General features: G+C 33.7%; 46 non-coding genes across 46 annotated transcripts; all 46 read right to left on the reverse strand.

The window, feature by feature from the left end:
- Positions 1-6,640: 6,640 nt before the first annotated feature.
- Trnai-aau (transfer RNA isoleucine (anticodon AAU)) lies at positions 6,641-6,714 on the reverse strand. Its single transcript has one exon. It is a non-coding gene; the product is annotated as a tRNA-Ile (tRNA).
- Positions 6,715-8,916: 2,202 nt separating this feature from the next.
- On the reverse strand, positions 8,917-8,990 carry Trnai-aau (transfer RNA isoleucine (anticodon AAU)). The gene has a single exon. It is a non-coding gene; the product is annotated as a tRNA-Ile (tRNA).
- A 285-nt stretch (positions 8,991-9,275) lies between these two features.
- On the reverse strand, positions 9,276-9,349 carry Trnai-aau (transfer RNA isoleucine (anticodon AAU)). The gene has a single exon. It is a non-coding gene; the product is annotated as a tRNA-Ile (tRNA).
- Positions 9,350-15,864: 6,515 nt separating this feature from the next.
- Positions 15,865-15,938, reverse strand: Trnai-aau (transfer RNA isoleucine (anticodon AAU)). Its single transcript has one exon. It is a non-coding gene; the product is annotated as a tRNA-Ile (tRNA).
- Positions 15,939-16,223: 285 nt separating this feature from the next.
- On the reverse strand, positions 16,224-16,297 carry Trnai-aau (transfer RNA isoleucine (anticodon AAU)). The gene has a single exon. It is a non-coding gene; the product is annotated as a tRNA-Ile (tRNA).
- A 272-nt stretch (positions 16,298-16,569) lies between these two features.
- On the reverse strand, positions 16,570-16,643 carry Trnai-aau (transfer RNA isoleucine (anticodon AAU)). The gene has a single exon. It is a non-coding gene; the product is annotated as a tRNA-Ile (tRNA).
- A 285-nt stretch (positions 16,644-16,928) lies between these two features.
- Trnai-aau (transfer RNA isoleucine (anticodon AAU)) lies at positions 16,929-17,002 on the reverse strand. Its single transcript has one exon. It is a non-coding gene; the product is annotated as a tRNA-Ile (tRNA).
- A 272-nt stretch (positions 17,003-17,274) lies between these two features.
- On the reverse strand, positions 17,275-17,348 carry Trnai-aau (transfer RNA isoleucine (anticodon AAU)). The gene has a single exon. It is a non-coding gene; the product is annotated as a tRNA-Ile (tRNA).
- A 285-nt stretch (positions 17,349-17,633) lies between these two features.
- Trnai-aau (transfer RNA isoleucine (anticodon AAU)) lies at positions 17,634-17,707 on the reverse strand. Its single transcript has one exon. It is a non-coding gene; the product is annotated as a tRNA-Ile (tRNA).
- Positions 17,708-17,979: 272 nt separating this feature from the next.
- Positions 17,980-18,053, reverse strand: Trnai-aau (transfer RNA isoleucine (anticodon AAU)). Its single transcript has one exon. It is a non-coding gene; the product is annotated as a tRNA-Ile (tRNA).
- A 2,401-nt stretch (positions 18,054-20,454) lies between these two features.
- Positions 20,455-20,528, reverse strand: Trnai-aau (transfer RNA isoleucine (anticodon AAU)). The gene has a single exon. It is a non-coding gene; the product is annotated as a tRNA-Ile (tRNA).
- Positions 20,529-20,813: 285 nt separating this feature from the next.
- Positions 20,814-20,887, reverse strand: Trnai-aau (transfer RNA isoleucine (anticodon AAU)). The gene has a single exon. It is a non-coding gene; the product is annotated as a tRNA-Ile (tRNA).
- Positions 20,888-21,159: 272 nt separating this feature from the next.
- Positions 21,160-21,233, reverse strand: Trnai-aau (transfer RNA isoleucine (anticodon AAU)). Its single transcript has one exon. It is a non-coding gene; the product is annotated as a tRNA-Ile (tRNA).
- A 2,420-nt stretch (positions 21,234-23,653) lies between these two features.
- On the reverse strand, positions 23,654-23,727 carry Trnai-aau (transfer RNA isoleucine (anticodon AAU)). The gene has a single exon. It is a non-coding gene; the product is annotated as a tRNA-Ile (tRNA).
- A 2,420-nt stretch (positions 23,728-26,147) lies between these two features.
- On the reverse strand, positions 26,148-26,221 carry Trnai-aau (transfer RNA isoleucine (anticodon AAU)). The gene has a single exon. It is a non-coding gene; the product is annotated as a tRNA-Ile (tRNA).
- A 285-nt stretch (positions 26,222-26,506) lies between these two features.
- Trnai-aau (transfer RNA isoleucine (anticodon AAU)) lies at positions 26,507-26,580 on the reverse strand. Its single transcript has one exon. It is a non-coding gene; the product is annotated as a tRNA-Ile (tRNA).
- A 272-nt stretch (positions 26,581-26,852) lies between these two features.
- Positions 26,853-26,926, reverse strand: Trnai-aau (transfer RNA isoleucine (anticodon AAU)). Its single transcript has one exon. It is a non-coding gene; the product is annotated as a tRNA-Ile (tRNA).
- A 631-nt stretch (positions 26,927-27,557) lies between these two features.
- Trnai-aau (transfer RNA isoleucine (anticodon AAU)) lies at positions 27,558-27,631 on the reverse strand. Its single transcript has one exon. It is a non-coding gene; the product is annotated as a tRNA-Ile (tRNA).
- Positions 27,632-27,916: 285 nt separating this feature from the next.
- Trnai-aau (transfer RNA isoleucine (anticodon AAU)) lies at positions 27,917-27,990 on the reverse strand. The gene has a single exon. It is a non-coding gene; the product is annotated as a tRNA-Ile (tRNA).
- A 272-nt stretch (positions 27,991-28,262) lies between these two features.
- On the reverse strand, positions 28,263-28,336 carry Trnai-aau (transfer RNA isoleucine (anticodon AAU)). The gene has a single exon. It is a non-coding gene; the product is annotated as a tRNA-Ile (tRNA).
- A 285-nt stretch (positions 28,337-28,621) lies between these two features.
- Positions 28,622-28,695, reverse strand: Trnai-aau (transfer RNA isoleucine (anticodon AAU)). Its single transcript has one exon. It is a non-coding gene; the product is annotated as a tRNA-Ile (tRNA).
- A 272-nt stretch (positions 28,696-28,967) lies between these two features.
- On the reverse strand, positions 28,968-29,041 carry Trnai-aau (transfer RNA isoleucine (anticodon AAU)). The gene has a single exon. It is a non-coding gene; the product is annotated as a tRNA-Ile (tRNA).
- Positions 29,042-29,326: 285 nt separating this feature from the next.
- Trnai-aau (transfer RNA isoleucine (anticodon AAU)) lies at positions 29,327-29,400 on the reverse strand. Its single transcript has one exon. It is a non-coding gene; the product is annotated as a tRNA-Ile (tRNA).
- Positions 29,401-29,672: 272 nt separating this feature from the next.
- Positions 29,673-29,746, reverse strand: Trnai-aau (transfer RNA isoleucine (anticodon AAU)). The gene has a single exon. It is a non-coding gene; the product is annotated as a tRNA-Ile (tRNA).
- Positions 29,747-30,031: 285 nt separating this feature from the next.
- Trnai-aau (transfer RNA isoleucine (anticodon AAU)) lies at positions 30,032-30,105 on the reverse strand. The gene has a single exon. It is a non-coding gene; the product is annotated as a tRNA-Ile (tRNA).
- A 272-nt stretch (positions 30,106-30,377) lies between these two features.
- On the reverse strand, positions 30,378-30,451 carry Trnai-aau (transfer RNA isoleucine (anticodon AAU)). Its single transcript has one exon. It is a non-coding gene; the product is annotated as a tRNA-Ile (tRNA).
- Positions 30,452-30,736: 285 nt separating this feature from the next.
- Trnai-aau (transfer RNA isoleucine (anticodon AAU)) lies at positions 30,737-30,810 on the reverse strand. Its single transcript has one exon. It is a non-coding gene; the product is annotated as a tRNA-Ile (tRNA).
- A 272-nt stretch (positions 30,811-31,082) lies between these two features.
- Trnai-aau (transfer RNA isoleucine (anticodon AAU)) lies at positions 31,083-31,156 on the reverse strand. Its single transcript has one exon. It is a non-coding gene; the product is annotated as a tRNA-Ile (tRNA).
- Positions 31,157-31,441: 285 nt separating this feature from the next.
- Trnai-aau (transfer RNA isoleucine (anticodon AAU)) lies at positions 31,442-31,515 on the reverse strand. The gene has a single exon. It is a non-coding gene; the product is annotated as a tRNA-Ile (tRNA).
- A 986-nt stretch (positions 31,516-32,501) lies between these two features.
- On the reverse strand, positions 32,502-32,575 carry Trnai-aau (transfer RNA isoleucine (anticodon AAU)). The gene has a single exon. It is a non-coding gene; the product is annotated as a tRNA-Ile (tRNA).
- Positions 32,576-32,847: 272 nt separating this feature from the next.
- Trnai-aau (transfer RNA isoleucine (anticodon AAU)) lies at positions 32,848-32,921 on the reverse strand. The gene has a single exon. It is a non-coding gene; the product is annotated as a tRNA-Ile (tRNA).
- A 285-nt stretch (positions 32,922-33,206) lies between these two features.
- On the reverse strand, positions 33,207-33,280 carry Trnai-aau (transfer RNA isoleucine (anticodon AAU)). The gene has a single exon. It is a non-coding gene; the product is annotated as a tRNA-Ile (tRNA).
- Positions 33,281-35,692: 2,412 nt separating this feature from the next.
- On the reverse strand, positions 35,693-35,766 carry Trnai-aau (transfer RNA isoleucine (anticodon AAU)). Its single transcript has one exon. It is a non-coding gene; the product is annotated as a tRNA-Ile (tRNA).
- Positions 35,767-36,038: 272 nt separating this feature from the next.
- Positions 36,039-36,112, reverse strand: Trnai-aau (transfer RNA isoleucine (anticodon AAU)). Its single transcript has one exon. It is a non-coding gene; the product is annotated as a tRNA-Ile (tRNA).
- A 285-nt stretch (positions 36,113-36,397) lies between these two features.
- Trnai-aau (transfer RNA isoleucine (anticodon AAU)) lies at positions 36,398-36,471 on the reverse strand. Its single transcript has one exon. It is a non-coding gene; the product is annotated as a tRNA-Ile (tRNA).
- A 272-nt stretch (positions 36,472-36,743) lies between these two features.
- Positions 36,744-36,817, reverse strand: Trnai-aau (transfer RNA isoleucine (anticodon AAU)). Its single transcript has one exon. It is a non-coding gene; the product is annotated as a tRNA-Ile (tRNA).
- A 285-nt stretch (positions 36,818-37,102) lies between these two features.
- Positions 37,103-37,176, reverse strand: Trnai-aau (transfer RNA isoleucine (anticodon AAU)). Its single transcript has one exon. It is a non-coding gene; the product is annotated as a tRNA-Ile (tRNA).
- A 272-nt stretch (positions 37,177-37,448) lies between these two features.
- Trnai-aau (transfer RNA isoleucine (anticodon AAU)) lies at positions 37,449-37,522 on the reverse strand. The gene has a single exon. It is a non-coding gene; the product is annotated as a tRNA-Ile (tRNA).
- Positions 37,523-37,807: 285 nt separating this feature from the next.
- Trnai-aau (transfer RNA isoleucine (anticodon AAU)) lies at positions 37,808-37,881 on the reverse strand. Its single transcript has one exon. It is a non-coding gene; the product is annotated as a tRNA-Ile (tRNA).
- Positions 37,882-44,507: 6,626 nt separating this feature from the next.
- Trnai-aau (transfer RNA isoleucine (anticodon AAU)) lies at positions 44,508-44,581 on the reverse strand. The gene has a single exon. It is a non-coding gene; the product is annotated as a tRNA-Ile (tRNA).
- Positions 44,582-44,853: 272 nt separating this feature from the next.
- On the reverse strand, positions 44,854-44,927 carry Trnai-aau (transfer RNA isoleucine (anticodon AAU)). The gene has a single exon. It is a non-coding gene; the product is annotated as a tRNA-Ile (tRNA).
- Positions 44,928-45,212: 285 nt separating this feature from the next.
- Trnai-aau (transfer RNA isoleucine (anticodon AAU)) lies at positions 45,213-45,286 on the reverse strand. The gene has a single exon. It is a non-coding gene; the product is annotated as a tRNA-Ile (tRNA).
- Positions 45,287-45,558: 272 nt separating this feature from the next.
- Trnai-aau (transfer RNA isoleucine (anticodon AAU)) lies at positions 45,559-45,632 on the reverse strand. Its single transcript has one exon. It is a non-coding gene; the product is annotated as a tRNA-Ile (tRNA).
- A 285-nt stretch (positions 45,633-45,917) lies between these two features.
- On the reverse strand, positions 45,918-45,991 carry Trnai-aau (transfer RNA isoleucine (anticodon AAU)). Its single transcript has one exon. It is a non-coding gene; the product is annotated as a tRNA-Ile (tRNA).
- A 272-nt stretch (positions 45,992-46,263) lies between these two features.
- On the reverse strand, positions 46,264-46,337 carry Trnai-aau (transfer RNA isoleucine (anticodon AAU)). The gene has a single exon. It is a non-coding gene; the product is annotated as a tRNA-Ile (tRNA).
- Positions 46,338-46,622: 285 nt separating this feature from the next.
- Trnai-aau (transfer RNA isoleucine (anticodon AAU)) lies at positions 46,623-46,696 on the reverse strand. The gene has a single exon. It is a non-coding gene; the product is annotated as a tRNA-Ile (tRNA).
- Between the last annotated feature and the right edge of the window lie 24,791 nt (positions 46,697-71,487).

Genomic DNA, 71,487 nt, shown 5'->3' on the forward strand with positions numbered 1-71,487 from the left:
ACAACTCTACCCTGCAATGTTAATTGCCTTTGTAACCATATATTCAAAAGAGATTTTAATTTTGATATCTTTTCTTTCCAATTTAGATCATCACATATATTTCTGTTTTTTCCAACATAAACACCAAGTAACTGTACATTATTATCACATACTTGTAAACCATACTCCTGTTTTTCTACAGGTTACAAATCTTTCTTTCCATCACGTAAAATTTCAGATTTTTGTCTATTAATTTTAGCACCAGTTGCTCTACTATATAGATCAAAAACTTTAAAAACTTCTGATATAGATTGTTTACTACAGACAGATAAAGTTGTATCGTCTGCATGCTGAAAAATTAATCCTACTTTTCCACTATTTGGAACAACAATACCTTTTATCAAATCATTTTTAACAATCTCACTATGTAAAGGCTCAGCAGCTAAAACATACAATAAAGCACTTATAGGACAGCCTTGTCTAATACCATTCTTAATATAAAAATAGTTTGTTAAGAAACCATTGCATTTTACTGCACTATTAATACCATTATAAAATATTTCAATCCATTTAATAAATTTATCTCCAAAACCATATCTTTTTAGAACCTTCAATAAATATGAGTGACTCACTCTATCAAATGCCTTTTCTTGATCAATTTTGATAATATAACCTTCAAGTTCATCTCTTTCAATAATTTCTATGATATCTCTAACATTTGCTACATTATTAGATATATCTCGACCCATTATACAACAAGTTTGGTCTACAGAAATAATTTTTGGTAAAACAGTTTTAAACCTATTTGCCATTATCCTGGCCAAAATTTTATAATCAACCTGTAACAGAGATATCGGTCTATAATTTTTAAGGGATCTTCTGTCACCTTTTTTCTTAAATACAAGACTTATAACACCACATTTCATTGATCTACTTAAAAATCCCTTTTGTTGAATAGTATTATAAAGTTTCATAAGTACATACTTAAGCTCAGAATAAAAATGACAATAAAACTCAACAGTAAGTCCGTCAGATCCTGGACTTTTACTTTTAGACATTTGAGATAATGCTTTTATTATTTCATCAAACGAAATATCTGACTCACATAATTGATGATCATTTTCATCTATTTTTACATCTACACAATCCAATAATTCATTCATTTTTATATCATCAGTATCAACACAAGTATACAATTCTTTATGCCCGCGTCACACTGTCCCGATTTTTATATACGATGGACACCCGAATGCGAAAATTGTAAGTTCGTACGAAGTTGGTCCCGATCTCGTTAAAATACCACAAAGTGACCGAAGCAAGTACGATGAACAACGAAGTCTATACGAATGTGCCAAAATTATATACGATAGCAAAAGATGGACATACGAAGGTTAACCGAAGACGGGTATTTAAGCTTCATATCTCAGCCGAAGCCTACACGATGGATCACGAAGGCTACACGATGGATTACGAAGGCTGTACGATGGATTACGATGATGGCGCGATGGCCATACGATGTCTAAAAGATACGAACAGAATTTCGACAACATATCGTTTCTGTACAAGTCTGCCATGCATAGCGGGAAATCGATCGTTTTGTCTAATTCTTATAAAACTTAGTTTATTATCCCCTCGCTTACTACATGTAAGTTGCGTGTAGATAAAATTGTTATGGACACTCTAGAACCAAAATGCTCAAAACTTGGTATGGTGTTACTCGTTAAGAATATCTTAAGCGCTAATGACTTAAAGTTCAAAGGTCAAGGTCACAGTTGCAGTTGTAATACAAAGCAATATCATCCTTGTGGACACTCTAAAACCAATATGCTTCAAAAGATTTTAACCACATTTGGTATATTGTTCTTCCTTGTAATGATCTGACATTTTTTACGTTCAAGGCCAAAGGTCAAGGTCATGCAGATGGACTAGTTTTTTTTCCTTGAAATAGCATAATACACAGGAAATTGGTTGCTCATTTTTTTACCTGCTGGTTCTAAAGACAATATTAAAGGTATTTCCAGTTACTGAATGTTTTGGTTGATTTCTAAAAAAATAGTTTATGTATCAAACATGCATATTCAATTTACCTTTTTCTGCATGTGTCATATACAAATATAGTGTCCATATTTGTCCCCAATATGTTACATACGAGGGGATGCCACGCTCGGCATTGCTTTGTTTGAACTGTAAAATGTGTGCACTAATCTGAATAATCACCCATAATTATGCCCATGTTTACTGATCTATTCTTAAAGGTAAGGTAATGGGTTCGTTGATCCCTTTTATTAAAAAAGAGCTCTTTCCAGGAGAATATCGTAATAATATACACAAAAAGAAGGATGTGGGGAAAGCAACAAATGCGGCAAAATATGACATATGGAAAACAAAATGGTTATTGAGTAAACATTCGTGTGACAACAACTCAGACGATACATAAAAAATCAGAATAATGAAGAAAAATTTGGTTTCCCTATATACGTGTACCTGCAGTGTTGGTGTACGAGGCGCGTTTATGATTTTCATTATGTTACTTGATATGAAAAATTGACCAAAAATAATATTTTACTTGTAAAAGTAAATCCTGAGCCTGTAATAGCTGCTCTTCTTGTTCCATTTGAATTAATAGAAACAACGCAGTCGCCTTTCTTGTTCTCATAGAATCATATGATATGAGCTCCATGTTTTGTGAACGTCTTTCTTAACTGTCGTATTAGACTGACCAGTGCATATCGGGCATGGCACTTTAAATGTATTTTAGCGCGAAAATTAACTTACATTTAGCTGGATTTATTGCCGTCGTAGTTCCATCTTGTCGACTTCGTACTTTTATTCGATGGCAACACGACGGGATTACGAGGTCTTCACGAAGTCGTGTTGCCATCGTAAGACCTTCGGGTATCTTCGTGATTCATTCGTGTAGACATCGTAATGTCAAAATTGCCCGATGGAAACGATGGAAACACGAATGCAATACGATGTGAAAAGATGCATTCCCGGTGACATTATGATGGTGAGGATGGTGATACGAACTCAATACGAACCTTAAACATCGGACGCACCTTCGGGGATTTTTTAACATGTTATAAAATTTATAGCCCTTCCCGAAGTTGTCCCCGAAGGCTAGAAAAAGTGGCCGATGGTTCTACGATGGTTAAAGATGGCACTACGAATAGCCCGATCTGGATACGATTAGTCCCGATTTTGAAAATTTCCATTACCGTGTTGCCATCGGCGTAAAAATCGGGACAGTGTGACGCGGGCATTATAAAAATCATATTGCAAATCTAAAATACCATTAATCTCATTAACACATTCATTATTCACATTCAACAATTCCTTTACAGAATTATTCTCCTGTTTATATTTTTCTAAATTTAAAAAATATTTTGTATTTTTGTCTGATTCAACAGCCCAAACAGCTTTAGATCTGAGAACAGCGCCTCTACATTTTTCTAATTCATATTGAGACAATTCTAATCTCAAACTTTCTAATTTAGCTATATCAATATCATTGCCATTGACAGCTTTTTCACATAAAGTATTAATTTGCTTTTCTAATCTAAAATAATCTCTTCTATTTTCCTTAGCTAAAGAAGAAGAAAAAATTTGGGAATATCTTTTAATTTTATACTTAAGATTATCCCACCATATCAAAATATCTCTTTCATGTAACTCATTTTCTTTTTCTACAGTTATAATTTCTTTAACTCTTCTAACATACTGTTCATTTTGTAAAAGAGTATTATTAAGGATCCACAAACCAGGACCTCTTTCTATATTGTTACAGTTTACATTCAATATAACAAAAGCATGATCACTTAAACTAGTTAAGTTATAATATACATTTTGAATACATGGTGACAACTGTCTACTAACTAAAAAATAATCTATCCTACTCTGTTGTAATTCATTATTACTAATACGTTTCCATGAAAATATTCTATTGTGGGTGTTTCTAGCACGCCACACATCATACACATTATTATTATTAACTATTTCATATAATTTTCTACATGGTTCATCTACAATATGTTTTGTTTTGCCACCTCTGTCTAAATTAGACAAACTAGTATTGAAGTCGCCTCCAATAATTAAATTGTCCATTTTATCCGTATACAGTTTCACAAATTCAAAGAAATATGTTCTTCCAGTTAACGTATTTGGCGCATATAACGATATAATATTGTACAATTTTTCATTCTCAAGAAATGTTACATGTAAAAATCTACCTTTTTCATCAGAATAAACAAACTGTATCTTATCTTTACAATCATCATTTAAAAGTACAGCAACACCTTGTCTACAATTCAAACCATTATTACAAGTGATTTTACCTGGATATAAATGCTTTATACTATCTATATAATTATTATCCCAAAAAGTCTCCTGTAAAAGTACAATACTAATTTTTTTATCATCAATAACGCTAACAAAGTTCTGAAAATTATTTACACATCTAAGACCATTACAATTAAATGAACATATAAGCACCATTGCAAAAATGAAATAAAATAAAATTACATATTTATCCATTGTTTACATCTTAGTACTTTCACAATTTTGACCTACAGATCTAACACCTTTACCATCTAGATTAGGAGGAGGGTTTAACCTTGATCTCCTTTCAAGCTTTCTCTGTTTTTTTTTTTAATTTTCGAGCTTCCTTAGCACTAATAAATTGACCCACAATTTTAACATCAACATCACTATTTATATCCAGTATTTCTACTGAACTTTCATACCCATCACCAGAACAGACAGACAATTCTTCATTTTCTTTTGCACCTTCAGTGGTGATTACTTCATCACCAACCAAGGTGCCAATTATCTCATTCAATGAGAGACTATTCTCCATATCAACATCATTGATTTCACCACCCCCTCCTACAACAGTATCGCAGGAGATCGCGGCGTCATCATTTCTCTTGATTCTTTTACCTTCACTTAATTCTCTGTCTGTTCCAGCAATAATACTTGCACTCTCAACTATATCAGTTTCAATTGAACTATCTGTTCTATGATCATCATTGTCACCAAAACCATCCTCTGAAATTGGTCGCTTCCTCTTTAAACCATCTTGAACCCCATTTTGCTCATTGTGCACTTCTACGTCCACTACTGTTAACTTTGAGACTGCTGTTTTTCGCACTTTGTCTGACCCATCTAATTGTATTTTAGCTTCACTGTCCTGTTTTCCTTCATCTTCAATACATTTTTCACTTGGTGTACTTTCAATGTCATGTACATTTTCACTTAAAGTAGACTTTACCAAGGTTTCTGTTTCATCTGCACTATTTACATCTGGTCTTATTTGTATTATATCTTCAGAATTACTGTCATTAGCTACCATACAAATACAATCTTTTAATGATTGATCACAATCTGTACATTGACATACACACGGATATTTAGAACAATCAGTACAAGGACAAACGCACGGGTCACTTCGGCAATGGTGACATTTACATACACATGGAATTGTGTCACATGTGTAGCAAGTACATGTACATTTCAAGTTTGCATTTCCGCAAATTCTACATTTACACATACAGAAATATTCTCCACAGTCCGGACAATTTTTGTTATTTTCTTCTCGGTTACGGCTTTCATGTTCCCATCTCGTTGAAGGCTTACAAACACATTTCAACGGCAAATTACGGCAAAATTTACATTTTTTTGCTCGACAACTTTTCAATGCATGTCCAGTTTCTCCACAACCATAACACAAAAAATGTGGACAATCTTTCCTCATGTGCTCAGGAGATGAACACTCTGAGCAAACTTTTGTTTGGTTGTTATGAACCACACGATAGTATTTGGTGTCGGTGCCAAATTTAAAAGGCATTGACCACGGCAGGGCTACTACCCCTGGAGGAAACTTACACCTCATGAATCGTGTGCCATCAGCAACCTGAGTCCCAGGTACGGTTCTTCTATAAACAGGTGAAACTACTTTCACTCCTTTACTTTCAATCTTACTTGTAATCTCATCATCACAAATATAAGATGGCAATTTTATAACTGAAACTACAGTTATGTCAGAAAACATCATACTACACTCAAAATCTCTATTGGCAATTTCTACGCCTCGTAACATTTTAAACGCATTCTCTTTAGAGTCAAAGGTTATATCATATGACGATAAATCACATCGTACTACTGCTAATACACTATTCAGTCCGGTTAAAGTCTCAATATCATCTATCACAACTCTTTCTCCAATTACTTGTGTAGGAATTTTTTCCACCCTAACAGTACATTCTCGCTGATAGTATTTATTATCAGTAACATAATTCTGTTTAGAAAACCGATTTCTATTTTCCTTTGGGTTTCTACGAGAATTTCCTAAATTCGGACGATTCGGCTCCAACTGAGACATTTTTAAATTCCAAAGCAAGCACTGCCTAACAAAAAAAGTCAAGCGCACCCAAGTCAACCCCCCTCCTCCAAACGATTAAATCGTTAATGAGTAGGGGTAAACAACATATATATAAACAGTTTATCAGTTCCGAAATGTCAATTACAATGCAATGTTCATCTGAATTACCTTTGTTTATGAATATATCATATATAATCCGTCGAATTCAACGAAATTTTTCCGGAGACTTGTTTACACTTCCATCATGGGCTGTGCTCAATTCATCACCGTCAAAAAAATTCATGGCCAATGTGGGGATCGAACCCACGACATTCGCGTTATTAGCACGACGCTCTAACCAACTGAGCTAACCGGCCGTTGGAAACAATTTGGGAAATTTTATGTACTTATATATGGGTATCATATTCTTACAGAATTACATATAAAGAAAGGATATCTAAACTTTAGATATGTTCAAATCATTTGTACTTTGAATCTAAATGCGTTTTCTTGTCTAAAATAGTGTTGGATTTTGTGCTATTCTCATTGTGAGTCCATTTCATGGAAATTGTAAACATCACTGAACTTTTAATTTATTATTATATTCTCATGTTGAGAATTACTATACTAGTTTAGTGGGCGACAAAAACTAGAAAAATATATGGCCAATGTGGGGATCGAACCCACGACATTCGCGTTATTAGCACGACGCTCTTTTTTTTTATCTTTATTATATTCACAATCTATATATACATATCACAGTTCACAATTACAATTACACATAAATGAAAACATTGTAAATATTTATTGTCCTTTCTCTGAAATGGAAAATATTCTAAGTATTATACAATATATATATTTTCTTATTTTATTTCACCCTGAAATGACTCTCTGGTAACTTGCTTATACTTTAATCTTCTACTCTCTTATTTTTTTTTTTGTACTTTTTCTCAATTTTAAATAAAATAATAAAACAACAGTTCAACTATTACAAGGAGAAAAACAATCGGAAATGTTAATAAATACGCAAATGATCTATTTTAATTAATGTTGGTTGTTTTAAAAAACGGTTGGTTTCCAGACCAGAATTTTGATACACCACAAAAATTATTTTAGAATTATTTAACATATTCAACATCAAATATCCCCCTCCCTAATAACAGTTTATTCATCAAAACACCACAAACAAAGTCTGTGCATCTCTGCATATCTTTCAATTCTTGGAATAGCACGAACATAACACTTAATTTCATCATTGTCCGATTTTCTAATGTCTCTAAATTTGTAGACGGAAGACATTGCGTTTTCATATTCGATTTTGTCAGTTTCTAAATTTACATGACGAAATTCACCGCGCTTCCCTAATGTCCATATAACTACCATTTCTTTCTTTTTTAATTTTCCTATCAAACAACTTCCGTCTGATCGTTGGCTGTATACAATTTTCTGAAAATGACTATCTGTACACGGACTCTTCCCTGTAATTATTAACTTCGGAGCGATAGTTTTTATTTTTGTCTATTTCTTTATTTTCTTTTTCTTTAACATCCGTGTGTAAATTCCGTTCAGTTCGCGAACCTTGACACACTATACTTTCCGTTAATACATTGTCCTTTAAATTGATTGTTTTGTCTATCGATGCACAAACCGGCTGAACAATTTTCACTACAGGTGTAGTGTTTACCTTTTCTGCTGGGGCTACTGATGGGAGATCTATCGTTTCATCGTGTAGCATATCATCACCCGATTCCATTTCCACTTCTGAATTATCGATATTAATGTTAAGTGTCTTATTAACGTCGTCTTCTGTATTGTTTATTCTTTCTTTCAATGTTTTCATTCTTTTATTGTCTCTGTCTCTATTAGATCTGGAATTATGCTTGATTCCTCTATTTACATGTAGTGCATCACCCCTTGTCCAAACCAATGACATTCTCATTTTGTCACCAAGGTAATTGGAATTCCATGTTAATTGTTCATAATCATCTATAACACTGTTAATTAACGCAACTAAGGGCTTTGGTAATTTTTCCATAATGATTTCCCTTTAAAGTACCTCAACGTTTCACAGCAAAAAGTAAAGTTCACAAAATAACAAATACGCACAGTATAATTCTCAAAAATGTCAGTATTTCAACTTACATTACTGTTAGATAGTCACATTTACTTATTCCGGCTGGTTAAATCCAAATCCACTAGAAATAGTAACCCAATAACAGGAGCAGAAAATTACATGTCTATATCCGTTTAAGGTGCGCTCGACTTTTTTCATTAGCACGACGCTCTAACCAACTGAGCTAACCGGCCCTTGAAACTTACTTTGGAAATTTTATATATTTATTCAAACATATCAACATGAACAATTGTCATTTTCACAAGTCTAAACGCTGGATGTTCACTTCATTTGACGGCATTCCAGTTGACAAGGTCAAAAGCGTGGAAATCGTGCAAAAAATGGTTCAAAGTTTAAACCTACCACTTCTTTTTACATTTCCTGACGTTAAGAGTATCTTTTGACGAACTTCTGTTATCTCGGACATAGCCGAAAAGCTTTAATACTATAGACTATCAAAAATTCATGGCCAATGTGGGGATCGAACCCACGACATTCGCGTTATTAGCACGACGCTCTAACCAACTGAGCTAACCGGCCGATGGAAACAATTTGGGAAATTTTATGTACTTATATATAGGTATCATATTCTTACAGAATTACATATAAAGAAAGGATATCTAAACTTTAGATATGTTCAAATCATTTGTACTTTGAATCTAAATGCGTTTTCTTGTCTAAAATAGTGTTGGATTTTGTGCTATTCTCATTGTGAGTCCATTTCATGGAAATTGTAAACATCACTGAACTTTTAATTTATTATTATATTCTCATGTTGAGAATTACTATACTAGTTTAGTGGGCGACAAAAACTAGAAAAATATATGGCCAATGTGGGGATCGAACCCACGACATTCGCGTTATTAGCACGACGCTCTAACCAACTGAGCTAACCGGCCCTTGAAACTTACTTTGGAAATTTTATATATTTATTCAAACATATCAACATGAACAATTGTCATTTTCACAAGTCTAAACGCTGGATGTTCACTTCATTTGACGGCATTCCAGTTGACAAGGTCAAAAGCGTGGAAATCGTGCAAAAAATGGTTAAAAGTTTAAACCTACCACTTCTTTTTACATTTCCTGACGTTAAGAGTATCTTTTGACGAACTTCTGTTATCTCGGACATAGCCGAAAAGCTTTAATACTATAGACTATCAAAAATTCATGGCCAATGTGGGGATCGAACCCACGACATTTGCGTTATTAGCACGACGCTCTTTTTTTTTTATCTTTATTAAAATAAGACATCATATTATACACATTAAAATACATAAAACATTATCACAAGTGTCAATATCAATTCGAAATGTCTATAACATTCAATTTCAAGCTTCTGTATAAATGTCTACATGACACAATCAGTTTATATATTCAAATAACTACAATTTAAATATTATATCATCGTCTACTTCTTTAAGCAGAGGGTTATCAAGCAAAAATTTCTTTTCAAATAAAGAATTCATTTTACATTTCTGACACATATACACATAAAAATACATGACATAATGTTTCAGTGTGTACTTGAAAAGTTGAACCAAATTAACATTTGTTTTGCCATTCATTATAATATTCCTTCTTCTAAATATACAATATCTTGCAGTTGAAAGCAGAAAGTTAACAAAACTGTCATTAACACCTTTCATTTTCCAATTTAACCCAAATAGTAGCAAATGTTCACTCTGTACACCACTTATCTTGTCAGAATCACAATTTTCAAATAATTTTACAAACAGTTCAGACAAATAGTTATGGAATTCTAAAAGTTCATCACAGTTTATAAACATATGTAATAGATCTTCAATTTCACTACCACAAACATCACATAAATCATCATCAGACCATCCAATTCTTTTGAATTTACTTTTGGTAAATATACAATTATGAAGTATTTTGTAATCTAGTTCAATAAACTTTCCAGGCTTCCAGAATAAATTAACATTACACCACATTTGACTAAGGTCATTATCATCAATATTGAACAGTGTTTTCCACATTTCAACACCACATGGATCTTTACAAATATCATCTAATAAACAATTATACAGCTTTTTAACAGTACACAATGGTAACTCAAATGGTACATGATTAATGATAACAGAAATGTCTATTGTTCTTTTTGCATTCCTATGATGCAATTCACTTTGCACGGTCTGCTTCCAGTCATCAGGAATTGCACAAATTAAACAATGATAACGGTCAATTACATTCTTTACATTTGCATTTTCAAATACATTTTGTATCATTTCAACAATAGCACAATCAGGTAAAAACCCTGTTTTAACCTCATAACATATGTCCTTAAGAGTAATAATACCAGCATTTATAAAATCACACCAAAGTATTGATTTATCCTTCAATACAATCTCCGGATTCCTAAACAATGGTTGGTCATATATGTTTTCTACACTTAATTTCAATTCAGACTTCTGTCTCAAGATATACCAAGCTTCTAACATTTCAATATACACAATCGGTAAACATTTTAACTCACAATGTTGTACTTGAATAAACAAGACTTCTAAACCAAGATTCATATTATAAATCTTTGATACAAAATATTTAAAAGTATGTTTCCATAGTACATCATATTCATCATTTATCAATCTTCCTAAAAACTTTAGTCTAAATGCATGTATTTTACATTTCATGTCAACTAATTGCAAACCTCCATTACATTTAGTATTTATTATAACATTATAATTCACCAAATGAGATCTCTTATTCCATACAAAATTAACACATAAGATCTTTATCTCATGATAAGCCCATTCCGGGATAGAGGATACAAAAAGAGTGTACCAAAATCTGGACATCATTAACGTATTTACAACAACAACTCTACCCTGCAATGTTAATTGCCTTTGTAGCCATATATTCAAAAGAGATTTTAATTTTGATATCTTTTCTTTCCAATTTAGATCATCACATATATTTCTGTTTTTTCCAACATAAACACCAAGTAACTGTACATTATTATCACATACTTGTAAACCATACTCCTGTTTTTCAACAGGTGACAAATCTCCCTTTCCAACATATAAAATTTCAGATTTTTGTCTATTAATTTTAGCACCAGTTGCTCTACTATATAGATCAAAAACTTTAAAAACTTCTGATATAGATTGTTTACTACAGACAGATAAAGTTGTATCGTCTGCATGCTGAAAAATTAATCCTACTTTTCCACTATTTGGAACAACAATACCTTTTATCAAATCATTTTTAACAATCTCACTATGTAAAGGCTCAGCAGCTAAAACATACAATAAAGCACTTATAGGACAGCCTTGTCTAATACCATTCTTAATATAAAAATAGTTTGTTAAGAAACCATTGCATTTTACTGCACTATTAATACCATTATAAAATATTTCAATCCATTTAATAAATTTATCTCCAAAACCATATCTTTTTAGAACCTTCAATAAATATGAGTGACTCACTCTATCAAATGCCTTTTCTTGATCAATTTTGATAATATAACCTTCAAGTTCATCTCTTTCAATAATTTCTATGATATCTCTAACATTTGCTACATTATTAGATATATCTCGACCCATTATACAACAAGTTTGGTCTACAGAAATAATTTTTGGTAAAACAGTTTTAAACCTATTTGCCATTATCCTGGCCAAAATTTTATAATCAACCTGTAACAGAGATATCGGTCTATAATTTTTAAGGGATCTTCTGTCACCTTTTTTCTTAAATACAAGACTTATAACACCACATTTCATTGATCTACTTAAAAATCCCTTTTGTTGAATAGTATTATAAAGTTTCATAAGTACATACTTAAGCTCAGAATAAAAATGACAATAAAACTCAACAGTAAGTCCGTCAGATCCTGGACTTTTATTTTTAGACATTTGAGATAATGCTTTTATTATTTCATCAAACGAAATATCTGACTCACATAATTGATGATCATTTTCATCTATTTTTACATCTACACAATCCAATAATTCATTCATTTTTATATCATCAGTATCAACACAAGTATACAATTCTTTATAAAAATCATATTGCAAATCTAAAATACCATTAATATCATTAACACATTCATTATTCACATTCAACAATTCCTTTACAGAATTATTCTCCTGTTTATATTTTTCTAAATTTAAAAAATATTTTGTATTTTTGTCTGATTCAACAGCCCAAACAGCTTTAGATCTGAGAACAGCGCCTCTACATTTTTCTAATTCATATTGAGACAATTCTAATCTCAAACTTTCCAATTTAGCTATATCAATATCATTGCCATTGGCAGCTTTTTCACATAAAGTATTAATTTGCTTTTCTAATCTAAAATAATCTCTTCTATTTTCCTTAGCTAAAGAAGAAGAAAAAATTTGGGAATATCTTTTAATTTTATACTTAAGATTATCCCACCATATCAAAATATCTCTTTCATGTAACTCATTTTCTTTTTCTACAGTTATAATTTCTTTAACTCTTCTAACATACTGTTCATTTTGTAGAAGAGTATTATTAAGGATCCACAAACCAGGACTTCTTTCTATATTGTTACAGTTTACATTCAATATAACAAAAGCATGATCACTTAAACTAGTTAAGTTATAATATACATTTTGAATACATGGTGACAACTGTCTACTAACTAAAAAATAATCTATCCTACTCTGTTGTAATTCATTATTACTAATACGTTTCCATGAAAATATTCTATTGTGGGTGTTTCTAGCACGCCACACATCATACACATTATTATTATTAACTATTTCATATAATTTTCTACATGGTTCATCTACAATATGTTTTGTTTTGCCACCTCTGTCTAAATTAGACAAACTAGTATTGAAGTCGCCTCCAATAATTAAATTGTCCATTTTATCCGTATACAGTTTCACAAATTCAAAGAAATATGTTCTTCCAGTTAACGTATTTGGCGCATATAACGATATAATATTGTACAATTTTTCATTCTCAAGAAATGTTACATGTAAAAATCTACCTTTTTCATCAGAATAAACAAACTGTATCTTATCTTTACAATCATCATTTAAAAGTACAGCAACACCTTGTCTACAATTCAAACCATTATTACAAGTGATTTTACCTGGATATAAATGCTTTATACTATCTATATAATTATTATCCCAAAAAGTCTCCTGTAAAAGTACAATACTAATTTTTTTATCATCAATAACGTTAAAAAAAGTTCTGAAAATTATTTACACATCTAAGACCTGTACAATTAAATGAACATATAAGCACCATTGCAAAAATGAAATAAAATAAAATTACATATTTATCCATTGTTTACATCTTAGTACTTTCACAATTTTGACCTACAGATCTAACACCTTTACCATCTAGATTAGGAGGAGGGTTTAACCTTGATCTCCTTTCAAGCTTTCTCTGGTTTTTTTTTAATTTTCGAGCTTCCTTAGCACTAATAAATTGACCCACAATTTTAACATCAACATCACTATTTATATCCAGTATTTCTACTGAACTTTCATACCCATCACCAGAACAGACAGACAATTCTTCATTTTCTTTTGCACCTTCAGTGGTGATTACTTCATCACCAACCAAGGTGCCAATTATCTCATTCAATGAGAGACTATTCTCCATATCAACATCATTGATTTCACCACCCCCTCCTACAACAGTATCGCAGGAGATCGCGGCGTCATCATTTCTCTTGATTTTTTTACCTTCACTTAATTCTCTGTCTGTTCCAGCAATAATACTTGCACTCTCAACTATATCAGTTTCAATTGAACTATCTGTTCTATGATCATCATTGTCACCAAAACCATCCTCTGAAATTGGTCGCTTCCTCTTTAAACCATCTTGAACCCCATTTTGCTCATTGTGCACTTCTACGTCCACTACTGTTAACTTTGAGACTGCTGTTTTTCGCACTTTGTCTGACCCATCTAATTGTATTTTAGCTTCACTGTCCTGTTTTCCTTCATCTTCAATACATTTTTCACTTGGTGTACTTTCAATGTCATGTACATTTTCACTTAAAGTAGACTTTACCAAGGTTTCTGTTTCATCTGCACTATTTACATCTGGTCTTATTTGTATTATATCTTCAGAATTACTGTCATTAGCTACCATACAAATACAATCTTTTAATGATTGATCACAATCTGTACATTGACATACACACGGATATTTAGAACAATCAGTACAAGGACAAACGCACGGGTCACTTCGGCAATGGTGACATTTACATACACATGGAATTGTGTCACATGTGTAGCAAGTACATGTACATTTCAAGTTTGCATTTCCGCAAATTCTACATTTACACATACAGAAATATTCTCCACAGTCCGGACAATTTTTGTTATTTTCTTCTCGGTTACGGCTTTCATGTTCCCATCTCGTTGAAGGCTTACAAACACATTTCAACGGCAAATTACGGCAAAATTTACATTTTTTTGCTCGACAACTTTTCAAAGCATATCCAGTTTCTCCACAACCATAACACAAAAAATGTGGACAATCTTTCCTCATGTGCTCAGGAGATGAACACTCTGAGCAAACCTTTGTTTGGTTGTTATGAACCACACGATAGTATTTGGTGTCGGTGCCAAATTTAAAAGGCATTGACCACGGCAGGGCTACTACCCCTGGAGGAAACTTACACCTCATGAATCGTGTGCCATCAGCAACCTGAGTCCCAGGTATGGTTCTTCTATAAACAGGTGAAACTACTTTCACTCCTTTACTTTCAATTTTACTTGTAATCTCATCATCACAAATATAAGATGGCAATTTTATAACTGAAACTACAGTTATGTCAGAAAACATCATACTACACTCAAAATCTCTATTGGCAATTTCTACGCCTCGTAACATTTTAAACGCATTCTCTTTAGAGTCAAAGGTTATATCATATGACGATAAATCACATCGTACTACTGCTAATACACTATTCAGTCCGGTTAAAGTCTCAATATCATCTATCACAACTCTTTCTCCAATTACTTGTGTAGGAATTTTTTCCACCCTAACAGTACATTCTCGCTGATAGTATTTATTATCAGTAACATAATTCTGTTTAGAAAACCGATTTCTATTTTCCTTTGGGTTTCTACGAGAATTTCCTAAATTCGGACGATTCGGCTCCAACTGAGACATTTTTAAATTCCAAAGCAAGCACTGCCTAACAAAAAAAGTCAAGCGCACCCAAGTCAACCCCCCTCCTCCAAACGATTAAATCGTCAGAGTAGGGGTAAACAACATATATATAAACAGTTTATCAGTTCCGAAATGTCAATTACAATGCAATGTTCATCTGAATTACCTTTGTTTATGAATATATCATATATAATCCGTCGAATTCAACGAAATTTTTCCGGAGACTTGTTTACACTTCCATCATGGGCTGTGCTCAATTCATCACCGTCAAAAAAATTCATGGCCAATGTGGGGATCGAACCCACGACATTCGCGTTATTAGCACGACGCTCTAACCAACTGAGCTAACCGGCCGTTGGAAACAATTTGGGAAATTTTATGTACTTATATATGGGTATCATATTCGTACAGAATTACATATAAAGAAAGGATATCTAAACTTTAGATATGTTCAAATCATTTGTACTTTGAATCTAAATGCGTTTTCTTGTCTAAAATAGTGTTGGATTTTGTGCTATTCTCATTGTGAGTCCATTTCATGGAAATTGTAAACATCACTGAACTTTTAATTTATTATTATATTCTCATGTTGAGAATTACTATACTAGTTTAGTGGGCGACAAAAACTAGAAAAATATATGGCCAATGTGGGGATCGAACCCACGACATTCGCGTTATTAGCACGACGCTCTAACCAACTGAGCTAACCGGCCCTTGAAACTTACTTTGGAAATTTTATATATTTATTCAAACATATCAACATGAACAATTGTCATTTTCACAAGTCTAAACGCTGGATGTTCACTTCATTTGACGGCATTCCAGTTGACAAGGTCAAAAGCGTGGAAATCGTGCAAAAAATGGTTAAAAGTTTAAACCTACCACTTCTTTTTACATTTCCTGACGTTAAGAGTATCTTTTGACGAACTTCTGTTATCTCGGACATAGCCGAAAAGCTTTAATACTGTAGACTATCAAAAATTCATGGCCAATGTGGGGATCGAACCCACGACATTCGCGTTATTAGCACGACGCTCTAACCAACTGAGCTAACCGGCCGATGGAAACAATTTGGGAAATTTTATGTACTTATATATGGGTATCATATTCTTACAGAATTACATATAAAGAAAGGATATCTAAACTTTAGATATGTTCAAATCATTTGTACTTTGAATCTAAATGCGTTTTCTTGTCTAAAATAGTGTTGGATTTTGTGCTATTCTCATTGTGAGTCCATTTCATGGAAATTGTAAACATCACTGAACTTTTAATTTATTATTATATTCTCATGTTGAGAATTACTATACTAGTTTAGTGGGCGACAAAAACTAGGAAAATATATGGCCAATGTGGGGATCGAACCCACGACATTCGCGTTATTAGCACGACGCTCTAACCAACTGAGCTAACCGGCCCTTGAAACTTACTTTGGAAATTTTATATATTTATTCAAACATATCAACATGAACAATTGTCATTTTCACAAGTCTAAACGCTGGATGTTCACTTCATTTGACGGCATTCCAGTTGACAAGGTCAAAAGCGTGGAAATCGTGCAAAAAATGGTTAAAAGTTTAAACCTACCACTTCTTTTTACATTTCCTGACGTTAAGAGTATCTTTTGACGAACTTCTGTTATCTCGGACATAGCCGAAAAGCTTTAATACTGTAGACTATCAAAAATTCATGGCCAATGTGGGGATCGAACCCACGACATTCGCGTTATTAGCACGACGCTCTAACCAACTGAGCTAACCGGCCGATGGAAACAATTTGGGAAATTTTATGTACTTATATATGGGTATCATATTCTTACAGAATTACATATAAAGAAAGGATATCTAAACTTTAGATATGTTCAAATCATTTGTACTTTGAATCTAAATGCGTTTTCTTGTCTAAAATAGTGTTGGATTTTGTGCTATTCTCATTGTGAGTCCATTTCATGGAAATTGTAAACATCACTGAACTTTTAATTTATTATTATATTCTCATGTTGAGAATTACTATACTAGTTTAGTGGGCGACAAAAACTAGGAAAATATATGGCCAATGTGGGGATCGAACCCACGACATTCGCGTTATTAGCACGACGCTCTAACCAACTGAGCTAACCGGCCCTTGAAACTTACTTTGGAAATTTTATATATTTATTCAAACATATCAACATGAACAATTGTCATTTTCACAAGTCTAAACGCTGGATGTTCACTTCATTTGACGGCATTCCAGTTGACAAGGTCAAAAGCGTGGAAATCGTGCAAAAAATGGTTAAAAGTTTAAACCTACCACTTCTTTTTACATTTCCTGACGTTAAGAGTATCTTTTGACGAACTTCTGTTATCTCGGACATAGCCGAAAAGCTTTAATACTGTAGACTATCAAAAATTCATGGCCAATGTGGGGATCGAACCCACGACATTCGCGTTATTAGCACGACGCTCTAACCAACTGAGCTAACCGGCCGATGGAAACAATTTGGGAAATTTTATGTACTTATATATGGGTATCATATTCTTACAGAATTACATATAAAGAAAGGATATCTAAACTTTAGATATGTTCAAATCATTTGTACTTTGAATCTAAATGCGTTTTCTTGTCTAAAATAGTGTTGGATTTTGTGCTATTCTCATTGTGAGTCCATTTCATGGAAATTGTAAACATCACTGAACTTTTAATTTATTATTATATTCTCATGTTGAGAATTACTATACTAGTTTAGTGGGCGACAAAAACTAGAAAAATATATGGCCAATGTGGGGATCGAACCCACGACATTCGCGTTATTAGCACGACGCTCTTTTTTTTTTATCTTTATTATAATCAAACTTCGTATTTACATATCACAGTTCAGAATTACACATCAATGAAAACAATATAATCAATTATTGTCCTTTCTCTGAAAAGAAATATTCAATATTCTGCATTTACAATTCAAATGCGTGAAATATTTTCACGAACACAATTATCTGGTTATATACTCATATATAGATATCATATCATATCCTATAGAAAAATATTCATATACTTATATTCTAACTCACTCTTATCTACCATTCAGCACATACATTCAAATTGATATAAAGCTTACACAGAATACAAAGAAAAATTAGAGTGAACAATGATTATGACGTCTTATTTTCCGACAGAGGGCAAAAAATAATACAATAGAAAATATTGTTCGCACTGGGCTGGATTCCATTCCACAACGCAATCAAAATTCGAAGTATTAAATATCGAGTCAATCATCAGCTATTTAAAGACATGCAAACAGAGCACAAAAATTATCAAAATATTTTGAAAAACTTTTTCACAACATTCTCACAAACAACATACAAACTATCTCTCTTACAAATCAACATATAATAAAATAATGAAACAATTATAGTTTTTTATTTGTCGCAAATTCTATCATCTCATCTATTCCTTTTCTCACATCATCAGTCATCAATTTCGGTATTGTTCTTACATCACGAAAATCTTCAGTCAACACTTTATTAAATTTATAGAAACCTCGGTCACTGCAATCGAGTATTTCAAATTCTTTATCATCTATATAATACAATATCAGACGTTTCCTCAATGTTTTTCCGATCAATATTTCGTTGCGACCTCCTGATTGTTTCAAAACAAATTTTGGAATTAACTTAATATCAGTTGCAATATTTGACGGAAATGTTTGTTTACTTTTGTCATTTTGTTCTACCATTCTATCGCGTTGAGATGTAGCAGATAAAATATCACTGTAATTTACTTTACTAAGCGGCATAAATTCTGAAAGTACATTTCCTTTTGTTTTACATTTATCCTTTTCAATTATGTCAATGGATAATCCACGTTTGTTTTTATTTACATTGTTAATTTCACTATTCAATGACACAGAACATTCTTTGCCTGTATCGATTGAACACAGTTCTATATTTGGACGTTCTATACTGGTTTCAATGTTACCTGTACATGCAGTAGTGGAGGCCTCAGACGGGTTCTCTTCAATGTCCATTATATCTGATGTATTTGTTGCTACCGTTTCGTCCCGTATTTGATTTGTTTCAAATGCACTATTCAAATGAATCACTTCGGTATGTTTTTCAATATTAGAAACACTATCAACAATATTGTTATATTCCTTCATACGTTTTTTGTCACGATTGACAGTTGAATTAGACTTTCGTTTACTTTTATTGTTATCTTCATTTGAAAACATGATAGAAATACGTGCTCTGTCATTTTCACCATGCACGGTAAATGTTATATTTCTAAATTGTCCACAAGCATTTTCTATGGTGCTCATCAATAAAGATGGAAGTCTCTCCATTATAAAACAATTCACCTTCGGTGGCCTCTTTCTATACGACAATGTTTACAAATACGTAATACTTTACAAACGACAGTTTTGTCATAATTAAAGAAAACAACTTACTTCTGATACAAGTTAGAATGTTTATATTCCTAATATATGCTTGGAAATCCGAGCAATCACTTATAACATAGTAATTTTTCCTTAGACATAAACAACACGTCCAGTCACTTAAAGGTCCACTCGACCACCCACGTTATTAGCACGACGCTCTAACCAACTGAGCTAACCGGCCCTTGAAACTTACTTTGGAAATTTTATATATTTATTCAAACATATCAACATGAACAATTGTCATTTTCACAAGTCTAAACGCTGGATGTTCACTTCATTTGACGGCATTCCAGTTGACAAGGTCAAAAGCGTGGAAATCGTGCAAAAAATGGTTAAAAGTTTAAACCTACCACTTCTTTTTACATTTCCTGACGTTAAGAGTATCTTTTGACGAACTTCTGTTATCTCGGACATAGCCGAAAAGCTTTAATACTGTAGACTATCAAAAATTCATGGCCAATGTGGGGATCGAACCCACGACATTCGCGTTATTAGCACGACGCTCTAACCAACTGAGCTAACCGGCCGATGGAAACAATTTGGGAAATTTTATGTACTTATATATGGGTATCATATTCTTACAGAATTACATATAAAGAAAGGATATCTAAACTTTAGATATGTTCAAATCATTTGTACTTTGAATCTAAATGCGTTTTCTTGTCTAAAATAGTGTTGGATTTTGTGCTATTCTCATTGTGAGTCCATTTCATGGAAATTGTAAACATCACTGAACTTTTAATTTATTATTATATTCTCATGTTGAGAATTACTATACTAGTTTAGTGGGCGACAAAAACTAGGAAAATATATGGCCAATGTGGGGATCGAACCCACGACATTCGCGTTATTAGCACGACGCTCTAACCAACTGAGCTAACCGGCCCTTGAAACTTACTTTGGAAATTTTATATATTTATTCAAACATATCAACATGAACAATTGTCATTTTCACAAGTCTAAACGCTGGATGTTCACTTCATTTGACGGCATTCCAGTTGACAAGGTCAAAAGCGTGGAAATCGTGCAAAAAATGGTTAAAAGTTTAAACCTACCACTTCTTTTTACATTTCCTGACGTTAAGAGTATCTTTTGACGAACTTCTGTTATCTCGGACATAGCCGAAAAGCTTTAATACTGTAGACTATCAAAAATTCATGGCCAATGTGGGGATCGAACCCACGACATTCGCGTTATTAGCACGACGCTCTAACCAACTGAGCTAACCGGCCGATGGAAACAATTTGGGAAATTTTATGTACTTATATATGGGTATCATATTCTTACAGAATTACATATAAAGAAAGGATATCTAAACTTTAGATATGTTCAAATCATTTGTACTTTGAATCTAAATGCGTTTTCTTGTCTAAAATAGTGTTGGATTTTGTGCTATTCTCATTGTGAGTCCATTTCATGGAAATTGTAAACATCACTGAACTTTTAATTTATTATTATATTCTCATGTTGAGAATTACTATACTAGTTTAGTGGGCGACAAAAACTAGGAAAATATATGGCCAATGTGGGGATCGAACCCACGACATTCGCGTTATTAGCACGACGCTCTTTTTTTTTTTTATCTTTATTATAATCCACAATTCATATATACATATCACAGTTTTAGTTACACAAAAATGAAAACATTGCCATTAGTTATTGTCCTTTCTCTGAAACGAATCACATTTCAAACATTATCTATATAGCGTGAAATATTTGTCACGAACATAATTGTCTGATTATTTACTTTCGATACTCATATTTATATACATATACATATCATTATTATAGAAAAATATCATATCCCTATACTTATATTCAATCTCTATCTAATCTTCCACTCATCTCATACATTCACAACTATTTAAAGCTTACACAGAATACAATGAAAAATCAAAAGAGTTAGATGTTTGTACAGTCTTATTGCCCGAAATATGACATAAAATGTTACAATCGAAATAATAGTTCGCACAGGGCTGGTCTCCATTCCACAACGCAAATAAAATCGAAAGTATTAAAATTAAGGCAATTATCAGCAATTATAAGACAAGCAAACAACATCACAGTATAATTATCATCGTTCAGCAAAAGCTTTTTCTCACATTTTCTCACAGAAACATACCCACTTTCTCTCTACAAAAACAAATTACAAAATATCAATAAAAAAATTACAGTCTTTTCATTTTCACAACTTTTTCCATCTTCAATATACCTTCATTCACTTCATCATTCATAAATGGTGTTGTTTCTACATCTTCAAAATCCTCGGTTAGCACTTTTTTATATCTAGAGTACTCATGTTCCCCGGGAAGGAGAAGTTCAAAATTTTTACCACTCATATGAAACAATACCAGACGTCCTCTTTCCGTTTTTCCAATCAACATGTCCATACCGCTCCGGCTTTTTTTAAAAACAATTTTCCTTATAATTCCACTTTCTGGTACTTTTCTATTATGTTCTTTCACTTTATCACATGATTGTGCACCTGGTGACGTAGTGAATACAATATCGCTATTATTCTTTTTACTAATTGTACATTTTGTTACTAAATTGTCTCCTTCTACGGTACACTTATTCTTTTCAATTCTATCAACAGTTATTCTTTGTTTACATTTTTCCACATTGTTTACATGTTTACCCTTTAAACAGGTTGGTGGCAAAGACAATTCATTACCTGTATCGATTGACAGTTCTATATTTGGACTCTCTATAACTTCAATGTTACCTGAAGTAGTAGAGGCCATAGACGGGTTATCGTCAATGTCCATTATATCTAGGGTATTTGTCGATACCTCTTCACTCGGTATTTGACTAATTTCAGATGAACGATCTGAACAAATCACATCTTTATGGTTCTCACTAATAGAACTGTTTGCATCATCAGTATTATATTCTTTCATCCGTTTTTTATCACGATTGACAGTAGAATTTGATTTTCTTTTAGTCTTATTACTATCTTGATTTGTAAAAACTATAGATACACGGGCTCTGTCATTCTCACCATGCACAGTAAATGATATATGACGAAATTGTCTACATGCGTTTTTTATAGTACTCGTTAATAACGCCGGGAGTCTTTCCATTATAAATATAGTTAAAAACAGTTATACAATTCACCCTCGGGTAGCCTCTTTCAATCCAACAATATTTACCACATTTCAAACAGTTAATAAAGACGGTTTTTTCAATATCAATGAAAAGAACTTACTTCTAAAACAAGTTAGAATGTTAATAATCCATATTTTAGCTTGGTAATCCGAGCAATAACTTATAATAAAGTAATATTTTCACTGTACACAAAAACAACGTCCTGTCATACAAAGGTCCACTCGACTTTTTTTTCATTAGCACGACGCTCTAACCAACTGAGCTAACCGGCCCTTGAAACTTACTTTGGAAATTTTATATATTTATTCAAACATATCAACATGAACAATTGTCATTTTCACAAGTCTAAACGCTGGATGTTCACTTCATTTGACGGCATTCCAGTTGACAAGGTCAAAAGCGTGGAAATCGTGCAAAAAATGGTTAAAAGTTTAAACCTACCACTTCTTTTTACATTTCCTGACGTTAAGAGTATCTTTTGACGAACTTCTGTTATCTCGGATATAGCCGAAAAGCTTTAATACTGTAGACTATCAAAAATTCATGGCCAATGTGGGGATCGAACCCACGACATTCGCGTTATTAGCACGACGCTCTAACCAACTGAGCTAACCGGCCGATGGAAACAATTTGGGAAATTTTATGTACTTATATATGGGAATCATATTCTTACAGAATTACATATAAAGAAAGGATATCTAAACTTTAGATATGTTCAAATCATTTGTACTTTGAATCTAAATGCGTTTTCTTGTCTAAAATAGTGTTGGATTTTGTGCTATTCTCATTGTGAGTCCATTTCATGGAAATTGTAAACATCACTGAACTTTTAATTTATTATTATATTCTCATGTTGAGAATTACTATACTAGTTTAGTGGGCGACAAAAACTAGAAAAATATATGGCCAATGTGGGGATCGAACCCACGACATTCGCGTTATAAGCACGACGCTCTTTTTTTTTTTTATCTTTATTATAATCCACAATTCATATATACATATCACAGTTTTAGTTACACAAAAATGAAAACATTGCCATTAGTTATTGTCCTTTCTCTGAAACGAATCACATTTCAAACATTATCTATATAGCGTGAAATATTTGTCACGAACATAATTGTCTGATTATTTACTTTTGATACTCATATTTATATACATATACATATCATTATTATAGAAAAATATCATATCCCTATACTTATATTCAATCTCTATCTAATCTTCCACTCATCTCATACATTCACAACTATTTAAAGCTTACACAGAATACAATGAAAAATCAAAAGAGTTAGATGTTTGTACAGTCTTATTGCCCGAAATATGACATAAAATGTTACAATCGAAATAATAGTTCGCACAGGGCTGGTCTCCATTCCACAACGCAAATAAAATCGAAAGTATTAAAATTAAGGCAATTATCAGCAATTATAAGACAAGCAAACAACATCACAGTATAATTATCATCGTTCAGCAAAAGCTTTTTCTCACATTTTCTCACAGAAACATACCCACTTTCTCTCTACAAAAACAAATTACAAAATATCAATAAAAAAATTACAGTCTTTTCATTTTCACAACTTTTTCCATCTTCAATATACCTTCATTCACTTCATCATTCATAAATGGTGTTGTTCGTACATCTTCAAAATCCTCGGTTAGCACTTTGTTATATCTAGAGTACTCATGTTCCCCGGGAAGGAGAAGTTCAAAATTTTTACCACTCATATGAAACAATACCAGACGTCCTCTTTCCGTTTTTCCAATCAACATGTCCATACCGCTCCGGCTTTTTTTAAAAACAATTTTCCTTATAATTCCACTTTCTGGTACTTTTCTATTATGTTCTTTCACTTTATCACATGATTGTGCACCTGGTGACGTAGTGGATACAATATCGCTATTATTCTTTTTACTAATTGTACATTTTGTTACTAAATTGTCTCCTTCTACGGTACACTTATTCTTTTCAATTCTATCAACAGTTATTCTTTGTTTACATTTTTCCACATTGTTTACATGTTTACCCTTTAAACAGGTTGGTGGCAAAGACAATTCATTACCTGTATCGATTGACAGTTCTATATTTGGACTCTCTATAACTTCAATGTTACCTGAAGTAGTAGAGGCCATAGACGGGTTATCGTCAATGTCCATTATATCTAGGGTATTTGTCGATACCTCTTCACTCGGTATTTGACTAATTTCAGATGAACGATCTGAACAAATCACATCTTTATGGTTCTCACTAATAGAACTGTTTGCATCATCAGTATTATATTCTTTCATCCGTTTTTTATCACGATTGACAGTAGAATTTGATTTTCTTTTAGTCTTATTACTATCTTGATTTGTAAAAACTATAGATACACGGGCTCTGTCATTCTCACCATGCACAGTAAATGATATATGACGAAATTGTCTACATGCGTTTTTTATAGTACTCGTTAATAACGCCGGGAGTCTTTCCATTATAAATATAGTTAAAAACAGTTATACAATTCACCCTCGGGTAGCCTCTTTCAATCCAACAATATTTACCACATTTCAAACAGTTAATAAAGACGGTTTTTTCAATATCAATGAAAAGAACTTACTTCTAAAACAAGTTAGAATGTTAATAATCCATATTTTAGCTTGGTAATCCGAGCAATAACTTATAATAAAGTAATATTTTCACTGTACACAAAAACAACGTCCTGTCATACAAAGGTCCACTCGACTTTTTTTTCATTAGCACGACGCTCTAACCAACTGAGCTAACCGGCCCTTGAAACTTACTTTGGAAATTTTATATATTTATTCAAACATATCAACATGAACAATTGTCATTTTCACAAGTCTAAACGCTGGATGTTCACTTCATTTGACGGCATTCCAGTTGACAAGGTCAAAAGCGTGGAAATCGTGCAAAAAATGGTTAAAAGTTTAAACCTACCACTTCTTTTTACATTTCCTGACGTTAAGAGTATCTTTTGACGAACTTCTGTTATCTCGGACATAGCCGAAAAGCTTTAATACTATAGACTATCAAAAATTCATGGCCAATGTGGGGATCGAACCCACGACATTCGCGTTATTAGCACGACGCTCTAACCAACTGAGCTAACCGGCCGATGGAAACAATTTGGGAAATTTTATGTACTTATATATGGGTATCATATTCGTACAGAATTACATATAAAGAAAGGATATCTAAACTTTAGATATGTTCAAATCATTTGTACTTTGAATCTAAATGCGTTTTCTTGTCTAAAATAGTGTTGGATTTTGTGCTATTCTCATTGTGAGTCCATTTCATGGAAATTGTAAACATCACTGAACTTTTAATTTATTATTATATTCTCATGTTGAGAATTACTATACTAGTTTAGTGGGCGACAAAAACTAGAAAAATATATGGCCAATGTGGGGATCGAACCCACGACATTCGCGTTATTAGCACGACGCTCTAACCAACTGAGCTAACCGGCCCTTGAAACTTACTTTGGAAATTTTATATATTTATTCAAACATATCAACATGAACAATTGTCATTTTCACAAGTCTAAACGCTGGATGTTCACTTCATTTGACGGCATTCCAGTTGACAAGGTCAAAAGCGTGGAAATCGTGCAAAAAATGGTTAAAAGTTTAAACCTACCACTTCTTTTTACATTTCCTGACGTTAAGAGTATCTTTTGACGAACTTCTGTTATCTCGGACATAGCCGAAAAGCTTTAATACTATAGACTATCAAAAATTCATGGCCAATGTGGGGATCGAACCCACGACATTCGCGTTATTAGCACGACGCTCTAACCAACTGAGCTAACCGGCCGATGGAAACAATTTGGGAAATTTTATGTACTTATATATGGGTATCATATTCGTACAGAATTACATATAAAGAAAGGATATCTAAACTTTAGATATGTTCAAATCATTTGTACTTTGAATCTAAATGCGTTTTCTTGTCTAAAATAGTGTTGGATTTTGTGCTATTCTCATTGTGAGTCCATTTCATGGAAATTGTAAACATCACTGAACTTTTAATTTATTATTATATTCTCATGTTGAGAATTACTATACTAGTTTGGTGGGCGACAAAAACTAGAAAAATATATGGCCAATGTGGGGATCGAACCCACGACATTTGCGTTATTAGCACGACGCTCTAACCAACTGAGCTAACCGGCCCTTGAAACTTACTTTGGAAATTTTATATATTTATTCAAACATATCAACATGAACAATTGTCATTTTCACAAGTCTAAACGCTGGATGTTCACTTCATTTGACGGCATTCCAGTTGACAAGGTCAAAAGCGTGGAAATCGTGCAAAAAATGGTTAAAAGTTTAAACCTACCACTTCTTTTTACATTTCCTGACGTTAAGAGTATCTTTTGACGAACTTCTGTTATCTCGGACATAGCCGAAAAGCTTTAATACTATAGACTATCAAAAATTCATGGCCAATGTGGGGATCGAACCCACGACATTCGCGTTATTAGCACGACGCTCTAACCAACTGAGCTAACCGGCCGATGGAAACAATTTGGGAAATTTTATGTACTTATATATGGGTATCATATTCGTACAGAATTACATATAAAGAAAGGATATCTAAACTTTAGATATGTTCAAATCATTTGTACTTTGAATCTAAATGCGTTTTCTTGTCTAAAATAGTGTTGGATTTTGTGCTATTCTCATTGTGAGTCCATTTCATGGAAATTGTAAACATCACTGAACTTTTAGTTTATTATTATATTCTCATGTTGAGAATTACTATACTAGTTTAGTGGGCGACAAAAACTAGAAAAATATATGGCCAATGTGGGGATCGAACCCACGACATTCGCGTTATTAGCACGACGCTCTAACCAACTGAGCTAACCGGCCCTTGAAACTTACTTTGGAAATTTTATATATTTATTCAAACATATCAACATGAACAATTGTCATTTTCACAAGTCTAAACGCTGGATGTTCACTTCATTTGACGGCATTCCAGTTGACAAGGTCAAAAGCGTGGAAATCGTGCAAAAAATGGTTAAAAGTTTAAACCTACCACTTCTTTTTACATTTCCTGACGTTAAGAGTATCTTTTGACGAACTTCTGTTATCTCGGACATAGCCGAAAAGCTTTAATACTATAGACTATCAAAAATTCATGGCCAATGTGGGGATCGAACCCACGACATTCGCGTTATTAGCACGACGCTCTAACCAACTGAGCTAACCGGCCGATGGAAACAATTTGGGAAATTTTATGTACTTATATATGGGTATCATATTCGTACAGAATTACATATAAAGAAAGGATATCTAAACTTTAGATATGTTCAAATCATTTGTACTTTGAATCTAAATGCGTTTTCTTGTCTAAAATAGTGTTGGATTTTGTGCTATTCTCATTGTGAGTCCATTTCATGGAAATTGTAAACATCACTGAACTTTTAATTTATTATTATATTCTCATGTTGAGAATTACTATACTAGTTTAGTGGGCGACAAAAACTAGAAAAATATATGGCCAATGTGGGGATCGAACCCACGACATTCGCGTTATTAGCACGACGCTCTAACCAACTGAGCTAACCGGCCCTTGAAACTTACTTTGGAAATTTTATATATTTATTCAAACATATCAACATGAACAATTGTCATTTTCACAAGTCTAAACGCTGGATGTTCACTTCATTTGACGGCATTCCAGTTGACAAGGTCAAAAGCGTGGAAATCGTGCAAAAAATGGTTAAAAGTTTAAACCTACCACTTCTTTTTACATTTCCTGACGTTAAGAGTATCTTTTGACGAACTTCTGTTATCTCGGACATAGCCGAAAAGCTTTAATACTATAGACTATCAAAAATTCATGGCCAATGTGGGGATCGAACCCACGACATTCGCGTTATTAGCACGACGCTCTAACCAACTGAGCTAACCGGCCGATGGAAACGATTTGGGAAATTTTATGTACTTATATATGGGTATCATATTCGTACAGAATTACATATAAAGAAAGGATATCTAAACTTTAGATATGTTCAAATCATTTGTACTTTGAATCTAAATGCGTTTTCTTGTCTAAAATAGTGTTGGATTTTGTGCTATTCTCATTGTGAGTCCATTTCATGGAAATTGTAAACATCACTGAACTTTTAATTTATTATTATATTCTCATGTTGAGAATTACTATACTAGTTTAGTGGGCGACAAAAACTAGAAAAATATATGGCCAATGTGGGGATCGAACCCACGACATTCGCGTTATTAGCACGACGCTCTAACCAACTGAGCTAACCGGCCCTTGAAACTTACTTTGGAAATTTTATATATTTATTCAAACATATCAACATGAACACTTGTCATTTTCACAAGTCTAAACGCTGGATGTTCACTTCATTTGACGGCATTCCAGTTGACAAGGTCAAAAGCGTGGAAATCGTGCAAAAAATGGTTAAAAGTTTAAACCTACCACTTCTTTTTACATTTCCTGACGTTAAGAGTATCTTTTGACGAACTTCTGTTATCTCGGACATAGCCGAAAAGCTTTAATACTATAGACTATCAAAAATTCATGGCCAATGTGGGGATCGAACCCACGACATTCGCGTTATTAGCACGACGCTCTAACCAACTGAGCTAACCGGCCGATGGAAACAATTTGGGAAATTTTATGTACTTATATATGGGTATCATATTCGTACAGAATTACATATAAAGAAAGGATATCTAAACTTTAGATATGTTCAAATCATTTGTACTTTGAATCTAAATGCGTTTTCTTGTCTAAAATAGTGTTGGATTTTGTGCTATTCTCATTGTGAGTCCATTTCATGGAAATTGTAAACATCACTGAACTTTTAATTTATTATTATATTCTCATGTTGAGAATTACTATACTAGTTTAGTGGGCGACAAAAACTAGAAAAATATATGGCCAATGTGGGGATCGAACCCACGACATTCGCGTTATTAGCACGACGCTCTAACCAACTGAGCTAACCGGCCCTTGAAACTTACTTTGGAAATTTTATATATTTATTCAAACATGTCAACATGAACAATTGTCATTTTCACAAGTCTAAACGCTGGATGTTCACTTCATTTGACGGCATTCCAGTTGACAAGGTCAAAAGCGTGGAAATCGTGCAAAAAATGGTTAAAAGTTTAAACCTACCACTTCTTTTTACATTTCCTGACGTTAAGAGTATCTTTTGACGAACTTCTGTTATCTCGGACATAGCCGAAAAGCTTTAATACTATAGACTATCAAAAATTCATGGCCAATGTGGGGATCGAACCCACGACATTCGCGTTATTAGCACGACGCTCTAACCAACTGAGCTAACCGGCCGATGGAAACAATTTGGGAAATTTTATGTACTTATATATGGGTATCATATTCGTACAGAATTACATATAAAGAAAGGATATCTAAACTTTAGATATGTTCAAATCATTTGTACTTTGAATCTAAATGCGTTTTCTTGTCTAAAATAGTGTTGGATTTTGTGCTATTCTCATTGTGAGTCCATTTCATGGAAATTGTAAACATCACTGAACTTTTAATTTATTATTATATTCTCATGTTGAGAATTACTATACTAGTTTAGTGGGCGACAAAAACTAGAAAAATATATGGCCAATGTGGGGATCGAACCCACGACATTCGCGTTATTAGCACGACGCTCTAACCAACTGAGCTAACCGGCCCTTGAAACTTACTTTGGAAATTTTATATATTTATTCAAACATATCAACATGAACAATTGTCATTTTCACAAGTCTAAACGCTGGATGTTCACTTCATTTGACGGCATTCCAGTTGACAAGGTCAAAAGCGTGGAAATCGTGCAAAAAATGGTTAAAAGTTTAAACCTACCACTTCTTTTTACATTTCCTGACGTTAAGAGTATCTTTTGACGAACTTCTGTTATCTCGGACATAGCCGAAAAGCTTTAATACTATAGACTATCAAAAATTCATGGCCAATGTGGGGATCGAACCCACGACATTCGCGTTATTAGCACGACGCTCTAACCAACTGAGCTAACCGGCCGATGGAAACAATTTGGGAAATTTTATGTACTTATATATGGGTATCATATTCGTACAGAATTACATATAAAGAAAGGATATCTAAACTTTAGATATGTTCAAATCATTTGTACTTTGAATCTAAATGCGTTTTCTTGTCTAAAATAGTGTTGGATTTTGTGCTATTCTCATTGTGAGTCCATTTCATGGAAATTGTAAACATCACTGAACTTTTAATTTATTATTATATTCTCATGTTGAGAATTACTATACTAGTTTGGTGGGCGACAAAAACTAGAAAAATATATGGCCAATGTGGGGATCGAACCCACGACATTCGCGTTATTAGCACGACGCTCTAACCAACTGAGCTAACCGGCCCTTGAAACTTACTTTGGAAATTTTATATATTTATTCAAACATGTCAACATGAACAATTGTCATTTTCACAAGTCTAAACGCTGGATGTTCACTTCATTTGACGGCATTCCAGTTGACAAGGTCAAAAGCGTGGAAATCGTGCAAAAAATGGTTAAAAGTTTAAACCTACCACTTCTTTTTACATTTCCTGACGTTAAGAGTATCTTTTGACGAACTTCTGTTATCTCGGACATAGCCGAAAAGCTTTAATACTATAGACTATCAAAAATTCATGGCCAATGTGGGGATCGAACCCACGACATTCGCGTTATTAGCACGACGCTCTTTTTTTTTTTATCTTTATTAAAATCAAACATCATATAATACAAATAAAACAAAATATAAAATCAATTGTCCTTGATTGTTATCAATATATACTATATACTATACTTTGTATTCACAATACTGTTAATTTACATTTCAGGTACACAATTATTACAATTTAAAGACTAGAACATTGTCTGTTTCTTCTAACAACGGGTTATCCATTACAAACTTTTTTTGAAATATATGACTCATATTATGACATCGACAGAGATAGACATACATATATGTTACATAATGTTTTAATGTATATTGAAATAACTTAATCAAATTTACATTAGAATAACCACTATTCAACAAAATTAGCACGACGCTCTAACCAACTGAGCTAACCGGCCGATGGAAACAATTTGGGAAATTTTATGTACTTATATATGGGTATCATATTCGTACAGAATTACATATAAAGAAAGGATATCTAAACTTTAGATATGTTCAAATCATTTGTACTTTGAATCTAAATGCGTTTTCTTGTCTAAAATAGTGTTGGATTTTGTGCTATTCTCATTGTGAGTCCATTTCATGGAAATTGTAAACATCACTGAACTTTTAATTTATTATTATATTCTCATGTTGAGAATTACTATACTAGTTTAGTGGGCGACAAAAACTAGAAAAATATATGGCCAATGTGGGGATCGAACCCACGACATTCGCGTTATTAGCACGACGCTCTAACCAACTGAGCTAACCGGCCCTTGAAACTTACTTTGGAAATTTTATATATTTATTCAAACATGTCAACATGAACAATTGTCATTTTCACAAGTCTAAACGCTGGATGTTCACTTCATTTGACGGCATTCCAGTTGACAAGGTCAAAAGCGTGGAAATCGTGCAAAAAATGGTTAAAAGTTTAAACCTACCACTTCTTTTTACATTTCCTGACGTTAAGAGTATCTTTTGACGAACTTCTGTTATCTCGGACATAGCCGAAAAGCTTTAATACTATAGACTATCAAAAATTCATGGCCAATGTGGGGATCGAACCCACGACATTCGCGTTATTAGCACGACGCTCTAACCAACTGAGCTAACCGGCCGATGGAAACAATTTGGGAAATTTTATGTACTTATATATGGGTATCATATTCGTACAGAATTACATATAAAGAAAGGATATCTAAACTTTAGATATGTTCAAATCATTTGTACTTTGAATCTAAATGCGTTTTCTTGTCTAAAATAGTGTTGGATTTTGTGCTATTCTCATTGTGAGTCCATTTCATGGAAATTGTAAATATCACTGAACTTTTAATTTATTATTATATTCTCATGTTGAGAATTACTATACTAGTTTAGTGGGCGACAAAAACTAGAAAAATATATGGCCAATGTGGGGATCGAACCCACGACATTCGCGTTATTAGCACGACGCTCTAACCAACTGAGCTAACCGGCCCTTGAAACTTACTTTGGAAATTTTATATATTTATTCAAACATGTCAACATGAACAATTGTCATTTTCACAAGTCTAAACGCTGGATGTTCACTTCATTTGACGGCATTCCAGTTGACAAGGTCAAAAGCGTGGAAATCGTGCAAAAAATGGTTAAAAGTTTAAACCTACCACTTCTTTTTACATTTCCTGACGTTAAGAGTATCTTTTGACGAACTTCTGTTATCTCGGACATAGCCGAAAAGCTTTAATACTATAGACTATCAAAAATTCATGGCCAATGTGGGGATCGAACCCACGACATTCGCGTTATTAGCACGACGCTCTTTTTTTTTTTTATCTTTATTATATTCACAATTCATATATACATATCACAGTTTGAATTACACAAAAGTAAAAACATTGTCATTAGTTATTGTCTTTTCTCTGAAATGAATCATATTTGAAACATTAATTATATATTGCGTGAAATATTTGTCACGAACATGATTGTCTGATTATCAACTTTTGTATACTCATATTTATCTATATATATCAATTTATATATCATATTCAATCTCTTTCTAATCTAACATTCAGCTCATACATTCAAAATAATAAAAAGCTTACACAGAATACAATGAAAAAATTAAAGAGTTAATTGTTTCTACAGTCTTATTGTCGAATATATGACGAACAATGATACAATCGAAAAAAAAAAAAAAAAAAAAAAAATCGCAAAGGGCTGGTATCCATTCCACAACGCAAATAAAATCAAAAGTATTAAATATGAAGTCAATTATCAGCAATAATAAGACAAGCAAACAACATCACAATATAATTATCATTATTCAGCAAAAGCATTTCCCCCCATTTTCTCACAGAAACATACACGATTCTCACTACAAAAAGAAATTATAAAATACTCAAAAAATAAACTGTTACAGTTTTTTATTTTTCACAAGTTTTTCCATCTCTAATATTCCTTGACGCACTGTATCAGTCATCAGTTTTGTTGTTCTTACATCTTTAAAATCGTCGGTTACCACTTTGTTAAATGTACGATAATCTCGTTCACCGCGAAGGAGAACTTCAAACTCTTTATGGTCCATATGAAATAATACAAGACGTCCTCTTTGCGTTTTTCCAATTAATATGTCCATACCACTTCGGTTTTGTTTTAAAACAATTTTATGAATATATTTACTATCTTGTATGTTTTTATTATGTTCTTTCACTTTATCACATGTTGATGGAGTAGATACAATATCACTGTTATTCGCTTTACTCATTATACATTTTGATAATAAATTATCTTCATCTACGGCACACTTATTCTTTTCAATTATATCAACAGATACTATTTGTTTACTTTTATTTCCATTGTTTATAATTTTACTCGGTAAACAGGTTGGTGACATAGGCAATTCATTACCTGTATCTATTGACAGTTCTATATTAAGACTTTCTATATTATCAATGTTACCTGTAGAAGCGGAGGCCTCACACGGGTTATCGTCAAAATCCATCACATCGGAGGTATTCGTCGATACCTTTTCACTCGGTATATGATTATTTTCAGATGAACTACATGTATCTGAACAAATCACATCTGCATGATTCTCAATGTTAGAAATATTTACATTATCATTGTTATATTCTTTCATCCGTTTTTGGTCACGATTAACGGTAGACTTTGATTTCCTTTTAGTTTTATTGTTATCTTGATTCGTAAAAACTATTGATATACGAGCTCTGTCATTTTCACCATGAACAGTAAAAGAAATATTACGAAATTGTTCGCATGCACTTTCTATATTACTCATCAATAAAGATGGAAGTCTCTCCATTGTATATATAATTCAAAACAATAATGAAATTCACCCTCAGGTAGCCTCTTTCAATCCAACAGTATTTACAATATTTAAAACAGTTAATAAAGACGGTTTTTCCAATATCAATGAAAAAAACTTACTACTAAAACAAGTAAGAATGTTAATATTCCATATTTCAGCTTGGTAATCCGAGCAATAACTTATTATAGAGCAATATTCTCACTGTACACAAAAACACCGTCTTGTCATGAAAAGGTCCACTCGACTTTTTTCGCGTTATTAGCACGACGCTCTAACCAACTGAGCTAACCGGCCGATGGAAACAATTTGGGACATTTTATGTACTTATATATGGGTATCATATTCGTACAGAATTACATATAAAGAAAGGATATCTAAACTTTAGATATGTTCAAATCATTTGTACTTTGAATCTAAATGCGTTTTCTTGTCTAAAATAGTGTTGGATTTTGTGCTATTCTCATTGTGAGTCCATTTCATGGAAATTGTAAACATCACTGAACTTTTAATCTATTATTATATTCTCATGTTGAGAATTACTATACTAGTTTAGTGGGCGACAAAAACTAGAAAAATATATGGCCAATGTGGGGATCGAACCCACGACATTCGCGTTATTAGCACGACGCTCTAACCAACTGAGCTAACCGGCCCTTGAAACTTACTTTGGAAATTTTATATATTTATTCAAACATGTCAACATGAACAATTGTCATTTTCACAAGTCTAAACGCTGGATGTTCACTTCATTTGACGGCATTCCAGTTGACAAGGTCAAAAGCGTGGAAATCGTGCAAAAAATGGTTAAAAGTTTAAACCTACCACTTCTTTTTACATTTCCTGACGTTAAGAGTATCTTTTGACGAACTTCTGTTATCTCGGACATAGCCGAAAAGCTTTAATACTATAGACTATCAAAAATTCATGGCCAATGTGGGGATCGAACCCACGACATTCGCGTTATTAGCACGACGCTCTAACCAACTGAGCTAACCGGCCGATGGAAACAATTTGGGACATTTTATGTACTTATATATGGGTATCATATTCGTACAGAATTACATATAAAGAAAGGATATCTAAACATTAGATATGTTCAAATCATTTGTACTTTGAATCTAAATGCGTTTTCTTGTCTAAAATAGTGTTGGATTTTGTGCTATTCTCATTGTGAGTCCATTTCATGGAAATTGTAAACATCACTGAACTTTTAATTTATTATTATATTCTCATGTTGAGAATTACTATACTAGTTTAGTGGGCGACAAAAACTAGAAAAATATATGGCCAATGTGGGGATCGAACCCACGACATTCGCGTTATTAGCACGACGCTCTAACCAACTGAGCTAACCGGCCCTTGAAACTTACTTTGGAAATTTTATATATTTATTCAAACATGTCAACATGAACAATTGTCATTTTCACAAGTCTAAACGCTGGATGTTCACTTCATTTGACGGCATTCCAGTTGACAAGGTCAAAAGCGTGGAAATCGTGCAAAAAATGGTTAAAAGTTTAAACCTACCACTTCTTTTTACATTTCCTGACGTTAAGAGTATCTTTTGACGAACTTCTGTTATCTCGGACATAGCCGAAAAGCTTTAATACTATAGACTATCAAAAATTCATGGCCAATGTGGGGATCGAACCCACGACATTCGCGTTATTAGCACGACGCTCTAACCAACTGAGCTAACCGGCCGATGGAAACAATTTGGGACATTTTATGTACTTATATATGGGTATCATATTCGTACAGAATTACATATAAAGAAAGGATATCTAAACTTTAGATATGTTCAAATCATTTGTACTTTGAATCTAAATGCGTTTTCTTGTCTAAAATAGTGTTGGATTTTGTGCTATTCTCATTGTGAGTCCATTTCATGGAAATTGTAAACATCACTGAACTTTTAATTTATTATTATATTCTCATGTTGAGAATTACTATACTAGTTTAGTGGGCGACAAAAACTAGAAAAATATATGGCCAATGTGGGGATCGAACCCACGACATTCGCGTTATTAGCACGACGCTCTAACCAACTGAGCTAACCGGCCCTTGAAACTTACTTTGGAAATTTTATATATTTATTCAAACATGTCAACATGAACAATTGTCATTTTCACAAGTCTAAACGCTGGATGTTCACTTCATTTGACGGCATTCCAGTTGACAAGGTCAAAAGCGTGGAAATCGTGCAAAAAATGGTTAAAAGTTTAAACCTACCACTTCTTTTTACATTTCCTGACGTTAAGAGTATCTTTTGACGAACTTCTGTTATCTCGGACATAGCCGAAAAGCTTTAATACTATAGACTATCAAAAATTCATGGCCAATGTGGGGATCGAACCCACGACATTCGCGTTATTAGCACGACGCTCTAACCAACTGAGCTAACCGGCCGATGGAAACAATTTGGGAAATTTTATGTACTTATATATGGGTATCATATTCGTACAGAATTACATATAAAGAAAGGATATCTAAACTTTAGATATGTTCAAATCATTTGTACTTTGAATCTAAATGCGTTTTCTTGTCTAAAATAGTGTTGGATTTTGTGCTATTCTCATTGTGAGTCCATTTCATGGAAATTGTAAACATCACTGAACTTTTAATTTATTATTATATTCTCATGTTGAGAATTACTATACTAGTTTAGTGGGCGACAAAAACTAGAAAAATATATGGCCAATGTGGGGATCGAACCCACGACATTCGCGTTATTAGCACGACGCTCTAACCAACTGAGCTAACCGGCCCTTGAAACTTACTTTGGAAATTTTATATATTTATTAAAACATGTCAACATGAACAATTGTCATTTTCACAAGTCTAAACGCTGGATGTTCACTTCATTTGACGGCATTCCAGTTGACAAGGTCAAAAGCGTGGAAATCGTGCAAAAAATGGTTAAAAGTTTAAACCTACCACTTCTTTTTACATTTCCTGACGTTAAGAGTATCTTTTGACGAACTTCTGTTATCTCGGACATAGCCGAAAAGCTTTAATACTATAGACTATCAAAAATTCATGGCCAATGTGGGGATCGAACCCACGACATTCGCGTTATTAGCACGACGCTCTTTTTTTTATCTTTATTAAAATCAAACATCATATAATACAAATAAAACAAAATATAAAATCAATTGTCCTTGATTGTTCTCATTATATACTATACTTTGTATTCACAATACTATCAATTCACATTTCAGTTACACAATAATTATTACAATTTAAAGACTAGAACATTGTCTGTTTCTTCTAACAACGGGTTATCCATTACAAACTTTTTTTGAAATATATGACTCATATTATGACTTTGACAAAGATAGACATACATATATGTTACATAATGTTTTAATGTATATTGAAATAATTTAATCAAATTTACATTAGAATAACCACTATTTAACAAGTTTCTCCTTCTGAAGATACAATATCTGGCAACAGACATAAAAAAATTAAGAAAAGAATCATTTACACCTTTCATATGCCATCGCAATCCGAAAATCAATAGTTCTTCACTTCTTACTAAACTTATCTTATCTGAGTCACAGTTTTCAAATATTCTAACCAATAAAGATGACAAATAATTATGAAAATCTTCAAGTTTATCACAATTCATAAATATATGCAGGATGTCTTCTTTTTCACTGCAACATACTTTACAGATATTATCATCAACTAAGCCTATCTTTTGAAGTTTTACATTAGTAAAAATACAGTTATGTAACACCTTAAAGTCTAACTCAACCAAATTAGAAGGTTTCCAATACATATTGACATATTCCCATATTCTACTGAATGCTTCAGAAGTCACATCAAATTCTGATTTCCATAACTCAATACCAACAGGTTCTTCAACAATATTTTCCAACATAATAGTATATAATGTTTTAGTACTACATAATTTCAAATCATAATGCACATTTTTACAAATAATTGAAATGTCTATTGTTCTTGGCATAGATATTCTGTGAATATCAGAGTTCACTGTGTTTTTCCATTCTACAGGTATAGCATTCAACAAATTTCTATATCTATCAACTACATATTGTACATTAACATCTTCATATACAATTTGAATCATTTCAACTATAGCATGATCTGGCAAGAAACCAGTTTTTACTTCAAAGCATATATCTTTGAGACAAACAATACCAGCACCTATAAAATCGTGCCATACAATTGTTCTATTATTAAGTACAATATTTGGATTAACAAACAAAGGCTGGTCATAAACATTTTCTACAGACAACGGAAACTCTATATTTTTCCTTATACAATTCAATGCATGAAAAAATTCTTGATAAACAACAGGAAGTTTTTTCAATTCACAATTTGGTATCACTGTATAAAAAACATTATGACAAAGTTTCATTTCATAAATTGAGGAAACAAAATATTTAAATGTGTATTTCCATAACACTTGATATTCATCATCTAACAGTCTACCTAAAAATTTTAGCCTGAAAGCATATATTTTACATTTGATATCAGCAACATTTAAACCACCTCTACTTTTATCATCTATTATACAGTTGTATTTTACTAAATGACATCCATTTTTCCATATAAAATTCAGACAAAGTCTTTTGATATCTATATAAGCCCATTCAGGTAATGCAGTAACAAACAATGCGTACCAAAATCTAGATAACATCAGTGAATTAATTACACTAACCCTGCCATGTATAGTTAATCTTCTCAATAACCATAAGTTGAGAAGGGATTTTATCTGAACTATTTTATTTTTCCAATTCATTTCATCACACATTTTTCTATTTTTTCCAATAAAAACTCCTAACAGTTGAAAATAATCTTCACAAACTTTAAGACCAATATGATCTTTTTCTACTACAGATAAAGTACCAGTACCTAAACATATTATCTCTGACTTTTGTCTGTTTATTTTAGCACCTGTTGCTTTGCTATACAAATCAAATTCCTTAAACACTTCAGGAATTGATTCCTTATTACATAAAGATAATGTAGTATCATCTGCATGCTGATAAATTAATCCCTCTTTATCACAATTAGGGACTTTTATACCTTTGATTTTGTCATTTTTAACAATTCTACAATGTAAAGGTTCAGCAGCAAGAACATATAACAATGCACTAATTGGGCAGCCTTGTCTAATACCATTTTTAATATGAAAATAGTTTGTCAAAAATCCATTACATTTTACAGCACTATTAATACCATTATAAAATATTTCAATCCATTTTACAAATCTATCACCAAATCCATATTTTCTTAACACATATAACAAATATTTATGACTCACTCTGTCAAATGCTTTTTCCTGATCTAATTTCATTATATACCCTTCAAGTTCATCTTTTTCAATAAGTTCTATAATATCTCTTACATTTGCAATATTATTTGATATATCCCTACCCATAATACAGCATGTTTGATCATTAGATACAATCTTAGGTAACACTACCTTAAATCTATTTGCCATTATCCTGGCTAATATTTTATAATCAACCTGTAGTAATGAAATAGGTCTATAATTTTTCAAAGACTTTTTATCACCTTTCTTTTTATATATAAGACTAATCACTCCACATTTCATAGATCTGCCTAAAACCCCTTCTTTTTCAATAACATTAAACAAATCAAATAAAACATTTCTGAGTTCATTATAAAATTGACAGTAAAACTCAACTGTGAGTCCATCAGACCCTGGACTTTTATTTTTTGACATTTGATTTATTGCTTTAAAAATTTCTTCATGTGAAATATCAGCATCACAAAAATTACAATCATTGTCATCTATTTTTGTATCTACACTATCTAACAATTCTGACATTTTATCATTATCTGTATCTACACATGAGTACAATTCTTTATAAAATTTATATTGTAAATCTAAAATACCTTCAGTAGCATAAACTGATTCATTATTTTCATTTAGTAATTCTTTTATAGAATTATTCTCTTGTTTATATTTCTCCAAATTTAAAAAATACTTTGTACATTTATCTGACTCAACAGCCCAAATAGCTTTTGATCTGAGTACTGCACCTCTACATTTTTCTAATTCATATGCTGACAACTCAAGTTTCAAATTTTCTAACTTAGCTACATCAACATCTACACCACAAGCAGCTTTTTCACATAAAAAATTGATCTGCCTTTCTAATCTATAAAAATCTCTTCTATTTTCTTTTGCCATTTTAGAAGAAAAAATTTGAGAATATCTCTTTATTTTATATTTAAGATTATCCCACCAAATCATTAAATCTTTATTATACAATTCATTTTCTTTTTCATCAGAAATAATTTCTTTTACTCTCCTTACATATTCTTCATTACATAATAATGTATTATTGAGGACCCACAATCCAGGACCTCTTTCAATATTACTACAGTTAAAACTCATAATTACAAACGAATGATCACTTAAACTAGTAGTATTATAATATACATTCTGAACATAAGAAGATAACTTTTTATTTACAAGGAAATAATCAATTCTACTTTGTTGTAATTCTCCATTACAAATTCTTTTCCATGAAAATATTCTAGAACTTTTATTTCTAGTACGCCATACATCATACAAATTGTTATTTTCAATCAAGTCACATAATTTTTTACATGGTTCATCAATAACATGATTACTTTTACCACCTCTATCTAACATAGATAGAGAAGTATTAAAATCCCCACCAATTATCAAGTTATCTAACTTTTCAGTATACTGTTTAACAAAGTTAAAAAAGATAACTCTTTCAGCATTAACATTTGGAGCATACAATGAAATTACATTAAACAATTGTCCATCTTCTTCATATGTTATATGAATAAATCTGCCATCAGAGTCTTTATATACACATTTTATCTTATTTTTAAGATAATTATTCACTAAAACAGCCACACCCCTTCTACCATGTAAACTGTTACTACAATATATATCACCTTCATATAGGTGTTTAACACTATTTACATAAGCATCATCCCAAAATGTTTCTTGTAATAATACCATACTAAATTTTCTATCATGAATAATACTTATAAAATTCTCAAAATTAATTACATTCTTTAAACCATTACAATTAAAAGAACAAATTACCACCATTGCAAAAAGAAAAACAATCTTGCATATAAACTTATCCATTTTTATTTATTTTTACTGTCAACCACCTTTCTTACATTTTTACCAGTCAAATTAGGAGTAGGTTTTGCAATAGATCTCCTTTCAAGTTTCCTCTGTTTTTTCTTAATTTTTTTGGCCATTTTTGCACTGACAAATTTATTTGGGGTGTCATTTTCACCATCAGAACAAATAGAAGACTCATTTTCATTTGCACCTTCCATGGAGACTTCTTCGTCACCAACGAAGGTGCTTTCATCATTAGAGCAACCCAGCTCAATTTCAATTTCATTTTCACTCACCCTAGTGACAATATTGTCCCCAGGAGGAGCGTCATTACTAGCTATTTTTAACTTTTTGCCATCAAAAAAATCCTTGTCTAAATTGATGTTTTCATTAACCTCTTTCTCGTTATCTAGATTCAATAGTTCATCGTCTGTTATCTCATTATTACTTTCGGTATCACTGTCCATCTTTCTCTTTCTGTTTTCCTCCTGGGGGTGGCTTTTTTGTTTATTTTGCACCACATTAACTTCTATTGGAACATTTGTTTTAGGATCAGCATCGGCAACATCTTCCTCTGACCAAACTTCAGACATATCTTCATCATCATTTTCACCAGTAATGTTAACTATTTCCGGATCATTTTCGTCATTCTGTTTTTTGCAAGTACAACGATCGCTTTTTTCTGTACATGTGTCGCATGTACACACACATGGATATTTACGACAGTCCTGACAAGGACATACACACGGATCACTTTTACAAAAAGCGCAGGTACATATACATGGATACTTATCACATTTGAAACAGGCGCATATACATTCTTTTTTCCCGCAAATGTTACATTTGCACATACAAAAATAGAAATTACATGTTTCACAGTTCTTCTTCTTTTTATGTGCCGGAGGTTGATCTTTTTTTGTATCTGAGCTACTTCCACACACACAAAACAACGGTAAATTATGACAATATTCACATTTTCTAGCTTTACATTGTCTCTTTGAATGTCCATATTGGCCACACCCGTGACAAACAAAGTACGGACACTGTTTACGCATATGCTCCGGTGACAAACACTCCGAGCAGACCTTCATCTGGTTGTTATGTACCAGCCGAAAATATTTCGTATCTGAGCCGATTTTGAAAGGTATTGTCCATGGCAAAGCGAACATACCTTGTGGAAATTTGCATCTCATAAATCTTGTCCCGTCTGCTACCTGCGTTCCAGGTATTGCTCGTCTGTAAATAGGAGAAACGATTTTCACCCCTTTTGATACTAATTTACTTCTTATATCATCATCCGAAATAAACGAAGGAAGTTTCATAATAGAAACAACAGTTATATCCGAATGTAACATGCTGACTTGATATTCATTATTTGCAATATCAATTCCTTCTTGCACTAGATTGAAAGCAGTCTGCTTACTATCTAATGTTATATCATACGACATGGCATCATTTTTGACAACAGCTAACACCGAATTTAAACCAGTGATTGTTTCAATATCTTCGATTACAATTCTTTCACCAATAACATCAGTATTGATTACTTCAATTCTCACAGTACAATCTCTCTGATACGACTTTACATCACGAACATAATTTTGCTTTTGATTATATCCATTCCCAGTACCACGGCTACCATTCCGTTGAGAAAAATTCGATTTTTTACTTATTTGCTCCATTTCGCCGGTAATTCCGGAAAATTACAAGCAAGCACAGCCCAAATTTGTAAACAAACACTCGAGTGCTCCTAAACGACCCCCCTTTTCCACACGAATAAATCGTCGGGATAGGGGGAACTACAGTTTATAATGACAGTTTTTCTTCTTAATACGATACAGTTTTGTCAATAAAACATAAATAAATCCTTACATTTGTTATCGAATCATAATATCCTGTTGAAACACAGATTTGTCCACCGGAGCAATTATGACACGTCCATCCTGGGCTGCGCCAGCACGACGCTCTAACCAACTGAGCTAACCGGCCGATGGAAACAATTTGGGAAATTTTATGTACTTATATATGGGTATCATATTCGTACAGAATTACATATAAAGAAAGGATATCTAAACTTTAGATATGTTCAAATCATTTGTACTTTGAATCTAAATGCGTTTTCTTGTCTAAAATAGTGTTGGATTTTGTGCTATTCTCATTGTGAGTCCATTTCATGGAAATTGTAAACATCACTGAACTTTTAATTTATTATTATATTCTCATGTTGAGAATTACTATACTAGTTTAGTGGGCGACAAAAACTAGAAAAATATATGGCCAATGTGGGGATCGAACCCACGACATTCGCGTTATTAGCACGACGCTCTAACCAACTGAGCTAACCGGCCCTTGAAACTTACTTTGGAAATTTTATATATTTATTCAAACATGTCAACATGAACAATTGTCATTTTCACAAGTCTAAACGCTGGATGTTCACTTCATTTGACGGCATTCCAGTTGAGAAGGTCAAAAGCGTGGAAATCGTGCAAAAAATGGTTAAAAGTTTAAACCTACCACTTCTTTTTACATTTCCTGACGTTAAGAGTATCTTTTGACGAACTTCTGTTATCTCGGACATAGCCGAAAAGCTTTAATACTATAGACTATCAAAAATTCATGGCCAATGTGGGGATCGAACCCACGACATTCGCGTTATTAGCACGACGCTCTAACCAACTGAGCTAACCGGCCGATGGAAACAATTTGGGAAATTTTATGTACTTATATATGGGTATCATATTCGTACAGAATTACATATAAAGAAAGGATATCTAAACTTTAGATATGTTCAAATCATTTGTACTTTGAATCTAAATGCGTTTTCTTGTCTAAAATAGTGTTGGATTTTGTGCTATTCTCATTGTGAGTCCATTTCATGGAAATTGTAAACATCACTGAACTTTTAATTTATTATTATATTCTCATGTTGAGAATTACTATACTAGTTTAGTGGGCGACAAAAACTAGAAAAATATATGGCCAATGTGGGGATCGAACCCACGACATTCGCGTTATTAGCACGACGCTCTAACCAACTGAGCTAACCGGCCCTTGAAACTTACTTTGGAAATTTTATATATTTATTCAAACATATCAACATGAACAATTGTCATTTTCACAAGTCTAAACGCTGGATGTTCACTTCATTTGACGGCATTCCAGTTGACAAGGTCAAAAGCGTGGAAATCGTGCAAAAAATGGTTAAAAGTTTAAACCTACCACTTCTTTTTACATTTCCTGACGTTAAGAGTATCTTTTGACGAACTTCTGTTATCTCGGACATAGCCGAAAAGCTTTAATACTATAGACTATCAAAAATTCATGGCCAATGTGGGGATCGAACCCACGACATTCGCGTTATTAGCACGACGCTCTAACCAACTGAGCTAACCGGCCGATGGAAACAATTTGGGAAATTTTATGTACTTATATATGGGTATCATATTCGTACAGAATTACATATAAAGAAAGGATATCTAAACTTTAGATATGTTCAAATCATTTGTACTTTGAATCTAAATGCGTTTTCTTGTCTAAAATAGTGTTGGATTTTGTGCTATTCTCATTGTGAGTCCATTTCATGGAAATTGTAAACATCACTGAACTTTTAATTTATTATTATATTCTCATGTTGAGAATTACTATACTAGTTTAGTGGGCGACAAAAACTAGAAAAATATATGGCCAATGTGGGGATCGAACCCACGACATTCGCGTTATTAGCACGACGCTCTAACCAACTGAGCTAACCGGCCCTTGAAACTTACTTTGGAAATTTTATATATTTATTCAAACATGTCAACATGAACAATTGTCATTTTCACAAGTCTAAACGCTGGATGTTCACTTCATTTGACGGCATTCCAGTTGACAAGGTCAAAAGCGTGGAAATCGTGCAAAAAATGGTTAAAAGTTTAAACCTACCACTTCTTTTTACATTTCCTGACGTTAAGAGTATCTTTTGACGAACTTCTGTTATCTCGGACATAGCCGAAAAGCTTTAATACTATAGACTATCAAAAATTCATGGCCAATGTGGGGATCGAACCCACGACATTCGCGTTATTAGCACGACGCTCTAACCAACTGAGCTAACCGGCCGATGGAAACAATTTGGGACATTTTATGTACTTATATATGGGTATCATATTCGTACAGAATTACATATAAAGAAAGGATATCTAAACTTTAGATATGTTCAAATCATTTGTACTTTGAATCTAAATGCGTTTTCTTGTCTAAAATAGTGTTGGATTTTGTGCTATTCTCATTGTGAGTCCATTTCATGGAAATTGTAAACATCACTGAACTTTTAATTTATTATTATATTCTCATGTTGAGAATTACTATACTAGTTTAGTGGGCGACAAAAACTAGAAAAATATATGGCCAATGTGGGGATCGAACCCACGACATTCGCGTTATTAGCACGACGCTCTAACCAACTGAGCTAACCGGCCCTTGAAACTTACTTTGGAAATTTTATATATTTATTCAAACATGTCAACATGAACAATTGTCATTTTCACAAGTCTAAACGCTGGATGTTCACTTCATTTGACGGCATTCCAGTTGAGAAGGTCAAAAGCGTGGAAATCGTGCAAAAAATGGTTAAAAGTTTAAACCTACCACTTCTTTTTACATTTCCTGACGTTAAGAGTATCTTTTGACGAACTTCTGTTATCTCGGACATAGCCGAAAAGCTTTAATACTATAGACTATCAAAAATTCATGGCCAATGTGGGGATCGAACCCACGACATTCGCGTTATTAGCACGACGCTCTAACCAACTGAGCTAACCGGCCGATGGAAACAATTTGGGAAATTTTATGTACTTATATATGGGTATCATATTCGTACAGAATTATATATAAAGAAAGGATATCTAAACTTTAGATATGTTCAAATCATTTGTACTTTGAATCTAAATGCGTTTTCTTGTCTAAAATAGTGTTGGATTTTGTGCTATTCTCATTGTGAGTCCATTTCATGGAAATTGTAAACATCACTGAACTTTTAATTTATTATTATATTCTCATGTTGAGAATTACTATACTAGTTTAGTGGGCGACAAAAACTAGAAAAATATATGGCCAATGTGGGGATCGAACCCACGACATTCGCGTTATTAGCACGACGCTCTAACCAACTGAGCTAACCGGCCCTTGAAACTTACTTTGGAAATTTTATATATTTATTCAAACATGTCAACATGAACAATTGTCATTTTCACAAGTCTAAACGCTGGATGTTCACTTCATTTGACGGCATTCCAGTTGACAAGGTCAAAAGCGTGGAAATCGTGCAAAAAATGGTTAAAAGTTTAAACCTACCACTTCTTTTTACATTTCCTGACGTTAAGAGTATCTTTTGACGAACTTCTGTTATCTCGGACATAGCCGAAAAGCTTTAATACTAGAGACTATCAAAAATTCATGGCCAATGTGGGGATCGAACCCACGACATTCGCGTTATTAGCACGACGCTCTAACCAACTGAGCTAACCGGCCGATGGAAACAATTTGGGAAATTTTATGTACTTATATATGGGTATCATATTCGTACAGAATTACATATAATGAAAGGATATCTAAACTTTAGATATGTTCAAATCATTTGTACTTTGAATCTAAATGCGTTTTCTTGTCTAAAATAGTGTTGGATTTTGTGCTATTCTCATTGTGAGTCCATTTCATGGAAATTGTAAACATCACTGAACTTTTAATTTATTATTATATTCTCATGTTGAGAATTACTATACTAGTTTAGTGGGCGACAAAAACTAGAAAAATATATGGCCAATGTGGGGATCGAACCCACGACATTCGCGTTATTAGCACGACGCTCTAACCAACTGAGCTAACCGGCCCTTGAAACTTACTTTGGAAATTTTATATATTTATTCAAACATGTCAACATGAACAATTGTCATTTTCACAAGTCTAAACGCTGGATGTTCACTTCATTTGACGGCATTCCAGTTGACAAGGTCAAAAGCGTGGAAATCGTGCAAAAAATGGTTAAAAGTTTAAACCTACCACTTCTTTTTACATTTCCTGACGTTAAGAGTATCTTTTGACGAACTTCTGTTATCTCGGACATAGCCGAAAAGCTTTAATACTATAGACTATCAAAAATTCATGGCCAATGTGGGGATCGAACCCACGACATTCGCGTTATTAGCACGACGCTCTAACCAACTGAGCTAACCGGCCGATGGAAACAATTTGGGAAATTTTATGTACTTATATATGGGTATCATATTCGTACAGAATTACATATAAAGAAAGGATATCTAAACTTTAGATATGTTCAAATCATTTGTACTTTGAATCTAAATGCGTTTTCTTGTCTAAAATAGTGTTGGATTTTGTGCTATTCTCATTGTGAGTCCATTTCATGGAAATTGTAAACATCACTGAACTTTTAATTTATTATTATATTCTCATGTTGAGAATTACTATACTAGTTTAGTGGGCGACAAAAACTAGAAAAATATATGGCCAATGTGGGGATCGAACCCACGACATTCGCGTTATTAGCACGACGCTCTAACCAACTGAGCTAACCGGCCCTTGAAACTTACTTTGGAAATTTTATATATTTATTCAAACATGTCAACATGAACAATTGTCATTTTCACAAGTCTAAACGCTGGATGTTCACTTCATTTGACGGCATTCCAGTTGACAAGGTCAAAAGCGTGGAAATCGTGCAAAAAATGGTTAAAAGTTTAAACCTACCACTTCTTTTTACATTTCCTGACGTTAAGAGTATCTTTTGACGAACTTCTGTTATCTCGGACATAGCCGAAAAGCTTTAATACTATAGACTATCAAAAATTCATGGCCAATGTGGGGATCGAACCCACGACATTCGCGTTATTAGCACGACGCTCTAACCAACTGAGCTAACCGGCCGATGGAAACAATTTGGGACATTTTATGTACTTATATATGGGTATCATATTCGTACAGAATTACATATAAAGAAAGGATATCTAAACTTTAGATATGTTCAAATCATTTGTACTTTGAATCTAAATGCGTTTTCTTGTCTAAAATAGTGTTGGATTTTGTGCTATTCTCATTGTGAGTCCATTTCATGGAAATTGTAAACATCACTGAACTTTTAATTTATTATTATATTCTCATGTTGAGAATTACTATACTAGTTTAGTGGGCGACAAAAACTAGAAAAATATATGGCCAATGTGGGGATCGAACCCACGACATTCGCGTTATTAGCACGACGCTCTAACCAACTGAGCTAACCGGCCCTTGAAACTTACTTTGGAAATTTTATATATTTATTCAAACATGTCAACATGAACAATTGTCATTTTCACAAGTCTAAACGCTGGATGTTCACTTCATTTGACGGCATTCCAGTTGACAAGGTCAAAAGCGTGGAAATCGTGCAAAAAATGGTTAAAAGTTTAAACCTACCACTTCTTTTTACATTTCCTGACGTTAAGAGTATCTTTTGACGAACTTCTGTTATCTCGGACATAGCCGAAAAGCTTTAATACTATAGACTATCAAAAATTCATGGCCAATGTGGGGATCGAACCCACGACATTCGCGTTATTAGCACGACGCTCTAACCAACTGAGCTAACCGGCCGATGGAAACAATTTGGGAAATTTTATGTACTTATATATGGGTATCATATTCGTACAGAATTACATATAAAGAAAGGATATCTAAACTTTAGATATGTTCAAATCATTTGTACTTTGAATCTAAATGCGTTTTCTTGTCTAAAATAGTGTTGGATTTTGTGCTATTCTCATTGTGAGTCCATTTCATGGAAATTGTAAACATCACTGAACTTTTAATTTATTATTATATTCTCATGTTGAGAATTACTATACTAGTTTAGTGGGCGACAAAAACTAGAAAAATATATGGCCAATGTGGGGATCGAACCCACGACATTCGCGTTATTAGCACGACGCTCTAACCAACTGAGCTAACCGGCCCTTGAAACTTACTTTGGAAATTTTATATATTTATTCAAACATGTCAACATGAACAATTGTCATTTTCACAAGTCTAAACGCTGGATGTTCACTTCATTTGACGGCATTCCAGTTGACAAGGTCAAAAGCGTGGAAATCGTGCAAAAAATGGTTAAAAGTTTAAACCTACCACTTCTTTTTACATTTCCTGACGTTAAGAGTATCTTTTGACGAACTTCTGTTATCTCGGACATAGCCGAAAAGCTTTAATACTATAGACTATCAAAAATTCATGGCCAATGTGGGGATCGAACCCACGACATTCGCGTTATTAGCACGACGCTCTAACCAACTGAGCTAACCGGCCGATGGAAACAATTTGGGAAATTTTATGTACTTATATATGGGTATCATATTCGTACAGAATTACATATAAAGAAAGGATATCTAAACTTTAGATATGTTCAAATCATTTGTACTTTGAATCTAAATGCGTTTTCTTGTCTAAAATAGTGTTGGATTTTGTGCTATTCTCATTGTGAGTCCATTTCATGGAAATTGTAAACATCACTGAACTTTTAATTTATTATTATATTCTCATGTTGAGAATTACTATACTAGTTTAGTGGGCGACAAAAACTAGAAAAATATATGGCCAATGTGGGGATCGAACCCACGACATTCGCGTTATTAGCACGACGCTCTAACCAACTGAGCTAACCGGCCCTTGAAACTTACTTTGGAAATTTTATATATTTATTCAAACATGTCAACATGAACAATTGTCATTTTCACAAGTCTAAACGCTGGATGTTCACTTCATTTGACGGCATTCCAGTTGACAAGGTCAAAAGCGTGGAAATCGTGCAAAAAATGGTTAAAAGTTTAAACCTACCACTTCTTTTTACATTTCCTGACGTTAAGAGTATCTTTTGACGAACTTCTGTTATCTCGGACATAGCCGAAAAGCTTTAATACTATAGACTATCAAAAATTCATGGCCAATGTGGGGATCGAACCCACGACATTCGCGTTATTAGCACGACGCTCTAACCAACTGAGCTAACCGGCCGATGGAAACAATTTGGGAAATTTTATGTACTTATATATGGGTATCATATTCGTACAGAATTACATATAAAGAAAGGATATCTAAACTTTAGATATGTTCAAATCATTTGTACTTTGAATCTAAATGCGTTTTCTTGTCTAAAATAGTGTTGGATTTTGTGCTATTCTCATTGTGAGTCCATTTCATGGAAATTGTAAACATCACTGAACTTTTAATTTATTATTATATTCTCATGTTGAGAATTACTATACTAGTTTAGTGGGCGACAAAAACTAGAAAAATATATGGCCAATGTGGGGATCGAACCCACGACATTCGCGTTATTAGCACGACGCTCTAACCAACTGAGCTAACCGGCCCTTGAAACTTACTTTGGAAATTTTATATATTTATTCAAACATGTCAACATGAACAATTGTCATTTTCACAAGTCTAAACGCTGGATGTTCACTTCATTTGACGGCATTCCAGTTGACAAGGTCAAAAGCGTGGAAATCGTGCAAAAAATGGTTAAAAGTTTAAACCTACCACTTCTTTTTACATTTCCTGACGTTAAGAGTATCTTTTGACGAACTTCTGTTATCTCGGACATAGCCGAAAAGCTTTAATACTATAGACTATCAAAAATTCATGGCCAATGTGGGGATCGAACCCACGACATTCGCGTTATTAGCACGACGCTCTAACCAACTGAGCTAACCGGCCGATGGAAACAATTTGGGAAATTTTATGTACTTATATATGGGTATCATATTCGTACAGAATTACATATAAAGAAAGGATATCTAAACTTTAGATATGTTCAAATCATTTGTACTTTGAATCTAAATGCGTTTTCTTGTCTAAAATAGTGTTGGATTTTGTGCTATTCTCATTGTGAGTCCATTTCATGGAAATTGTAAACATCACTGAACTTTTAATTTATTATTATATTCTCATGTTGAGAATTACTATACTAGTTTAGTGGGCGACAAAAACTAGAAAAATATATGGCCAATGTGGGGATCGAACCCACGACATTCGCGTTATTAGCACGACGCTCTAACCAACTGAGCTAACCGGCCCTTGAAACTTACTTTGGAAATTTTATATATTTATTCAAACATGTCAACATGAACAATTGTCATTTTCACAAGTCTAAACGCTGGATGTTCACTTCATTTGACGGCATTCCAGTTGACAAGGTCAAAAGCGTGGAAATCGTGCAAAAAATGGTTAAAAGTTTAAACCTACCACTTCTTTTTACATTTCCTGACGTTAAGAGTATCTTTTGACGAACTTCTGTTATCTCGGACATAGCCGAAAAGCTTTAATACTATAGACTATCAAAAATTCATGGCCAATGTGGGGATCGAACCCACGACATTCGCGTTATTAGCACGACGCTCTAACCAACTGAGCTAACCGGCCGATGGAAACAATTTGGGAAATTTTATGTACTTATATATGGGTATCATATTCGTACAGAATTACATATAAAGAAAGGATATCTAAACTTTAGATATGTTCAAATCATTTGTACTTTGAATCTAAATGCGTTTTCTTGTCTAAAATAGTGTTGGATTTTGTGCTATTCTCATTGTGAGTCCATTTCATGGAAATTGTAAACATCACTGAACTTTTAATTTATTATTATATTCTCATGTTGAGAATTACTATACTAGTTTAGTGGGCGACAAAAACTAGAAAAATATATGGCCAATGTGGGGATCGAACCCACGACATTCGCGTTATTAGCACGACGCTCTAACCAACTGAGCTAACCGGCCCTTGAAACTTACTTTGGAAATTTTATATATTTATTCAAACATGTCAACATGAACAATTGTCATTTTCACAAGTCTAAACGCTGGATGTTCACTTCATTTGACGGCATTCCAGTTGACAAGGTCAAAAGCGTGGAAATCGTGCAAAAAATGGTTAAAAGTTTAAACCTACCACTTCTTTTTACATTTCCTGACGTTAAGAGTATCTTTTGACGAACTTCTGTTATCTCGGACATAGCCGAAAAGCTTTAATACTATAGACTATCAAAAATTCATGACCAATGTGGGGATCGAACCCACGACATTCGCGTTATTAGCACGACGCTCTAACCAACTGAGCTAACCGGCCGATGGAAACAATTTGGGAAATTTTATGTACTTATATATGGGTATCATATTCGTACAGAATTACATATAAAGAAAGGATATCTAAACTTTAGATATGTTCAAATCATTTGTACTTTGAATCTAAATGCGTTTTCTTGTCTAAAATAGTGTTGGATTTTGTGCTATTCTCATTGTGAGTCCATTTCATGGAAATTGTAAACATCACTGAACTTTTAATTTATTATTATATTCTCATGTTGAGAATTACTATACTAGTTTAGTGGGCGACAAAAACTAGAAAAATATATGGCCAATGTGGGGATCGAACCCACGACATTCGCGTTATTAGCACGACGCTCTAACCAACTGAGCTAACCGGCCCTTGAAACTTACTTTGGAAATTTTATATATTTATTCAAACATATCAACATGAACAATTGTCATTTTCACAAGTCTAAACGCTGGATGTTCACTTCATTTGACGGCATTCCAGTTGACAAGGTCAAAAGCGTGGAAATCGTGCAAAAAATGGTTAAAAGTTTAAACCTACCACTTCTTTTTACATTTCCTGACGTTAAGAGTATCTTTTGACGAACTTCTGTTATCTCGGACATAGCCGAAAAGCTTTAATACTATAGACTATCAAAAATTCATGGCCAATGTGGGGATCGAACCCACGACATTCGCGTTATTAGCACGACGCTCTAACCAACTGAGCTAACCGGCCGATGGAAACAATTTGGGAAATTTTATGTACTTATATATGGGTATCATATTCGTACAGAATTACATATAAAGAAAGGATATCTAAACTTTAGATATGTTCAAATCATTTGTACTTTGAATCTAAATGCGTTTTCTTGTCTAAAATAGTGTTGGATTTTGTGCTATTCTCATTGTGAGTCCATTTCATGGAAATTGTAAACATCACTGAACTTTTAATTTATTATTATATTCTCATGTTGAGAATTACTATACTAGTTTAGTGGGCGACAAAAACTAGAAAAATATATGGCCAATGTGGGGATCGAACCCAAGACATTCGCGTTATTAGCACGACGCTCTAACCAACTGAGCTAACCGGCCCTTGAAACTTACTTTGGAAATTTTATATATTTATTCAAACATATCAACATGAACAATTGTCATTTTCACAAGTCTAAACGCTGGATGTTCACTTCATTTGACGGCATTCCAGTTGACAAGGTCAAAAGCGTGGAAATCGTGCAAAAAATGGTTAAAAGTTTAAACCTACCACTTCTTTTTACATTTCCTGACGTTAAGAGTATCTTTTGACGAACTTCTGTTATCTCGGACATAGCCGAAAAGCTTTAATACTATAGACTATCAAAAATTCATGGCCAATGTGGGGATCGAACCCACGACATTCGCGTTATTAGCACGACGCTCTAACCAACTGAGCTAACCGGCCGATGGAAACAATTTGGGAAATTTTATGTACTTATATATGGGTATCATATTCGTACAGAATTACATATAAAGAAAGGATATCTAAACTTTAGATATGTTCAAATCATTTGTACTTTGAATCTAAATGCGTTTTCTTGTCTAAAATAGTGTTGGATTTTGTGCTATTCTCATTGTGAGTCCATTTCATGGAAATTGTAAACATCACTGAACTTTTAATTTATTATTATATTCTCATGTTGAGAATTACTATACTAGTTTAGTGGGCGACAAAAACTAGAAAAATATATGGCCAATGTGGGGATCGAACCCACGACATTCGCGTTATTAGCACGACGCTCTAACCAACTGAGCTAACCGGCCCTTGAAACTTACTTTGGAAATTTTATATATTTATTCAAACATGTCAACATGAACAATTGTCATTTTCACAAGTCTAAACGCTGGATGTTCACTTCATTTGACGGCATTCCAGTTGACAAGGTCAAAAGCGTGGAAATCGTGCAAAAAATGGTTAAAAGTTTAAACCTACCACTTCTTTTTACATTTCCTGACGTTAAGAGTATCTTTTGACGAACTTCTGTTATCTCGGACATAGCCGAAAAGCTTTAATACTATAGACTATCAAAAATTCATGGCCAATGTGGGGATCGAACCCACGACATTCGCGTTATTAGCACGACGCTCTAACCAACTGAGCTAACCGGCCGATGGAAACAATTTGGGAAATTTTATGTACTTATATATGGGTATCATATTCGTACAGAATTACATATAAAGAAAGGATATCTAAACTTTAGATATGTTCAAATCATTTGTACTTTGAATCTAAATGCGTTTTCTTGTCTAAAATAGTGTTGGATTTTGTGCTATTCTCATTGTGAGTCCATTTCATGGAAATTGTAAACATCACTGAACTTTTAATTTATTATTATATTCTCATGTTGAGAATTACTATACTAGTTTAGTGGGCGACAAAAACTAGAAAAATATATGGCCAATGTGGGGATCGAACCCACGACATTCGCGTTATTAGCACGACGCTCTAACCAACTGAGCTAACCGGCCCTTGAAACTTACTTTGGAAATTTTATATATTTATTCAAACATGTCAACATGAACAATTGTCATTTTCACAAGTCTAAACGCTGGATGTTCACTTCATTTGACGGCATTCCAGTTGACAAGGTCAAAAGCGTGGAAATCGTGCAAAAAATGGTTAAAAGTTTAAACCTACCACTTCTTTTTACATTTCCTGACGTTAAGAGTATCTTTTGACGAACTTCTGTTATCTCGGACATAGCCGAAAAGCTTTAATACTATAGACTATCAAAAATTCATGGCCAATGTGGGGATCGAACCCACGACATTCGCGTTATTAGCACGACGCTCTAACCAACTGAGCTAACCGGCCGATGGAAACAATTTGGGAAATTTTATGTACTTATATATGGGTATCATATTCGTACAGAATTACATATAAAGAAAGGATATCTAAACTTTAGATATGTTCAAATCATTTGTACTTTGAATCTAAATGCGTTTTCTTGTCTAAAATAGTGTTGGATTTTGTGCTATTCTCATTGTGAGTCCATTTCATGGAAATTGTAAACATCACTGAACTTTTAATTTATTATTATATTCTCATGTTGAGAATTACTATACTAGTTTAGTGGGCGACAAAAACTAGAAAAATATATGGCCAATGTGGGGATCGAACCCACGACATTCGCGTTATTAGCACGACGCTCTAACCAACTGAGCTAACCGGCCCTTGAAACTTACTTTGGAAATTTTATATATTTATTCAAACATGTCAACATGAACAATTGTCATTTTCACAAGTCTAAACGCTGGATGTTCACTTCATTTGACGGCATTCCAGTTGACAAGGTCAAAAGCGTGGAAATCGTGCAAAAAATGGTTAAAAGTTTAAACCTACCACTTCTTTTTACATTTCCTGACGTTAAGAGTATCTTTTGACGAACTTCTGTTATCTCGGACATAGCCGAAAAGCTTTAATACTATAGACTATCAAAAATTCATGGCCAATGTGGGGATCGAACCCACGACATTCGCGTTATTAGCACGACGCTCTAACCAACTGAGCTAACCGGCCGATGGAAACAATTTGGGAAATTTTATGTACTTATATATGGGTATCATATTCGTACAGAATTACATATAATGAAAGGATATCTAAACTTTAGATATGTTCAAATCATTTGTACTTTGAATCTAAATGCGTTTTCTTGTCTAAAATAGTGTTGGATTTTGTGCTATTCTCATTGTGAGTCCATTTCATGGAAATTGTAAACATCACTGAACTTTTAATTTATTATTATATTCTCATGTTGAGAATTACTATACTAGTTTAGTGGGCGACAAAAACTAGAAAAATATATGGCCAATGTGGGGATCGAACCCACGACATTCGCGTTATTAGCACGACGCTCTAACCAACTGAGCTAACCGGCCCTTGAAACTTACTTTGGAAATTTTATATATTTATTCAAACATGTCAACATGAACAATTGTCATTTTCACAAGTCTAAACGCTGGATGTTCACTTCATTTGACGGCATTCCAGTTGACAAGGTCAAAAGCGTGGAAATCGTGCAAAAAATGGTTAAAAGTTTAAACCTACCACTTCTTTTTACATTTCCTGACGTTAAGAGTATCTTTTGACGAACTTCTGTTATCTCGGACATAGCCGAAAAGCTTTAATACTATAGACTATCAAAAATTCATGGCCAATGTGGGGATCGAACCCACGACATTCGCGTTATTAGCACGACGCTCTAACCAACTGAGCTAACCGGCCGATGGAAACAATTTGGGAAATTTTATGTACTTATATATGGGTATCATATTCGTACAGAATTACATATAATGAAAGGATATCTAAACTTTAGATATGTTCAAATCATTTGTACTTTGAATCTAAATGCGTTTTCTTGTCTAAAATAGTGTTGGATTTTGTGCTATTCTCATTGTGAGTCCATTTCATGGAAATTGTAAACATCACTGAACTTTTAATTTATTATTATATTCTCATGTTGAGAATTACTATACTAGTTTAGTGGGCGACAAAAACTAGAAAAATATATGGCCAATGTGGGGATCGAACCCACGACATTCGCGTTATTAGCACGACGCTCTAACCAACTGAGCTAACCGGCCCTTGAAACTTACTTTGGAAATTTTATATATTTATTCAAACATGTCAACATGAACAATTGTCATTTTCACAAGTCTAAACGCTGGATGTTCACTTCATTTGACGGCATTCCAGTTGACAAGGTCAAAAGCGTGGAAATCGTGCAAAAAATGGTTAAAAGTTTAAACCTACCACTTCTTTTTACATTTCCTGACGTTAAGAGTATCTTTTGACGAACTTCTGTTATCTCGGACATAGCCGAAAAGCTTTAATACTATAGACTATCAAAAATTCATGGCCAATGTGGGGATCGAACCCACGACATTCGCGTTATTAGCACGACGCTCTAACCAACTGAGCTAACCGGCCGATGGAAACAATTTGGGAAATTTTATGTACTTATATATGGGTATCATATTCGTACAGAATTACATATAATGAAAGGATATCTAAACTTTAGATATGTTCAAATCATTTGTACTTTGAATCTAAATGCGTTTTCTTGTCTAAAATAGTGTTGGATTTTGTGCTATTCTCATTGTGAGTCCATTTCATGGAAATTGTAAACATCACTGAACTTTTAATTTATTATTATATTCTCATGTTGAGAATTACTATACTAGTTTAGTGGGCGACAAAAACTAGAAAAATATATGGCCAATGTGGGGATCGAACCCACGACATTCGCGTTATTAGCACGACGCTCTAACCAACTGAGCTAACCGGCCCTTGAAACTTACTTTGGAAATTTTATATATTTATTCAAACATGTCAACATGAACAATTGTCATTTTCACAAGTCTAAACGCTGGATGTTCACTTCATTTGACGGCATTCCAGTTGACAAGGTCAAAAGCGTGGAAATCGTGCAAAAAATGGTTAAAAGTTTAAACCTACCACTTCTTTTTACATTTCCTGACGTTAAGAGTATCTTTTGACGAACTTCTGTTATCTCGGACATAGCCGAAAAGCTTTAATACTATAGACTATCAAAAATTCATGGCCAATGTGGGGATCGAACCCACGACATTCGCGTTATTAGCACGACGCTCTAACCAACTGAGCTAACCGGCCGATGGAAACAATTTGGGAAATTTTATGTACTTATATATGGGTATCATATTCGTACAGAATTACATATAATGAAAGGATATCTAAACTTTAGATATGTTCAAATCATTTGTACTTTGAATCTAAATGCGTTTTCTTGTCTAAAATAGTGTTGGATTTTGTGCTATTCTCATTGTGAGTCCATTTCATGGAAATTGTAAACATCACTGAACTTTTAATTTATTATTATATTCTCATGTTGAGAATTACTATACTAGTTTAGTGGGCGACAAAAACTAGAAAAATATATGGCCAATGTGGGGATCGAACCCACGACATTCGCGTTATTAGCACGACGCTCTAACCAACTGAGCTAACCGGCCCTTGAAACTTACTTTGGAAATTTTATATATTTATTCAAACATGTCAACATGAACAATTGTCATTTTCACAAGTCTAAACGCTGGATGTTCACTTCATTTGACGGCATTCCAGTTGACAAGGTCAAAAGCGTGGAAATCGTGCAAAAAATGGTTAAAAGTTTAAACCTACCACTTCTTTTTACATTTCCTGACGTTAAGAGTATCTTTTGACGAACTTCTGTTATCTCGGACATAGCCGAAAAGCTTTAATACTATAGACTATCAAAAATTCATGGCCAATGTGGGGATCGAACCCACGACATTCGCGTTATTAGCACGACGCTCTAACCAACTGAGCTAACCGGCCGATGGAAACAATTTGGGAAATTTTATGTACTTATATATGGGTATCATATTCGTACAGAATTACATATAATGAAAGGATATCTAAACTTTAGATATGTTCAAATCATTTGTACTTTGAATCTAAATGCGTTTTCTTGTCTAAAATAGTGTTGGATTTTGTGCTATTCTCATTGTGAGTCCATTTCATGGAAATTGTAAACATCACTGAACTTTTAATTTATTATTATATTCTCATGTTGAGAATTACTATACTAGTTTAGTGGGCGACAAAAACTAGAAAAATATATGGCCAATGTGGGGATCGAACCCACGACATTCGCGTTATTAGCACGACGCTCTAACCAACTGAGCTAACCGGCCCTTGAAACTTACTTTGGAAATTTTATATATTTATTCAAACATGTCAACATGAACAATTGTCATTTTCACAAGTCTAAACGCTGGATGTTCACTTCATTTGACGGCATTCCAGTTGACAAGGTCAAAAGCGTGGAAATCGTGCAAAAAATGGTTAAAAGTTTAAACCTACCACTTCTTTTTACATTTCCTGACGTTAAGAGTATCTTTTGACGAACTTCTGTTATCTCGGACATAGCCGAAAAGCTTTAATACTATAGACTATCAAAAATTCATGGCCAATGTGGGGATCGAACCCACGACATTCGCGTTATTAGCACGACGCTCTAACCAACTGAGCTAACCGGCCGATGGAAACAATTTGGGAAATTTTATGTACTTATATATGGGTATCATATTCGTACAGAATTACATATAATGAAAGGATATCTAAACTTTAGATATGTTCAAATCATTTGTACTTTGAATCTAAATGCGTTTTCTTGTCTAAAATAGTGTTGGATTTTGTGCTATTCTCATTGTGAGTCCATTTCATGGAAATTGTAAACATCACTGAACTTTTAATTTATTATTATATTCTCATGTTGAGAATTACTATACTAGTTTAGTGGGCGACAAAAACTAGAAAAATATATGGCCAATGTGGGGATCGAACCCACGACATTCGCGTTATTAGCACGACGCTCTAACCAACTGAGCTAACCGGCCCTTGAAACTTACTTTGGAAATTTTATATATTTATTCAAACATGTCAACATGAACAATTGTCATTTTCACAAGTCTAAACGCTGGATGTTCACTTCATTTGACGGCATTCCAGTTGACAAGGTCAAAAGCGTGGAAATCGTGCAAAAAATGGTTAAAAGTTTAAACCTACCACTTCTTTTTACATTTCCTGACGTTAAGAGTATCTTTTGACGAACTTCTGTTATCTCGGACATAGCCGAAAAGCTTTAATACTATAGACTATCAAAAATTCATGGCCAATGTGGGGATCGAACCCACGACATTCGCGTTATTAGCACGACGCTCTAACCAACTGAGCTAACCGGCCGATGGAAACAATTTGGGAAATTTTATGTACTTATATATGGGTATCATATTCGTACAGAATTACATATAAAGAAAGGATATCTAAACTTTAGATATGTTCAAATCATTTGTACTTTGAATCTAAATGCGTTTTCTTGTCTAAAATAGTGTTGGATTTTGTGCTATTCTCATTGTGAGTCCATTTCATGGAAATTGTAAACATCACTGAACTTTTAATTTATTATTATATTCTCATGTTGAGAATTACTATACTAGTTTAGTGGGCGACAAAAACTAGAAAAATATATGGCCAATGTGGGGATCGAACCCACGACATTCGCGTTATTAGCACGACGCTCTAACCAACTGAGCTAACCGGCCCTTGAAACTTACTTTGGAAATTTTATATATTTATTCAAACATGTCAACATGAACAATTGTCATTTTCACAAGTCTAAACGCTGGATGTTCACTTCATTTGACGGCATTCCAGTTGACAAGGTCAAAAGCGTGGAAATCGTGCAAAAAATGGTTAAAAGTTTAAACCTACCACTTCTTTTTACATTTCCTGACGTTAAGAGTATCTTTTGACGAACTTCTGTTATCTCGGACATAGCCGAAAAGCTTTAATACTATAGACTATCAAAAATTCATGGCCAATGTGGGGATCGAACCCACGACATTCGCGTTATTAGCACGACGCTCTAACCAACTGAGCTAACCGGCCGATGGAAACAATTTGGGAAATTTTATGTACTTATATATGGGTATCATATTCGTACAGAATTACATATAAAGAAAGGATATCTAAACTTTAGATATGTTCAAATCATTTGTACTTTGAATCTAAATGCGTTTTCTTGTCTAAAATAGTGTTGGATTTTGTGCTATTCTCATTGTGAGTCCATTTCATGGAAATTGTAAACATCACTGAACTTTTAATTTATTATTATATTCTCATGTTGAGAATTACTATACTAGTTTAGTGGGCGACAAAAACTAGAAAAATATATGGCCAATGTGGGGATCGAACCCACGACATTCGCGTTATTAGCACGACGCTCTAACCAACTGAGCTAACCGGCCCTTGAAACTTACTTTGGAAATTTTATATATTTATTCAAACATGTCAACATGAACAATTGTCATTTTCACAAGTCTAAACGCTGGATGTTCACTTCATTTGACGGCATTCCAGTTGACAAGGTCAAAAGCGTGGAAATCGTGCAAAAAATGGTTAAAAGTTTAAACCTACCACTTCTTTTTACATTTCCTGACGTTAAGAGTATCTTTTGACGAACTTCTGTTATCTCGGACATAGCCGAAAAGCTTTAATACTATAGACTATCAAAAATTCATGGCCAATGTGGGGATCGAACCCACGACATTCGCGTTATTAGCACGACGCTCTAACCAACTGAGCTAACCGGCCGATGGAAACAATTTGGGAAATTTTATGTACTTATATATGGGTATCATATTCGTACAGAATTACATATAAAGAAAGGATATCTAAACTTTAGATATGTTCAAATCATTTGTACTTTGAATCTAAATGCGTTTTCTTGTCTAAAATAGTGTTGGATTTTGTGCTATTCTCATTGTGAGTCCATTTCATGGAAATTGTAAACATCACTGAACTTTTAATTTATTATTATATTCTCATGTTGAGAATTACTATACTAGTTTAGTGGGCGACAAAAACTAGAAAAATATATGGCCAATGTGGGGATCGAACCCACGACATTCGCGTTATTAGCACGACGCTCTAACCAACTGAGCTAACCGGCCCTTGAAACTTACTTTGGAAATTTTATATATTTATTCAAACATGTCAACATGAACAATTGTCATTTTCACAAGTCTAAACGCTGGATGTTCACTTCATTTGACGGCATTCCAGTTGACAAGGTCAAAAGCGTGGAAATCGTGCAAAAAATGGTTAAAAGTTTAAACCTACCACTTCTTTTTACATTTCCTGACGTTAAGAGTATCTTTTGACGAACTTCTGTTATCTCGGACATAGCCGAAAAGCTTTAATACTATAGACTATCAAAAATTCATGGCCAATGTGGGGATCGAACCCACGACATTCGCGTTATTAGCACGACGCTCTAACCAACTGAGCTAACCGGCCGATGGAAACAATTTGGGAAATTTTATGTACTTATATATGGGTATCATATTCGTACAGAATTACATATAAAGAAAGGATATCTAAACTTTAGATATGTTCAAATCATTTGTACTTTGAATCTAAATGCGTTTTCTTGTCTAAAATAGTGTTGGATTTTGTGCTATTCTCATTGTGAGTCCATTTCATGGAAATTGTAAACATCACTGAACTTTTAATTTATTATTATATTCTCATGTTGAGAATTACTATACTAGTTTAGTGGGCGACAAAAACTAGAAAAATATATGGCCAATGTGGGGATCGAACCCACGACATTCGCGTTATTAGCACGACGCTCTAACCAACTGAACTAACCGGCCCTTGAAACTTACTTTGGAAATTTTATATATTTATTCAAACATGTCAACATGAACAATTGTCATTTTCACAAGTCTAAACGCTGGATGTTCACTTCATTTGACGGCATTCCAGTTGACAAGGTCAAAAGCGTGGAAATCGTGCAAAAAATGGTTAAAAGTTTAAACCTACCACTTCTTTTTACATTTCCTGACGTTAAGAGTATCTTTTGACGAACTTCTGTTATCTCGGACATAGCCGAAAAGCTTTAATACTATAGACTATCAAAAATTCATGGCCAATGTGGGGATCGAACCCACGACATTCGCGTTATTAGCACGACGCTCTAACCAACTGAGCTAACCGGCCGATGGAAACAATTTGGGAAATTTTATGTACTTATATATGGGTATCATATTCGTACAGAATTACATATAAAGAAAGGATATCTAAACTTTAGATATGTTCAAATCATTTGTACTTTGAATCTAAATGCGTTTTCTTGTCTAAAATAGTGTTGGATTTTGTGCTATTCTCATTGTGAGTCCATTTCATGGAAATTGTAAACATCACTGAACTTTTAATTTATTATTATATTCTCATGTTGAGAATTACTATACTAGTTTAGTGGGCGACAAAAACTAGAAAAATATATGGCCAATGTGGGGATCGAACCCACGACATTCGCGTTATTAGCACGACGCTCTAACCAACTGAGCTAACCGGCCCTTGAAACTTACTTTGGAAATTTTATATATTTATTCAAACATATCAACATGAACAATTGTCATTTTCACAAGTCTAAACGCTGGATGTTCACTTCATTTGACGGCATTCCAGTTGACAAGGTCAAAAGCGTGGAAATCGTGCAAAAAATGGTTAAAAGTTTAAACCTACCACTTCTTTTTACATTTCCTGACGTTAAGAGTATCTTTTGACGAACTTCTGTTATCTTGGACATAGCCGAAAAGCTTTAATACTATAGACTATCAAAAATTCATGGCCAATGTGGGGATCGAACCCACGACATTCGCGTTATTAGCACGACGCTCTAACCAACTGAGCTAACCGGCCGATGGAAACAATTTGGGAAATTTTATGTACTTATATATGGGTATCATATTCGTACAGAATTACATATAAAGAAAGGATATCTAAACTTTAGATATGTTCAAATCATTTGTACTTTGAATCTAAATGCGTTTTCTTGTCTAAAATAGTGTTGGATTTTGTGCTATTCTCATTGTGAGTCCATTTCATGGAAATTGTAAACATCACTGAACTTTTAATTTATTATTATATTCTCATGTTGAGAATTACTATACTAGTTTAGTGGGCGACAAAAACTAGAAAAATATATGGCCAATGTGGGGATCGAACCCACGACATTCGCGTTATTAGCACGACGCTCTAACCAACTGAGCTAACCGGCCCTTGAAACTTACTTTGGAAATTTTATATATTTATTCAAACATATCAACATGAACAATTGTCATTTTCACAAGTCTAAACGCTGGATGTTCACTTCATTTGACGGCATTCCAGTTGACAAGGTCAAAAGCGTGGAAATCGTGCAAAAAATGGTTAAAAGTTTAAACCTACCACTTCTTTTTACATTTCCTGACGTTAAGAGTATCTTTTGACGAACTTCTGTTATCTCGGACATAGCCGAAAAGCTTTAATACTATAGACTATCAAAAATTCATGGCCAATGTGGGGATCGAACCCACGACATTCGCGTTATTAGCACGACGCTCTAACCAACTGAGCTAACCGGCCGATGGAAACAATTTGGGAAATTTTATGTACTTATATATGGGTATCATATTCGTACAGAATTACATATAAAGAAAGGATATCTAAACTTTAGACATGTTCAAATCATTTGTACTTTGAATCTAAATGCGTTATTTGTCTAAAATAGTGTTGGATTTTGTGCTATTCTCATTGTGAGTCCATTTCATGGAAATTGTAAACATCACTGAACTTTTAATTTATTATTATATTCTCATGTTGAGAATTACTATACTAGTTTAGTGGGCGACAAAAACTAGAAAAATATATGGCCAATGTGGGGATCGAACCCACGACATTCGCGTTATTAGCACGACGCTCTAACCAACTGAGCTAACCGGCCCTTGAAACTTACTTTGGAAATTTTATATATTTATTCAAACATATCAACATGAACAATTGTCATTTTCACAAGTCTAAACGCTGGATGTTCACTTCATTTGACGGCATTCCAGTTGACAAGGTCAAAAGCGTGGAAATCGTGCAAAAAATGGTTAAAAGTTTAAACCTACCACTTCTTTTTACATTTCCTGACGTTAAGAGTATCTTTTGACGAACTTCTGTTATCTCGGACATAGCCGAAAAGCTTTAATACTATAGACTATCAAAAATTCATGGCCAATGTGGGGATCGAACCCACGACATTCGCGTTATTAGCACGACGCTCTAACCAACTGAGCTAACCGGCCGATGGAAACAATTTGGGAAATTTTATGTACTTATATATGGGTATCATATTCGTACAGAATTACATATAAAGAAAGGATATCTAAACTTTAGATATGTTCAAATCATTTGTACTTTGAATCTAAATGCGTTTTCTTGTCTAAAATAGTGTTGGATTTTGTGCTATTCTCATTGTGAGTCCATTTCATGGAAATTGTAAACATCACTGAACTTTTAATTTATTATTATATTCTCATGTTGAGAATTACTATACTAGTTTAGTGGGCGACAAAAACTAGAAAAATATATGGCCAATGTGGGGATCGAACCCACGACATTCGCGTTATTAGCACGACGCTCTAACCAACTGAGCTAACCGGCCCTTGAAACTTACTTTGGAAATTTTATATATTTATTCAAACATGTCAACATGAACAATTGTCATTTTCACAAGTCTAAACGCTGGATGTTCACTTCATTTGACGGCATTCCAGTTGACAAGGTCAAAAGCGTGGAAATCGTGCAAAAAATGGTTAAAAGTTTAAACCTACCACTTCTTTTTACATTTCCTGACGTTAAGAGTATCTTTTGACGAACTTCTGTTATCTCGGACATAGCCGAAAAGCTTTAATACTATAGACTATCAAAAATTCATGGCCAATGTGGGGATCGAACCCACGACATTCGCGTTATTAGCACGACGCTCTAACCAACTGAGCTAACCGGCCGATGGAAACAATTTGGGAAATTTTATGTACTTATATATGGGTATCATATTCGTACAGAATTACATATAAAGAAAGGATATCTAAACTTTAGATATGTTCAAATCATTTGTACTTTGAATCTAAATGCGTTTTCTTGTCTAAAATAGTGTTGGATTTTGTGCTATTCTCATTGTGAGTCCATTTCATGGAAATTGTAAACATCACTGAACTTTTAATTTATTATTATATTCTCATGTTGAGAATTACTATACTAGTTTAGTGGGCGACAAAAACTAGAAAAATATATGGCCAATGTGGGGATCGAACCCACGACATTCGCGTTATTAGCACGACGCTCTAACCAACTGAGCTAACCGGCCCTTGAAACTTACTTTGGAAATTTTATATATTTATTCAAACATGTCAACATGAACAATTGTCATTTTCACAAGTCTAAACGCTGGATGTTCACTTCATTTGACGGCATTCCAGTTGACAAGGTCAAAAGCGTGGAAATCGTGCAAAAAATGGTTAAAAGTTTAAACCTACCACTTCTTTTTACATTTCCTGACGTTAAGAGTATCTTTTGACGAACTTCTGTTATCTCGGACATAGCCGAAAAGCTTTAATACTATAGACTATCAAAAATTCATGGCCAATGTGGGGATCGAACCCACGACATTCGCGTTATTAGCACGACGCTCTAACCAACTGAGCTAACCGGCCGATGGAAACAATTTGGGAAATTTTATGTACTTATATATGGGTATCATATTCGTACAGAATTACATATAAAGAAAGGATATCTAAACTTTAGATATGTTCAAATCATTTGTACTTTGAATCTAAATGCGTTTTCTTGTCTAAAATAGTGTTGGATTTTGTGCTATTCTCATTGTGAGTCCATTTCATGGAAATTGTAAACATCACTGAACTTTTAATTTATTATTATATTCTCATGTTGAGAATTACTATACTAGTTTAGTGGGCGACAAAAACTAGAAAAATATATGGCCAATGTGGGGATCGAACCCACGACATTCGCGTTATTAGCACGACGCTCTAACCAACTGAGCTAACCGGCCCTTGAAACTTACTTTGGAAATTTTATATATTTATTCAATCATGTCAACATGAACAATTGTCATTTTCACAAGTCTAAACGCTGGATGTTCACTTCATTTGACGGCATTCCAGTTGACAAGGTCAAAAGCGTGGAAATCGTGCAAAAAATGGTTAAAAGTTTAAACCTACCACTTCTTTTTACATTTCCTGACGTTAAGAGTATCTTTTGACGAACTTCTGTTATCTCGGACATAGCCGAAAAGCTTTAATACTATAGACTATCAAAAATTCATGGCCAATGTGGGGATCGAACCCACGACATTCGCGTTATTAGCACGACGCTCTAACCAACTGAGCTAACCGGCCGATGGAAACAATTTGGGAAATTTTATGTACTTATATATGGGTGTCATATTCGTACAGAATTACATATAATGAAAGGATATCTAAACTTTAGATATGTTCAAATCATTTGTACTTTGAATCTAAATGCGTTTTCTTGTCTAAAATAGTGTTGGATTTTGTGCTATTCTCATTGTGAGTCCATTTCATGGAAATTGTAAACATCACTGAACTTTTAATTTATTATTATATTCTCATGTTGAGAATTACTATACTAGTTTAGTGGGCGACAAAAACTAGAAAAATATATGGCCAATGTGGGGATCGAACCCACGACATTCGCGTTATTAGCACGACGCTCTAACCAACTGAGCTAACCGGCCCTTGAAACTTACTTTGGAAATTTTATATATTTATTCAAACATGTCAACATGAACAATTGTCATTTTCACAAGTCTAAACGCTGGATGTTCACTTCATTTGACGGCATTCCAGTTGACAAGGTCAAAAGCGTGGAAATCGTGCAAAAAATGGTTAAAAGTTTAAACCTACCACTTCTTTTTACATTTCCTGACGTTAAGAGTATCTTTTGACGAACTTCTGTTATCTCGGACATAGCCGAAAAGCTTTAATACTATAGACTATCAAAAATTCATGGCCAATGTGGGGATCGAACCCACGACATTCGCGTTATTAGCACGACGCTCTAACCAACTGAGCTAACCGGCCGATGGAAACAATTTGGGAAATTTTATGTACTTATATATGGGTATCATATTCGTACAGAATTACATATAAAGAAAGGATATCTAAACTTTAGATATGTTCAAATCATTTGTACTTTGAATCTAAATGCGTTTTCTTGTCTAAAATAGTGTTGGATTTTGTGCTATTCTCATTGTGAGTCCATTTCATGGAAATTGTAAACATCACTGAACTTTTAATTTATTATTATATTCTCATGTTGAGAATTACTATACTAGTTTAGTGGGCGACAAAAACTAGAAAAATATATGGCCAATGTGGGGATCGAACCCACGACATTCGCGTTATTAGCACGACGCTCTAACCAACTGAGCTAACCGGCCCTTGAAACTTACTTTGGAAATTTTATATATTTATTCAAACATGTCAACATGAACAATTGTCATTTTCACAAGTCTAAACGCTGGATGTTCACTTCATTTGACGGCATTCCAGTTGACAAGGTCAAAAGCGTGGAAATCGTGCAAAAAATGGTTAAAAGTTTAAACCTACCACTTCTTTTTACATTTCCTGACGTTAAGAGTATCTTTTGACGAACTTCTGTTATCTCGGACATAGCCGAAAAGCTTTAATACTATAGACTATCAAAAATTCATGGCCAATGTGGGGATCGAACCCACGACATTCGCGTTATTAGCACGACGCTCTAACCAACTGAGCTAACCGGCCGATGGAAACAATTTGGGAAATTTTATGTACTTATATATGGGTATCATATTCGTACAGAATTACATATAAAGAAAGGATATCTAAACTTTAGATATGTTCAAATCATTTGTACTTTGAATCTAAATGCGTTTTCTTGTCTAAAATAGTGTTGGATTTTGTGCTATTCTCATTGTGAGTCCATTTCATGGAAATTGTAAACATCACTGAACTTTTAATTTATTATTATATTCTCATGTTGAGAATTACTATACTAGTTTAGTGGGCGACAAAAACTAGAAAAATATATGGCCAATGTGGGGATCGAACCCACGACATTCGCGTTATTAGCACGACGCTCTAACCAACTGAGCTAACCGGCCCTTGAAACTTACTTTGGAAATTTTATATATTTATTCAAACATGTCAACATGAACAATTGTCATTTTCACAAGTCTAAACGCTGGATGTTCACTTCATTTGACGGCATTCCAGTTGACAAGGTCAAAAGCGTGGAAATCGTGCAAAAAATGGTTAAAAGTTTAAACCTACCACTTCTTTTTACATTTCCTGACGTTAAGAGTATCTTTTGACGAACTTCTGTTATCTCGGACATAGCCGAAAAGCTTTAATACTATAGACTATCAAAAATTCATGGCCAATGTGGGGATCGAACCCACGACATTCGCGTTATTAGCACGACGCTCTAACCAACTGAGCTAACCGGCCGATGGAAACAATTTGGGAAATTTTATGTACTTATATATGGGTATCATATTCGTACAGAATTACATATAATGAAAGGATATCTAAACTTTAGATATGTTCAAATCATTTGTACTTTGAATCTAAATGCGTTTTCTTGTCTAAAATAGTGTTGGATTTTGTGCTATTCTCATTGTGAGTCCATTTCATGGAAATTGTAAACATCACTGAACTTTTAATTTATTATTATATTCTCATGTTGAGAATTACTATACTAGTTTAGTGGGCGACAAAAACTAGAAAAATATATGGCCAATGTGGGGATCGAACCCACGACATTCGCGTTATTAGCACGACGCTCTAACCAACTGAGCTAACCGGCCCTTGAAACTTACTTTGGAAATTTTATATATTTATTCAAACATGTCAACATGAACAATTGTCATTTTCACAAGTCTAAACGCTGGATGTTCACTTCATTTGACGGCATTCCAGTTGACAAGGTCAAAAGCGTGGAAATCGTGCAAAAAATGGTTAAAAGTTTAAACCTACCACTTCTTTTTACATTTCCTGACGTTAAGAGTATCTTTTGACGAACTTCTGTTATCTCGGACATAGCCGAAAAGCTTTAATACTATAGACTATCAAAAATTCATGGCCAATGTGGGGATCGAACCCACGACATTCGCGTTATTAGCACGACGCTCTAACCAACTGAGCTAACCGGCCGATGGAAACAATTTGGGAAATTTTATGTACTTATATATGGGTATCATATTCGTACAGAATTACATATAAAGAAAGGATATCTAAACTTTAGATATGTTCAAATCATTTGTACTTTGAATCTAAATGCGTTTTCTTGTCTAAAATAGTGTTGGATTTTGTGCTATTCTCATTGTGAGTCCATTTCATGGAAATTTTAAACATCACTGAACTTTTAATTTATTATTATATTCTCATGTTGAGAATTACTATACTAGTTTAGTGGGCGACAAAAACTAGAAAAATATATGGCCAATGTGGGGATCGAACCCACGACATTCGCGTTATTAGCACGACGCTCTAACCAACTGAACTAACCGGCCCTTGAAACTTACTTTGGAAATTTTATATATTTATTCAAACATATCAACATGAACAATTGTCATTTTCACAAGTCTAAACGCTGGATGTTCACTTCATTTGACGGCATTCCAGTTGAC

This window comes from Mytilus edulis, chromosome 5 (assembly GCF_963676685.1).
Source record: "Mytilus edulis chromosome 5, xbMytEdul2.2, whole genome shotgun sequence".
Lineage (NCBI taxonomy): Eukaryota > Metazoa > Mollusca > Bivalvia > Mytilida > Mytilidae > Mytilus > Mytilus edulis.